Raw genomic sequence first — 72,089 nt, forward strand, 5'->3', positions numbered from 1 at the left:
GCTGCTCCAGTTCCCAGTCCCTGAAAAAGTCGAATTCAAAGAGGTCCATGTCCGGTTCGGCCGCTGCTGCCGCTGGTTAGAATCCAAAGCCTGCCGCTGCTACGTGGTTCTACATGAGCCGCTGGTTCAGAGTGGCTGGGAGAGAGGAGACAGGCTGCTGCCGGGAAGCTGCTACGTGGTAGGAGAGAGCTGACAGCCCAGCAGAGGAGGAGGGAGGGAGGGAGGAACACACAGCTCCATACTGAGATATTCACTGGAAACTAAATGAGATATTCACTGGAAACTAAATGAGATATTCACGGAAAACACTGGAAACTAAATAAGATATTCACTGGAAACATAAAGAGATATTCACTGGAAACAAAAAGAGATATTTACTGGAAACAAAATGAGATATTCACTGGAAACTTAATGAGATATTCACTGGAAACATAAAGAGATATTCACTGGAAACAAAAAGAGATATTCACTGGAAACTAAATGAGATATTCATGGAAAACACTGGAAACTAAATAAGATATTCACTGGAAACATAAAGAGATATTCACTGGAAAAAAAATCAGATATTCACTGGAAACAAAAAGAGATATTCACTGGAAACAAAAAGAGATATTTACTGGAAACAAAAAGAGATATTCAGTGGAAACAAAAAGAGATATTTACTGGAAACAAAAAGAGATATTCTCTGGAAACAAATAGAGATATTCACTGAAAACCAAAAGAGATATTCACTGGAAACAAAATCAGATATTCACTGGAAACAAAAAGAGATATTCACGGAAAACACTGGAAAATAAATAAGATATTCACTGGAAACATAAGGTGATATTCACTGGAAACAAAATGAGATATTCACTGGAAACAAAAAGAGATATTCACTGGAAACAAAATCAGATATTCACTGGAAACAAAGAGATATTCACTGGAAATAAAAAGAGATATTTACTGGAAACAAAATGAGATATTCACTTGAAACAAAAAGAGATATTAACTGAAAACAAAAAGAGATATTCACTGGAAACAAAATGAAATATTCACTGGAAACAAAAAGAGATATTTACTGGAAACTAAATGAGATATTCACGGAAAACACTGGAAACTAAATAAGATATTCACTGGAAACATAAAGAGATATTCACTGGAAACAAAATCAGATATTCACTGGAAACAAAGAGATATTCACTGGAAACAAAAAGAGATATTTACTGGAAACAAAAAGAGATATTCACTGGAAACAAAAAGAGATATTTACTGGAAACAAAAAGAGATATTCTCTGGAAACAAATAGAGATATTCACTGGAAACAAAAAGAGATATTTACTGGAAACAAAAAGAGATATTCACTGAAAACAAAAAGAGATATTCACTGGAAACAAAATGAGATATTCACTGGAAACAAAAAGAGATATTCACGGAAAACACTGGAAGCTAAATAAGATATTCACTGGAAACATAAAGAGATATTCACTGGAAAACACTGGAAAATAAATAAGATATTCACTGGAAACATAAAGTGATATTCACTGGAAACAAAATGAGATATTCACTGGAAACAAAAAGAGATATTCACTGGAAACAAAATCAGATATTCACTGGAAACAAAGAGATATTCACTGGAAATAAAAAGAGATATTTACTGGAAACAAAATGAGATATTCACTTGAAACAAAAAGAGATATTAACTAAAAACAAAAAGAGATATTCACTGGAAACAAAATGAAATATTCACTGGAAACAAAAAGAGATATTCACTGGAAACTAAATGAGATATTCACGGAAAACACTGGAAACTAAATAAGATATTCACTGGAAACATAAAGAGATATTCACTGGAAACAAAATCAGATATTCACTGGAAACAAAGAGATATTCACTGGAAACAAAAAGAGATATTTACTGGAAACAAAAAGAGATATTCACTGGAAACAAAAAGAGATATTTACTGGAAACAAAAAGAGATATTCTCTGGAAACAAATAGAGATATTCACTGGAAACAAAAAGAGATATTTACTGGAAACAAAAAGAGATATTCACTGAAAACAAAAAGAGATATTCACTGGAAACAAAATGAGATATTCACTGGAAACAAAAAGAGATATTCACGGAAAACACTGGAAGCTAAATAAGATATTCACTGGAAACATAAAGAGATATTCACTGGAAACAAAATGAGATATTCACTGGAAACAAAAAGAGATATTCACTGGAAACAAAATCAGATATTCACTGGAAACAAAAAGAGATATTCACTGGAAACAAAAAGAGATATTTACTGGAAACAAAAAGAGATATTCACTTGAAACAAAAAGAGATATTCACTGAAAACAAAAAGAGATATTCACTGGAAACAAAATGAAATATTCACTGGAAACAAAATCAGATATTCACTGGAAACAAAAAGAGCTATTCACTGGAAACAAAAAGAGCTATTCACGGAAAACACTGGAAACTAAATAAGATATTCACTGGAAACTAAATGAGATATTAACAGAAAACACTGGAAACTAAATAAGATATTCACTGGAAACAAAATCAGATATTCACTGGAAACAAAAAGAGATATTCACTGGAAACAAAAAGAGATATTTACTGGAAACAAAAAGAGATATTCACTGGAAACAAAAAGAGATATTTACTGGAAACAAAAAGAGATATTCACTGGAAACAAAAAGAGATATTTACTGGAAACAAAAAGAGATATTCTCTGGATACAAATAGAGATATTCACTGGAAACAAAGAGAGATATTTACTGGAAACAAAAAGAGATATTCACTTGAAACAAAAAGAGATATTCACTGAAAACAAAGAGATATTCACTGGAAACAAAATCAGATATTCACTGGAAACAAAAAGCTATTCACTAGAAACAAAATGAGATATTCACTGGAAACAAAAAGAGATATTCACGGAAAACACTGAAAACTAAATAAGATATTCACTGGAAACATAAAGAGATATTCACTGGAAACATAAAAAAGAGATATTCACTGGAAACTAAATGAGATATTCACAGAAAACACTGGAAACTAAATAAGATATTCACTGGAAACAAAAAGAGATATTCACTGGAAACAAAAAGAGATATTTACTGGAAACAAAAAGAGATATTCACTGGAAAAAAAGAGATATTTACTTGAAACAAAAAGAGATATTCTCTGGAAACAAATAGAGATATTCACTGGAAACAAAAAGAGATATTTACTGGAAACAAAAAGAGATATTCACTTGAAACAAAAAGAGATATTCACTGAAAACAAAAAGAGATATTCCCTGGAAACTAAATGAGATATTCACGGAAAACACTGGAAACTAAATAAGATATTCACTGGAAACAAAAAGAGATATTCACTGGAAACAAAAAGAGATATTTACTGGAAACAAAAAGAGATATTCACTGGAAAAAAAGAGATATTTACTTGAAACAAAAAGATATTCTCTGGAAACAAATAGAGATATTCACTGGAAACAAAAAGAGATATTTACTGGAAACAAAAAGAGATATTCACTTGAAACAAAAAGAGATATTTACTGGAAACAAAAAGAGATATTCACTGGAAACAAAAAGAGATATTTACTGGAAACAAAAAGAGATATTCACTGGAAAAAAAGAGATATTTACTTGAAACAAAAAGAGATATTCTCTGGAAACAAATAGAGATATTCACTGGAAACAAAAAGAGATATTTACTGGAAACAAAAAGAGATATTCACTTGAAACAAAAAGAGATATTCACTGAAAACAAAAAGAGCTATTCACTGGAAACTAAATGAGATATTCACGGAAAACACTGGAAACTAAATAAGATATTCACTGGAAACAAAATCAGATATTCACTGGAAACAAAAACAGATATTCACTGGAAACAAAAAGAGATATTTACTGGAAACAAAAAGAGATATTCACTGGAAACAAAAAGAGATATTTACTGGAAACAAAAAGAGATATTCTCTGGAAACAAATAGAGATATTCACTGGAAACAAAAAGGGATATTTATTGGAAACAAAAAGAGATATTCACTTGAAACAAAAAGAGATATTCACTGAAAACAAAAAGAGATATTCACTGGAAACAAAATGAAATATTCACTGGAAACAAAATCAGATATTCACTGGAAACAAAAAGAGCTATTCACTGGAAACAAAAGGAGATATTCACTGGAAACAAAAAGAGATATTCACTGGAAACAAAAAGAGATATTCACTGGAAACAAAAAGAGATATTCACTGGAAACCAAATGAGATATTCACTGGAAACCAAATGAGATATTCACTGGAAACAAAATTAGATATTCACTGGAAACAAAAAGAGATATTCACTGAAAACACAAAAGAGATATTCACTGAAAACAAAAAGAGATATTCACTGGAAACAAAAGAGATATTCACTGAAAACAAAAAAGAGATATTCACTGAAAACAAAAAGAGACATTCACTGGAAACTAAATGAGATATTCACTGGAAACAAAATGAGATATTCACTGGAAACAAAATGAGATATTTACTAGAAACAAAAAGAGATATTCACTGGAAACAAAATGAGATATTTACTGGAAACAAAAAGAGATATTCACTGGAAACCAAATGAGATATTCACTAGAAACAAAATGAGATATTCACTGAAAACTAAATGAGATATTCACTGGGAACAAAATGAGATATTCACTGGAAACTTAATGAGATATTCACTGGAAACTTAATGAGATATTCACAAAAAAATAAATTAGATATTCACTGGAAACCAAATGAGATATTCACTGGAAAATAAATGAGATATTCACTGGAAACAAAACTAATAAAAAGATTATTTTATACGACAGAGTATGAGGGCCAGGCTAGAAATTTTTTCCTTCTATTTCGAGAATAAAGTCGTAACATTACTCGAATAACGTCGTAAAATTACGAAAATAAAATTGCAACGAGAATAGTCATAAAATAATGAGAATAAAGTCATAACATTACGATAATAAGGTCTTAACATTACGAGAATTAAGCCATAAATTTCCGAAAATAAAGTCGTAACATTACGAGAATAAAGTCGTAATATTACGAGAATGAAGTCGTAAAATTACGAATATAAAACTGTAACATTACGAGAATAAAGCCGTAATATTACGAGAATGAAGTTGTAAAATTACGAGAATAAAATCACAACGAGAATAGTCATAACATTATGAGAATGAAGTCTTAAAATTACGAAAATAAAGTCCTAATATTAAGGATTTATTTTCGTAATGTTATGACTTTATTTTGTAAAGTTACAAGAATAAAGTCATAACATTACGAGAATTAAGTCATAAAATTACAAAAAGGAAGTAATAACTTTACAAGAATAAAGTTGTAATATTACAAGAATAAAGTTGTAAAATTACGAGAATAAAATTGCAATGAGAATAGTCATAACATTACGAGAATAAAGTCATAACATTATGAGAATAGTCGTAACATTACGAGAATGAAGTCGTAACATTACAAGAATAAAGTCGTAAAATTACGAGAATAAAGTCATAAAATTATGAGGATAAAGTCGTGAAATTATGAGGATAATGTCTTACAATTACGAGAAAAAAGTCTTAAAATTACGGGAATAAAGTTGTTAAATAACAAGAATAAAGTCATAACATTACGAGAATAAAGTCCTAACATTACAAGAATAAAGTCGTAACATTACAAGAATAAAGTCTTCACACTACAAGAATTAAGTCGTAAAATTACGAGAATAAAGTCGTAACATTACGAGAATAAAGCCGTAAAAATAAGAGAATAAAGTCGTAATATATTGAGAAAAAGTCTTAATAGTACGAGAATAAAGTCTTAATATTACGAGAATAAAGTCATAACATTACGAGAATAAAGTCGTAACATTACGAGAATAAAGTCGTAAAATTACGAGATCAAAGTCGTAACATTACAAGAATGAAGTTGTAATATTATGAGAATAACGTCATACAATTACGAGACCAAAATCATAACAAGAATAGTCATAAAATTACAAGAATAAAGTCGTAAAAGTACGAGAATTAAGTCATAACATTACAAGAATAAAGTTGTAAAATTACAAGAATAAAGTCATAAAATTACGTGAATAATGTCGTTATATTAGGAGAAAAAATTTGTAACTTTACGAGAATAAAGTTGTAAAATTATGAGGATAAAGTCATAAAAATTAGGAGAATAAAGTTGTAACATTACAAGAACAAAGTTGTAATATTGCGAGAATTTTTTCTCCCAAAAGGGGAGAACCATAAAACTCCTATCGAACAGATCATTTATTTTTTGCTTTTAAAATATAACATATATCTACGGTTTCAGCCAGTCATTGAAGCTCACCTTTCTCCCTGCGGATCTTGGAAAATGGCAAAGGGTTGTAAGAGAAAAAGTGTCTACGAAGTGTATGAGAAGAGTAGAAAGGCCTCAGAAGAGGTAGATATACCCGGGAATTATGGGAATTTCTGTCACAGCGGCCCATTGTCACCATAGGCTGACAGTAGGCTACCCGGCAGCTGCGACTTATAACAAAGATGGCGCAGGCACTGAGCAGTTGAGGACAATTTACATGACCAACAGAGCAAAAAGCAATAATCAATAAGTTTGTATGAGCTATAAGAACAGCAACTTTTAAACAGAGCGCGAACAAGGAGAAATGGGCATGTGCACGCTCTCACACGTGTTTTAAAGATGTTCCGTCTCAGGAGTGGGTTCAGGGTTGTGCATGTGCATTTTTTTAAGTGGAGAGGGCGGGTCTTTTAAAAAAATTGTGAAAATCCTCCACAATACCTTTAACCTAGCTAGCATTATTCAACCAGCATTTCATGGAGCTTTAGCCTTCTAATCATAGAGTCTATATATATAAACTCTTTTTTGAAAATACTCATTATTAATAGGTTAATATTGAGAAATATAATTCGAACAAAGCAGTTTAGTGAAAAGTCTGATGCAACTGATACTAATCCATGTGAAGGAAAGGAGCTATGTAACATACTTCAGTAGAGCGACAGTTCAAAGATATCACATTCAAAGGCCTTTAAACAGGTAGCTTCTTATTCTGGATTTAAATCGACTGAGGGTTTCAGCCTTTTTAAAGTTTTCTGGGATTTTATTCCAGATTATTGGAGCAGAAGAACCAAAAGCTGCTTCTCCATGTTTGTTTCTGGTTCTGGTTCTGCATTGTAGTTTTGATCCAGTAGACCTGAGAGGTCTGGATGTTGATCCACTGACAAGAAGCCTTTAATATATTTTGGTTGTAAGCGATTCAGTGATTTATTTTCAAAGACGGAGGTCTTCAATAGGGGGTCCGCGACCCCTAGGGGGTCCACGGATGTACCACATGGGGGTCACGAAAATTTTGGTTGATTAGACTTTTTTTTTAATATTCCTCCTTAAGTTTTTTCCACTAATTGAAATGTCTTTAAATAATCACTAACATGAATTAAACATACTGTAGTAAACAGATAAATGGAGGCAAAAGATGTCTTTCAGTCATCAATGCACACATTCAGCGACACACAGGAGCTCTTTCAAGCTGGGCACCGTTACATTCACAACACCTGTCCCATCAATGAGGAATCAGAATCAGAAATACTTTAATAATCCCAGGGCGTTACATGACTCCATCTGTAATAAATTGACTATAGGACCAGTTTAATATAACACAATTTTATACAACATATATAATTAGGGGGTCCCCGCTCCATCTCGCCATCAGTTTGGGGGTCCTTGGCCTGGAAAACGTTGAAGACCCCTGATCTAACAGAAGTATTTTAAAGTCTATTCCCCAAGATATGGGAGCCAGTGGGAGGACTTTAGCACTAAGCTGATGTTCTCCACTTTCTTAGTTCTAGTGAGGACGAAGGCTGCGGCATTCTGGATCAACTGCAGCTGTTTGATCCACTCGAGATAGCATGCCAGCATGAGTGTGCACTCGTGTTCATTTTCAACTAAAGATGATTGCATGAATTAGTCCTCTCTAAGTTTTGCTGCTTGGTCTAAACTATAGACTAGATCATTAAGCTTTAGACTAGCTCAAACAGAGGACATAAAAGTAATTCGGTAAAAGGTCAATCAAGCCCTGCCTGGGTGTTTAGGAATGTCATCCTGCTGCAAGGTGAGCCTAAATGGAAGTTGCTCCACAGTATAATGCTGCCCTCACCGTGTTTTATAGTGGTATAGATAAAGTCAGAATTTTATTAAGTGTCTTAAAAGTATAGGAGGTATTCCCAGGTGGATTTAAAATAAGAGTGAGAAAGATTTAAATGAAATACTTTGGGATGCTTCAGGGATTTTATTAAGAGCCAATTCAAAAGGACGTTTCTTGAGTCCTGTCTCTATATGTTGGAGTATGTGGTATTTCAGGTTGTGTTAAGGCGGATGGTCTTCCACATCCCTCCTGTCACCTCCTACTCCATCCTTTCTCTAAGCACATCACTTTTCATTCAGATCAGCCGCAGCATTAACACGATCTAAAATGTTCTGCAGCTCTGGTCGCCCCTATCTTGCACCACATTCCCCAGCGGCAGGTTTTCTGGTGTCTGCGGCTGGCTACAAATAACGACAGATGGCTGAAGTTTCCACTGCTGCTGTCTCCCTCTCCTCTCTCGCAGGGTTGGACCCCTTTGATGAGGGAAGTCCAAATGCACCGGAAAGAGAAACATCCTGATATGTGCTGAGGTATTTTTTTTTTGTGTGTGTCTTTTTTGTTTTTTTCTCAGCATGTTGCTGCATCTGAGTTTTTTTTTCTTTCCTGGTTTGGTTTGGGGCAACATGCCAGCATGAGTCTGCATCACAACCAGCAAACAACAGCCTTGGTTTGAGGAGAGGAGAGATTTAAACAGAGGGAAAGGCAGGAATTAAACACTGTCCGCTGTTATTGCCTGATTGTCTCAAAGTGCTGTTTCATAACCTCCGCCCATTCCAACCTCACAAACATCCCCAGTCTGGAAAAACACAACATTAAAACCAAACAAGCACCTGCATGGAGCACGGATCCTGTGAGGAAGTCCAAAAAACAAAACTAGGTCAGACACTGAGAGGCAGAATGACTAGAGAAGAGGAAAGGATAGAGAAGAAGATACATGATTTATGAACACAACAGTTGTTGGATAAGTTATCAGTGACAAAATGAGACAGATCTGAAGAGAGGGGCTAACAGAAAGCTTAACACGTCGTGTCTTTCGCTGCTCACAGCACAGCCCTCATCATCAGGGGTTCTTTGATTAGAGATCGTTGTTTAGTTGTCATTGTTTGCAGTATCCTGGGAGCCACTGCCACTAATTTCAGTCATGACACTGAAAGGCATCTGGATGCATTCTCTCTCTCCCTTTCAAAAACATGTAAAAAAAAAAAAGATAAAACAGTTATGAAAGGAAATCTTTGAGCTCATTATTCTCAGTGTGTATCTTGCAGAAGTAGAGAAGTGCATGTCATGAATTTTCTAAATGTGCCCAGGCATTATTCCAGCTCCCTGTCAGTGTGTCTGTGGTGCCCTGTAGGAGCAAACACGGTGCCACATTTCCCCCGTGTGGTGGAAAGTTGGTATTACATGTTGGTAAAAAAGAAAAAAAATCCTAATTCTTCCGACTAAACAACCAGAGGAGGGTAGAGTACCCAAAGTTTGTACTCAGGTCAAAGCCAGCCAAAGGCCAAAGTCAGAAATTTTTTAAAATTTATTTTAATATGCATGTTGTGACAAAAACAAAACATGTTAGAATATAAATTTCCATTTCAGCCCGCAATATATCTTTAATCATGTATAAATCTTTATTTATACATAAAACAATAAATTGGTTTTGGGGCCAGATTGACACACTGACATGGACGATAAAACAAAGAAAATCTTGAAATTTTACTCTTTTTTTTTATTCAATTTTGTCTTTTTTATACAATTTAATTCATTTTTTAATTTATCAAAGCTTTTTTATTTTTTGTTATTGTTGTTTTTGCTCCACAGACTAGTATAAAGCAAAAATTTAAACCACTGCATGCTATGGATCGTCTGATAACGGTTTATAAGAATTATTGATTATTTTGACATTATTCTTAGAGCTGATAGTTTTAAAAAAAAGAGATATTTATTAATGACCAAATAAAAACATTTGATAGCAAATGGAGGGAGCAGGAAGGTGTACGTGATCTGAATTAACCCAAACTCTTCCTGCTGGGCCGTCCCTTTTGTTTTAAAGAAAGTTTTGGCGCCCCTTCAATCTATAAGCCAGCTAAGACCTTTTTAGCAGTGAAACAAAGAAATGTCAACAGCAATGAAATAAATATTGGAAAAAAATAAATGATAATCTACTTTAAATTGCCTAAACTTCCTCCTTTAAAGTGAAGTTATTTAATTTTTGGGTAATTTATTTTACTGTGTAAAAAATGTAAACATTGCTATCATTTAATAAATTAATTAATTCTCAAACTGGGTCATTTATTTAATTCATTTCTACCATGAAAAAATTGTTAGAAAAATCGCAGTGTTTCCATTTAGGGAATTTATTTACACAATTACAATTTGTGCAATCTGATGGTTAATGGAAACGTAGATGGTGACTACCGTTAGCCCGAAATATAGGCCCACTGACTGATTGCTATGTTGTAGACACCTTTGATGCTAATTAGTACTTGATTGAAAATTTCTCTTTGGTCACATTATTTTCAGTCCTTTGTAGGGGTACAATTTTTTTCTTCCACGTTTTATGAGTTTTTTTGTTTTTGTTTTTCTGTCAAGCATTTTTGAATAACGGTGTCTGTTTCATTTGTTCATTTTCATAGATTATTTTTTATTACTTTTGTCAGATTAAAATGATTTCTTTGACCGTTTTGTTGTTACTTCATCAAACTAGGAGTGTCATCAATTTTGTATGATGAATAGGGCTGGATATCAAGTCAAAATTCGATAATCGATATTAATTTTCTGTTAAAACTACCTCAACCCTAAAACACAAATGCCCCGACATTCTGAAGATTTTTTGTCTGTTCTGATCTCAAATTGTATTGATGGTAATAAAGATGTTCCCTGTTACGGCTGCAGTGGGTCTCTGCCATTTTTCCTTGTATGGTTCAGGAGACAGGTTGTTTTGCCCTGATTGGTGCTCTGTTGCTTTAAAGCTGCTATCCATGCAGCAGAAGGAAGGCCTTTTCCTCTCCCTCTTCAGAACCCCATTTGGTTTGGTTTGTATTGCTTTGATTGGGTTTTGTTTAGTCTGTTTTTTTTTTATTCTGGTTGGCTATGGTCTTTAGATTGATCTATTTTGGTTTGTTATTTCAGGTATTCTCTTTTCTTTTTTTAAGATAATTTAATAAATTCAATTTTCAATTAATCAGAAAACCCTTGTGTGGTCTCCTTTAATGTTACTCCACCAAAAAAGGCTGGTGGATTTAACATTTCCTTTAGCCTTTAGCTGTCAACCTGTATTATATAACTTTTTGGCTATACCGCATGTTGAGACTATTATTAATATTCAGTGGTGATTAAAAAAAAAGTTATTGTTAAAAGCAGCTGCAATAACAAGGAAATATGTTTTTATTTTCAAATTGAGAATCAATTCAGACTGGAAAAAATCTTTTATAATTAGGTATTTGTTTGGTAAAAATCCATTAAAGTAGTTGTTACAAAATAAAATATAAATTTCCTTCAGATCAAACTTGTTAAATTTTCTTTGTTTGATTTTTGGTGCTAGTTATGAACATTATGCCTATTGTTGCATATTTGCAACATACCTAAATTTAAACTTTTCTTATGTATTTTTTTATGCTGTAGTCAGTAACAGTAAAAAAGTAACAATTTTAACTTAATTTGGCATTTACTTGGCAAAAACACGAAAATATTTATTTTAAAAAAATATATTACTATTTTTTCATATAAAAAAAAAAATCTAAATTTAGTGGCAAACAGTGGTGCTAAGATGCTGCAGATTAGTCGCTTTAAGTGCTAACCAGATAGCATCCCTGTGATGGACCGCTGCCTGTCCAGATGTCCTGGATTTACTTCAGGAGGCCCCTAAAAGGACATCAGGTTTACATAAGTTATGATTAAGAACAACAACAACCAAAAAAACATTTAAATGGATTAAAACATGATATTAAGAGCTACCTTATATAAGTTTTCAGTAATGAAGATGTAATGTGTGTCTGTTCCAGAAAAAAACATCCAGGGCTACAGGAAGAAGATCAAACTTTATTTATTGAAACTGCTTGCATACAAAATATATTGCACTATAACCAGACATGTCCACCCAAACATCTTAAATGCAGGTAGTATATACAAAAGAGAAAACAAAGATTAAAATGCCCAAAAAGTGCACACAAGGTTTTACAGCTTTTTGAATTACCCTGGTTTTAAGTATCTACAGATGCTCTGCAAGTCTTCACTTTTCTGGCGATCTATAGGTGAATAGCCCATAATGTGAACATCAAGTATTCATCGAAGCTATCTTCTATAAAATAACCACTGTTGGACGTCTGAGCCGACAATGAAAAAAAAACACTTTTGTTTCATCATCCTTTTTCAGCCCAAAACAAACGGACTCAAGTCGGTTCTTAAGCACGTCTGACATAGATCATTTGTGATGTTTCAAGTCGAGAAAAGCCAGAACGACGCAGGATTATTTGGACCATGTTCGGGTCGGACACCGCCGCACTGAGAACCCAGATGAAACAATCCAAACCATGTAAGAGCGTTAGCAGGTCTGCTCTCTAGTCGGCAGACCACACAGGCTCCTAGACCCATGTTGATAGAGTCTCAGCTCATCTAAGTACATCCATCCTAACGGATATGTCTCTACGTTCACCTCCAGTTTGCAATCAGAAAGGTCCAAATGCTGTAATTCTGTAAGCAGGGTTCTAGACCCAACTTTCACTTCTGCTTACGTACAAAGACACATTTCAAGGTGAGACACAAGTGGGTTTACAGTTAGTTGCAATTTTCAGAAGCATAGCTCCTTCAGAAATCCATCATGGTGGTGAAAAAATCTTTGGCAGCCAGCCTCCATTTTTACTGGTTCTGTCTTTTCAAATAGTTCAAGCCCACATCAGCAACCAGTGCTGCTTCATACATCTTGGCATTAAGTCAAAGAAAGGTCCTGATAGTTACCAAACTGAGATGAGCTTCATGCCATGAAATGATCTCCTCTGATCTCAGATGTTCCCGTTAACAATAGGGCTGCAAAGTAACGTCACCACCAGCCAATAAAACGCTTCCTTAGTGACCTCATCAGGTCTGCATGCAACAGTCTTTATCAGCGTTAGTGTTTATAGTTATTTACATACATCGGTCTTGTTCAGCAGTACTATTCGTGATCTTTTTTAATTCGACAAAAACACTGAAAATAACCTGCAGCTATTTTTCCCCTTCCCTAGCTGGTAAAAAACGACCTCCACCGTAAAACACCAACGCACCACCACAGGTGGAGACTTTCCTCCAAACTGCGTGAAACCAGCGCTAAAGTCAAAACATTTATAATGTTTTCCAAAAATCCAAGATCGGGGTGAACTATCTACCTGTGGATCTACCTAGTATGCTTAGCAGCGCTACAAAGGTCAAAAACAGGCGTTTTTTTTTTTTTTTTAAGAAGAGATATCTACAGGACTAAATGCCAAAAAAAAGTGTGGTTACGTTTTTTTCATTATTATTTCAACACAACGAGAGCAAGAAAGTCTAAATATAAGAGTTTAATTTTAAAGGGATAAATCGATCACAAAACAGGATCGTCATTGTTTTTCCCAGGAGGCAATTCCCGCCACAAACTCCATCTTCGAGGACCTTTGATAGAAGAGTCAGGAGCCTTTTGCTAACAATCACAGTGCTCATATCAGATATATCTCTCCTCCCACTCCTAATGTTTAAAGTTTAGGATAAACAACAAAGCTAAAATATGTTCTTTTCCTGCATTTTGACCAGTTAACCGTCGGAGGCACCGCATGCGCTCCTGTTTGCGCGGCATGCAAAATCGGCAGCCTTGTCCTGCAACCATAAGGCGGCTGTCCACCAAGCTGGACGCTCGCAGGAATTAAAGAACAGATGTTTCATTTATGCTTTTTAGGCATTTTGTGTGATTGTGTCAGTGTAGGTACTAGATCTGCTCGGGGTCATGCCAGTGACGTTACGCTACATGATTGGCTGAACGTTGCCCAGACAACGATAACATCACGCAGCTGTAGCTAGCTGTGCTCAGTGGCTAACAGGTTAGTCTATTTTAGCGCGGTCAGTTAGCCATATTAGCTAACCTACTTTTAAATTTGTGTCAACAACCATTAGATTTCTACAAGCAGAATAACGTTGTCTAAAATCTCTATGGAAGTCATTTTTAAAATGCCCCATGTGTCCTACCCTGCCCTCAGATTTTAATAAAAAGAGTAAAAATAAGCTGAGACTTTTTGTGTCACCTTGTTAAATGGCAGAGCTCAGTCTTAGGAGGCAGTACTTTCCTTCAAGTTTGACAATGATTGTTTTCTACTTTCGGCTACTTTAGATCGCCAATGAAATGTAAAATAATTGCAAATATAGGTAATAATATGTTGAGAATCCAAAAGAGGTTTGATCCTTGAGTTAGTCCGAGTGGAGCTGCCATATATTGATGTCATAAGAAGGGGCGGGCCCCCGAGCAGATCTGGTACCTACACCAGTTAAAAGTACTTCAACCTCAATTTAAGCTAGGCTAACACCCCTCTGTAATCTCATGTGTGTTTAGCCTTGTTTCCATAGTAACCAAAGGCAGAGGTTCCCAAAACTTTTCTGCTCCTGACCAACAAAATGGTACCAGAGTCGAAAATGTTGACCCAAATTATTAGTTAAGTTTGGAAACATTTTTACAAAAATCAGTTACTCACACATTAAAAATATTACAAACCACATCAACAACCAAAGTAGTAATTTTTTTTTTCACTTTCAAGGTTTTTTTAAAATATATTTTAAGCACTTTAAGACAAATCTTCATTGTTCAATTTCTGTAGTGGAACACAAAACCTCATAGTGGTTGATCACCCTCACTTTGGAAATCAATGGTCTAATGGAGATGCTGAAAACAGCTGGAAACACAAAGAATGCTAACCTCTACAGCCAGATGGACTTTTCATTTATCAGGTGAGGGAAAAATCATCTGTAGTTAATATTCACTGTATCATATCATATCCCATTTTTCATAGCCAGCTGTTGCCATTTTGCACCATTATCCACTTGGTAACCGTGTGCTAGAATGGCCAAACATCTGAGTTTTACTAAGAAATCTTCACAATAAAAAACAAAATGCTGATATATTACTTAATTCACTTTTATATATCAGTTTTAGAAGTGTAAAAACACATCGATCTACATCGACATCTTTAAAGCAACACTTTAATGTTCATCCACTAGGGGTGCTAGACCTTTTACTTCCAGATTTAGCGTCTCTGAAACCCGTTAGCATCACTGAACTGTTGCTAACTTTTCTAAACCACTAGCAGATTGAGAAATCATGGAGTTATGCTCATTTCTACGCCACATTAACCTCTCTGGATTCAATGTCTGATCAGGTAAGAGTTAGGTCTCATTTGTTGGCTAAAAACTGTTAGCTAAGTTAGCTAACAGACTGCTGTAAAGCGGTGCTTTAAGTTATCCTGCTATATGTAATTTGCTGCAGTTGATTCATCATTTAATGTTTATAATCGTGGGGGCCCAGCAAGAAAAGTTTGGGAACCTTGGCTTTAGTAGAAGCAAACATATTGAGAACCATATTTTAGCCTAAATAACTCCCAGCCTTGTTGGGCTGATAGATGATGTTAATGTCGTAGGAAAACAGCCGTTCCAACCGTCTCATTTCCGAATTCTCCCGAGTGGTGCATGACTTTCCACGAGTGAATAAAGTGAATGTGATTGGTCGATTATCAAGAGGGCGAGGTTGCTTTGGTGGAAGGTTTGCATGTTTGATTGTGGCCGGTGTCTCTGAAGCATCTTGCTAACCAGTTAGCAACTTAGTGCTAGAAGTTTACCAATGGGAAATTCTATTGGGACCAAGTAGCACTAAATTGGTGACTTAGAAACGACACAGTCAAGGAACGCTATGGACAGCGGAAACATGCAAGAGGAGGAGAGTTTAGTGTCAGAGGTCGTGGATGAGTCTCCTCCGTCATACATTTTTCATTAAGAGGAGGAAAGCGGGACGAAGATGTTGTGGAAGAGGACGCCAGGGCAGCAGAAGCTTGGTTTGGTGTAGAAGGCTTCCAGCCGTACATGTTTGAGCCCTTGCCCCGCAACGCTGCCAGTTCTGTTAGCTCTACGCCTGCAGAAGACACAGACGTCCATCCCCGTGAACACTGGGACGGAACTCAGTGGGAAAGGAAATTATTCTTATTTCAACCTTTGCGTATATTAGCTGCGACATATGAATCAAGATGCTATGAACGAAAAAATGTGATTGACAGATGACCGTTGATCTACGATTGGCCGAATTTAGGTGTTCAGGCTGACGTATAACTAACTGGCCTGAATAAGATAACGAAGAAAGAAAAAAAAAAAAGATTTTAAAACAGGATTTTTTTCAAAAATATAAATTTTCTAAATTTTGGGACAATATTGTCTGTTAAAGAGTACATTTCTATACATGTTCAAGCCAGAATGATTTGAAATTTAAATACGATTACCCTACGACTTTAAATTTCCTTACATTGGACCAGGAGAAGCTCACAGAAAATGTAAAGACCTGACTGGTAGAAAACATCTGACTCTATCTGAACCCCATCTAAAACTTCAGGTCTTAAGACACCCAAACTGTAAAAGTTATGAAACTGTGACGGGAGCCCCGGCGATCAGAACCCACCAAACTCGCCGACTTGTTTATAAAACCGTCCTGGATGTTTAATTCGAAAATGATACCACAGCAGCTGCAGATCTGAGGGACAGATTTAGAAAAAAAGGCTAAATAAATCAGGAAACTGCGACTTATTTTAATACTGTCATCATTTATCCGAGTCTTTGTAAAGGACAGCTGCTCTCAGTCACTGGGTCGAATTCCCTGAGTGGGTTCAGTTTTTTTTATTTACTTCTGAACAGATTTCCCACCAACTCCCTCTATAGAAGCAGTTTATATCAACCTACCAGGGAGGAGGGTCCTACTTTTCTGCACAGCCTTCAGTTTATTCTCTAGAGCTCAAGCATTTAGCTCAATAACAAACAAAAAGGAAAACAGCATAAGAGTGCATCTAAAACAATTGTACAAATCTTTTCCCAAGCAAATAATGACATTATATACATTATGCCGTCATATCTTCTATGCTTTTAAAGATAATCCGGTAACAATGCAGAGGTTACTTTTGCTGGACAAATTGGTTTAAATCCACACCAGAGGACCTAAATGTAAAATGGCTGCAGTGTAAACAAGATAAAGCAGTCTTAAAACATTAACGAAGGAGAAACAGATCAATCTAATTTTAAAGCAGAAAAAAACCCCAAAACATGTCATGATTTATTACAGTAACTGACTCTAAGTTGAACTTTTTCAGCTAATGACTGCTAATAATTAGTCAAAATCTAGTGAATGTATTTTAAAGTCTAAATGAAAGAGGTATATGCAACATAAGAGTTAAAAAGGACACTATCCAGGTGTGAAGACGGGGATTAACCTCAGCCCTTCTCTTGGTTTTATCGGCTGTGAAATAGTCTCACTTATTTTACACCCGGAAATGAAACTTTAAACGGGTGCTTGTGATCGGCTCCATGAAGATTCGACACCTTCAGCTCAGGAGATGGAGACCACGGTCCTTAAGCGGTGGCACCACCAGGACTCTGGAACCTTTCACGCCTCCATGTCAGATTTAAGACACAATGAGTGGAAGTCAGTGTGAACTTCATAAAAGAAAGAAGTTGTTTTGTAAGATCTACAGACCTCCGTATCACTGAGTTCTGTCTTAAGAAGGATGCTAAAAGGGCTGAGCGATTTGGCATAAAAATCCAATCCAAGTTTTAACCAAATCTGATGGAAATTTGTACAAAAAATTACAAAAAAAAAGCTTTTGTTTAAATCTTCGCCTCTGGGAGGTGCTCTTATCGTAAAGGCTGACGGAATTCAAAGTGTAAAACAATCAGGTTTCAACAATGTGTCGAAGTGAGACTGATGCAGATATTTTGGATTTATGCCCAGTTTTGAAATTTGACATCACTATCCTTCCTTCATCTGCTTGTGCACCCTACAGCACTGCAAGAGTTAATCATGCTGATGAGATCATTTAAATAACGTGTAAATTTAACATTTAGTGCGTTAGCTCGGTAACTTCACTAAAAACGATACACGGCGCTGGTAATTTTGCCCTCCAGAAACCAAACTGATGGGCGGGCTCTGTGTGACATCATGTTTCAATGTATGTATCTGTCCGTATGGGTGTAAAGGGCTGGTTATAGTCCTGCAGCAGTGTGTCGCAGTAAGCTTGATGCAGGTATGAGGCAGATATTTTTCAATTATGCCCAATTTTGAAGCGTGGTCTGTGCTATGCAATTCCACTTTGCAGCGCAAGAGGGACAATCAGGAACTAGCTTGGTCTAGATCCGGCCGAGGCGGTGAGGAAGTGAGGGCAAGTTTGTGTGACAACGAAGAGACATGAGGGTGAAAAAGAGCGGGGATCCAGGTGGAAAAAGGGTCCCAGCGTTCTCGTGCACTTCGCTCTTCTAGCTAGTCCATTGTCACGAGTCATTTTCCACAATGGCGGTGAGACAAACAAAACAAGCCGGTAAGGTACCAAACAGGAAATACGCATAGAGTAGTGCAGATGTAGATTCAACCAATCAGAGACCTCCTGTCTGCAGTCACCTACAATTTTGGAGAGGTGCATGTCACTGCCCAATCTGCCCTGGAAGCACAATCAGTCCATCACATCCTGTTTACCATAAATAATGTAATTATGGTACTAAAATTGCTTCTTTTTATTCTCTCTAAAGAATGCTAATACACATCTTTAAAAAATGTTTTATGACTTTTGTGAGACAATTTAGATGCTTTTTACTTTTTCGTTAAACTGCTTCTCTGACGTCATCATGAGACATGCTCAGAATAGTCTGGCAAAATCTGATTAAATCATGTTTATCTGCATTTTAGTTATTTTTTTCTTCAGACTACGCACTAGATAGCATTAGATTAAAATGAAACTAAAACATAAAACTCAAAAAGACTAGATTTATGTTTAAATCCAAAGCCGAACATGTTAGCTCCCGGAAGTAGAGTAGGATCCCATTTCCGGTGCAGATCGGGGAGAAAGGAGTGATAAATCAGAAAGGATTTTAAGGCATTTATTTTCTCAGGAATACATTATTAACCTTTAACACTATTTTAGCAAGTTTACTATTTTCGGGGAGGGAAAAACGTAATTTAGGTCTTTTTTTTTAACAAAATAAAATCGAGGGAGATTAACTTGAGCTGATGGCGCATGCGCAGGACGGATCGTGCTTCTGGGACGGATCAGGAAGTGACAGCGCACCAAAGTGTCTGCGAAATGGGCGGGGGCATACCTGCGTTAACTGCGACACACACGCAAACGACCTGGTTTCTGAGTATAAATCAGCCTTAAATATTTACAGCTGGTGGTGTCATACAGTTAGCTAGTTTTTCAGTTATGTGATTAAATGATGAACTGATGTTACTCTGAGCTAGGAGAGGATTAGTTTAGATTTAATTAAATTATTTGGTTAATTAATTAATAATAATAATTAATTAATAAAAAAATTTTGAAGAAAAAATGTATAGTCACCGTTGAGAATTATTAAAACTTTTTCTTTAGCATTTTCTTAAATTAAACAGCCTACAGATTCATCTTTGGAAAAACTTCCTGTGGCCTTTTTTACGGAAGAGGATTAGGGCCACTGGAAAAAAAAAATATATATATTGATTTTAAAATATTATTTCAGTTTAATTGGGGAAAAAAAGAGTCAGAATTCTGAACTTTTTTCTCACAGTTGTGAGGAAAAAAGTCAGAATTCAGAGAAAAAAGCAGTATTATTTTTTAAATCCTTCAGAATTCAAATAATTTTCATATTATACGTAAATAAAATATAAAAATCAGTTCACCTTTTTTATTTTTTCAGTGGCCCTTATCCTCTTCCATACTGTTTAGATGCAGAGGTTTATTTTTTATTGTATTTTTTTTCTAATCAGATCCCAGATTTTCTCCATATTTGCTCATTTCCATTATTACAGTCAGTTTTAACAGAGGACGTAATAGAAGAGATCGCAGCAAGTACGAACTTTTAAAAGTTCTCGCCAACTAAACTGTACTGATCCCTTCCATGTAAACCATTCACCAAAAAAAAAACAAAGAAAAAAACATAAATGCATCAGATTACTGTTCAAATCTATCAGTATTGTTTTGATTATTGAAAAACAAAAAACAAAAAAAAAAAACCAAGAGGGGACTTCTTTAATTTATAAACAGCCATAGAGAATCAGAGAATCGTCATTACATGTCAATATGCTGATGACTGTTGCCTTAACATTAACTAATTTTACAGACAAAAAAAGGAAGAAAAGGCCAAGGCACCATCATAAAGGAGCCTCATCATGAAAGAAAAAACAAAACTAAAGAAGCTCACAGTTTCTGAAACTTACAGGCACATAATGACTGCTTCACTGACCGTCTCAAAGCTCAGAGAAAATGTCTCGTTTGAGTCCTCATTTACAAAACGCAGCCAAGATGTGATGATCTAAGAAAAGATAAATAGGAAGGAAAGAGTCTAAACAAGCAGAGGGGAGGGGGAGGTAAGACCTAAACCAAAACGACTGAGTTCATCTAGAAGATTTGGAAATGAATAGTTGATGGAGTTATCAGTAAAACAAGAGGACTGGTTTCTTTGTAGATATTTTACCTACTAGTTCGCTGGGACTAGAGCGTAAATGCAGGTTAGAAGACCAACTTGTGAATCAGTGCAGTTGGACCAACAGCAGGACAGGGCTGCTGCTGCTGTCTGAGTATCGTCCTTTACAGGCTGGAGCCGTTCAGTCAGTGGTTTAACCTTTTTATCTCATGTCAGCTTTTTTTTTTTCTTTTTTTATTGACGTAGTACAACCAGACGTTTTGGAGCTAACCGTCCAGCTGGGTCTTAGTTTCCTTTTTGAAACCAAATGATTTACACCAAAGTGCCCCCGATTTAAGTCTGTTTGCTTCAGAACGGGGTTGACTTTTTTTTCTTTTACAATTCATGCCGTTTAAACCACAGCCTGATGTAGAGCTTTAATTCAGGAGTGCATACCTCTTTTCTTTTTGTATTTCAGTGTGAAAAGGTAGAAAATAAAATTAAAGTGCCATCTGTGAACATTTTCCCACAACCACGCGCCTCCCACGGTGTACGCGTTATTTGGGGCGACGCCTGAAAAATCTCTGCTTGTGATACGCCCGGGCTCGTGTTGCAGCTGACTGAAAAATATTGGTTTTCGGAGTTTTGAATGACCAAACTGATTTCTGCACCGGGAGAACAATGTAGACCACAAAGACCTGGATCATCTCTACGGTTAGCCTCCCATCTTACGCAGTAGGAGCCTAGCCTGACGGCTACTGCTATTTCCATAGATTTCTGCTGTCATCGTTTCCGTTTGTGTGTGAGTGAGCCTGGGGATGGAGAGAAACAAAAACGTTTTTGTGTGATCTCCTTTGGAGTGAAAAGGAGCTACTCTTTGAAAGAAAACGGACTTCTTCTGTTCCTCGAGTCCAAAACCGTCAGGCTTCCTTTACTCCACAGTAAACAGGAGACGACGCCAAACGGGAACGAAGCAAACCAGCAGAAACCAGAACAGCTCTGCTGTAGGGATTCACTAAATGTCTCCATGCTGATGGAAATATCAGTCCTCCTCAGTGTGATGAAGGCAGGAAAAAGAGAAACGCCAGAGATGGTGTAGAAGTTGCCTCTGTGTGTGTGTGTGTGTGTGTGTGTGAGGGTGTGTGTGTGACAGGGGTCCTCCATCGCTGTGTCTACGACACTCCGTTCACCAGCGCAGGAGCGTCCTGTTTGTCCTTTTTCATCCCTCTATCCCTCATGGGTCTCTGGTGATGATGGCGGGGCTGGCCTTCCCCTCCGAGGCCGATGGCGCCCTGAGACGAAGGATGCGCTGCTCCTCCTCCTCGGCCAGCTGACGAATGCTGCACGCTGCGCTCGTTGTTTCCGTCGACACGAATCTGTCAGAGAAAGAACATTGAAGCTAACACATATCTCACAATTTTGAGAAAAAAGATGAAAGTAGGCAGAGTAAAGCTATTCATGCCCATGGAACCTTTTTTTTAAATCCTGCAGTAGCTAATTTTATTCTAATGGTGAGGAAAACATTTTGTGGACTAAAAAAATTTATCTAAGGAACCTTTTGCTGTTTCATTATTAATCAATAAATCCAAAAATAAAACAAACCAAAAAAAAATTAAAAATCAACAAATAAATCAATTAGCTAAATAATCGTTGGCTACAAACCTAGATTCCATCAAAACTTTTATTCTTATTTTGAAGATTAGAAAAGCTTAAAGGAGTATGCCTTTGAGGAGATCTAAACACATTTTTCAAAAAAGTTCTGATGCAGCGAACATTTCCCTCTCATCACTAACAACAGCTGAAATAAGGATGGCATCAGCTTATTTGAGTTTCCTAAGGATCCTAAGCTAATTTCAAAGTGGTTGAAGCAGGTCAGATGGGATCGGGAGAAGTTAGAGCACTCTATGACGTCTATTCTGTTCTTGGAACATTTTGAGAAGGAGGTTTTACCTTATCCCCTTATTTAGTTGGGTTATTTGGTTGCTCAGTGAAAAACTACCTGAGAAACCGCTAACAGCCGTATCTACAGCTACCTCCCAATCAGTAAATAAATAAGCTAACTCCAAATTCCTGTCAAAAACTTGACTATCAGAGTAAATTAGGCTACGTTCACACTGCAGCCTGAAGTGACCCAATTCCGATTTTTTTGCCCATATGTGACCTGTATCTGATATTTTTATGACAGTCTGAACGACACAGATCGGATTTTTTCAAATGCGACCCGGGCCACTTGGATATGTGGTCCTGAATCCGATACGTATCTGATCTTTTCAAATGCGACCTGTGTCTGTACGGCCAGGTCGCATTCATCCGACCTACACGTCATTGATACTTGACAAATGTTACTAAACGTTACTAATCTGCGTCCTACTAAGCGGAGGCGGGAAAAACTAACAACCATGGCGGAAGATAACACAGAGAGCAGTCAATGGAGAGAAAGTGAGGTTGCTGACTTAATTCATATTTGGAAAGATAGCTCGATTCAGATCAAACTCAAAGGGTCTTACCGGAACCGGGGGAGGGTCTTTCTTTTTGATCTTCTTAAAAAGATTTCGTTCGTAATGTGCCTGCTCCTGTTGGAGAAGAACTTAAAGAACGCAATATACGCTGCGGTATTATGAGTCATGTTTACTTCCGCAAACACTGAGGACGCTTGCTACATGTGACGTCATCGCGTCCTCGAGTGCGCATGCGGGACACTTCGGTTGAACGCATTCAGTTCACACAGTAGATCACATACAAGTCGCATATACTTGGAAGTGTGAACAGACACGCAAAAAAATCCGATTTCACAAAAAAATCGGAATTGAGCATTAAGGCCTGCAGTGTGAACGTAGCCTTAGAGGCAAAAGTTTTACAACAGATTTCTGGAACTGATAGTTTCCAGTGTTCACCTGTAGAGTTTCTTCTTGGCCTCTCGGCTTAGAGTCTCGGACGTGTCGAGGTCTCGGGTCTCCCCACTGCATGTCATCACCTAAGAAACGCAGAAATAAAAACTTTTTAAAGAGGAGAGATCCTATAATAGCGAGTAAATGTAAAAATGAAGCTGTCATCATTAGGCTAATTTCATAGGAAACTTTAAAAAACTAAATATATGGAGTTAAACTCCTGATTTCATTCACTTCTAGTTTAATCCTTCCTCACCTTTATATCCTCCCCCTCCTCTCCCCCTGCCTCCACGCCCCCTCAGACCTCCGCCCCCGCCTCGCCGTCTCCCATCTGTCCGTCTGGGCAGGGACCCGCCTCCTGCCACCAGCTCCTCGGTGGGAGCCAGGGACCAGTCGCTCAGCTCCTCTCTGTGATCGGACTCCGTCTCTGAAGCGTTGGACGCCTCTGAGTTGGTTCCTGTTCAGTTGGAATTCAGACATTAAACCAGGAAGTTTGGTAAAGTGGAGTGTTAAAAACGGGTCGGACGTACCTGACGTGAACGGTGCCCCTCCACCTCTCCGCCCTCGCCCACCTCTTCCTCCTGCGTAGGGCTTTCCGCCTCCTCCTGCTCCTCTGCCCATCCCATTATCAAACACATAGGATTTGTCTTTGGGGTTTCTGGGACCCGTTCCCCCTCCTATCTGTCTCAGCTGCTCGTCAATCTGAAGGCGCTCCATGCGCAGCTGATCCACCTCCTACAGACACCGACACAAGAAAAGTCCACATCAGGACACAATTCAGCGCTCCTTCTGCACAAACTGGCATTGATTTCGGAAGGCAGAGAGGCTCAATCACAAACCTTAAGGTAGTTGAGGTGATAGTCCAGGAGCACGGTGGCGTTGGAAATACTTTCCTTGGTCCCAACAAACACAAATGGCACCATTCCCTGAAAAAGGTCAAACAGTTTTCATTAGATCCTGAGGTCTGGGACTAAAATGGGCATGAGTCAAAAAGGTGGAGCCGTTTTTACACCGGCGCTGTAGAAACATACACTGTCCCCATGTTCCTGCAAAAGACGGGGATCAAAACATGAGCTGCTGCTCTCCAATGAGGGGGGAAGTGGGCGGAGCTTTGGGAGCAAACTTTGACCTTCAGCTGTGATCCATAGAGGAAATTGCTTGGTTTAATAAATCAGACTTCTTTATGACAAACTCCATTTTTTAGATGTCTGACTTATGTACACTTTTAGAAAAATAAATGAGATCCAATTGCTCCAATAACTTCCTGTTTAGTTAGACAGCAAGTAGAGGCTTAAAACAAGTAATGGGAGGACTAATTACAGCAGTAAAGAGTCTGACTTTGCAGCAATCTACCCTGCTTTCCTACTTTGATTGCCAAAGAAAATCTGATTGGATCATTTCAACGCAGCAGATCCAGTTTTACAAAACTACAAATCCATTAGGATAGGTCAGAATAATCCTTTATTAGTCCTTGATGGAAAACAAATAATATAGAAAAACAGCAAAGTGGCACAGATGGATAAAAACAACAACAAAACTACTGAATTTAAGGCAGATACGTCCATAAAGGGGAACCGGGAGATCGAATAGCTTTCATATTTTCCATAGTTTTATCAAAGCTTTCAACTTTTACTAAGGTAATCACATACAGTCCTGTTCTACTGTACAACATAAGGCCAATCTATGCTTCTGACGCATAGCCTCTGCAACCATCAAATCTGTCTCTGTGCGCGACCACACCCCCCCTGCAGAGGTTCTGCACCTAAAAAAAATCCTGACTACACGTCGTACGGTTGCAAACCCGCACAGAGCTCAAGAAGAAGTGCGCAGACAAAAATCAGCTCTGATTGGTCCTTGGTATGCCTTACCGGCTGTCTGTGTGGTCGTCTTTCTTGATTCGGTGCCAGGGCGCACCATTTTTAAAAACCGAGAAACAATGGACAACTACAACAGAAGGTTAATTGGTCTTTTTGCCAACTCCATTAACAGAACCTGTTACTCTTCAATGTCTAGCAACTCTAGATCCATCTACGTGGCCATGATATCTAGCAGACGCGCCATTATTGTCTTGGAAGGTAAGCACTCCCGCTGGCACCGCCGAAGTTCTCGTGACCATCCACCAAAGTTCTGGCGAGTTCTCGAATAGACTCCCCCTTGCGCTTTGGCGGGAAACTGCTGTGCGTCCCTAGAAACTCCAGACCGACGGTGCAGAAGGATACCAGCAAAACTGGTTCGCCACCAGACCCAAGCGACATTTGATGTGTGCGGTTGCAAAAGTCTAATCTGCCCTATATGTAGGTCCAACATTTCTCTTTGTGAGAACCTTAACCTGCATTCTGTTTGCTAGCCTCAGCTGCTCCGTAATCCAATTCTTTGCCTCTAGAAGGCCTTCACCACTAGGCGTGGAACGGTTCACAAAATCCAAGGTTCGGTTCGGTTCACGGTTTCGTGGTCACGGTTTTCGGTTCGGTATATGTTGATTGTTAGCCTGACATGATGGTCGTGTTGCTGTTAGCATAAACAACATGTGTTGCACAATGCTTGCACACTGTTGCATTTTTATCCACAACTTTCTTTCCGCCGTCATCGTAGGTCACTCTAAATGCAAAGTGGTCCCATACAGCAGACCTATAAAGTGCTGCTGGCGCGTCTTCCAACTTCCAACAATTCTCCACAACTGATTTTTTTCTGCTACACCCGGCTAAGCTGCTTCGCTTCTTCTTCTTGTTTACTACTGGTGGTTGGCTTTGGTCGCAGTAGCGCCACCTTCTGCTCTGGAGTGTACACGCTTCACCTATGAGAAAAAGGAGCTGCGCATGAACCAAACGAAACACACGCGAATTGAACCGAGACAGTCAAACCGAACGGTTTAGATGGTTTTCATAAACCGTTCCATCCCTATTCACCACTGACCTCATCTGCTGCTGCCGCCGCTGAGGGCTTTTTGTCGTTCTCCGGCTCGATTCGAACTCTGACCACACCAGATTTATCAACCACCTCCTGGATCAGCTTGCCGTTCTTCCCGATCACCTTTCCTACGGAGCGGGGAGAAGCCAGTCAGTGGAGAATCAAAGTGAGTCTAACTATCTATCTATGGCTCTATGCTCACCGACTAAGTTCCGGGGAACCTTGATGACATCTTCGGAAAACTCCAGGTAAGTCCTGGCTATTCGGACAGCATCCTGGTCCTGGGATGACAGAAAAAAAAACACGTCAATAGTTTTAGCATCATCTTTTATCACAGTGAGGTCACTGCTTGGTCTTCCCTCCTACCTCCCCATATATGTGGAAGGTACAGGTCTCCTCATCCAGGTCGATGTTAGTGACTCCAGGAACTTTACGCGCTTGCTGAATGTTGGCTCCATGAGTCCCGATGGCCAGACCCATTAGATCATCCCGAACCGCAAACTGTTCATGAAACCGAGACGCCAGCTGCCTGGAGCTCTAATGTGACAGAAACAAAAGATAGGGAGAACTTTATCCGTTTCTAGTTTAGGTCGGAGCAACAACCTTTGGTGTATTTTATTAGAATTTCATGATAAACCACCAAGAGCATGAATATCAGGTAGAAAATGAAGGTTATCAGAAACATGGATAAATTTAACACTGAAGTATTGCCCCCTATATTAGAACCGCCTTTCAATACAACTAAAATTCTTTATGGGACGTCATCATCTACAGCAGGGGTAACCAATTTAAAGTCAGCAGGATATGAATAAAAGAAACCATCAATATGTAAAGGTACAGAGACATTTTTTATTATAATCTGTTACTTTAAAAAGAATTTTCCATTGAAATAAATGAAGTTAAAAAAAAAAAGAAATAAAGAAAATGTTTCCATTTTAATATCTAGAGTGTTTTTTTAGGCAGAGAACAACAATTGTTCAGTTTGGTATAAAGACAATTTCCTGATTCATATATTTTATAAAACACCTGAACTGATCGTTTGTTTTGCTTATCTTTTTTTCTGTCTTAATGAGATAAGTGGGCTTTATGCTGCCCTGCAAGGCTTTAAACCTGGGTTTGAATGGAGACAAAGCCATTCTAAAGCACAGATCAAGGAGCTCATTTTGAGTCTGGATCCATATTTATTTTTGATTCTGTTCATGGTGGAGAATCCTGCTTCACAGCAGCAGGTTGAGCCAAATATACTCCGGGTTATCTTTGAGCACCATTTCACTTTTCTTTCACCAGTTCACCACAGTTCTTCCAGCAGTCCACACTTTCTCTGCTCTCTTTTTCTCATCATCTTCTCCTTCTTTACCATCGCCCGGCTTGCCACAGGTTTGCCTGCTGTGTCTAAAAGTAGCAGCTGCAGCAACCCAGACTGACAGCAGCTCATTGGATCATTTGAATCACATGCAGCCTGGTGCCGAACGCTCCGGAGGGCTTTACCGTATTAACAGGAGAAGCAGCGCAAGTGAAGTTAGACACTGTCGTCGGACAACATGCGATAAGTTATAAATGTTTTAAATTACGTTGGGTCCAGATTAGCCAGCAGGTGGGTCCAGATCTGGACCTCTGTCTGCTAATCCCTGACCTCTGATCTAGAGGATGAATTGAACACAGCTCAAGACCGGTCTGGAGTCGTTTTACCCTGAATGCTTCCAGCTTCGCTACAGTGCCAAGCTCTGAGGAGCTCCACGGAGCACACAGATCGCAAGATAAAAGAGAGAGATCATCATGGAGGTCAAACAAAAACAACCCCTCTTGTGAATGTTAATACACTTAAAACTGCTTCCCTCTTTGTTGTTTTTTGCGTTTGAATACTTTCACTAGTTATATTCTATGATGGGTGACAGGCTTTTTAGCTCTCAACGTACGTTGTACAGCCTTTACTAAAGAAATTACTAATTGTACGCCCTGTTTTTTCCCTGGAAACTTTGACCAAAATGTTCAGTTTCACAAGCAGCAGCTGCTGGATTTGGAAAAACTGAACTTCTGCTGCTTGAATGCACCACACCAACCAATCAGAGAAGCTGATTTGGGAGCTGGCATGGAGACAGACACAGCACTGCTGATGCAGATCGCCATGATCACTTCTCTGAAACAGTTTATTAAAGTCTGGCAAAATGTTTGCTTTTATTACTCTGCTACCTGCAGTTTGTAAAAATATTAATTCTAAATCAAAAATTAAACAGCAGGTGCTTTTTGCTACTGAAATCAGTGTGAACGTAGTATTACACTTTTTAATTGCTTGAATTAACCTATGAAACATAATATTGTACCTAAAAATGACATCCTGTCTTCCTTGGTGAAATTTCCACCTCTAATCAAGCACACATAGGTCTCATAATCAGGAAAAGTAGACAAAAGTTACCTGCATTCCACCTCAAAATGCAGGAAATACCATTTCAGAGTCTAAATGTCTGAGAAATATCAGCTGTGCTGCTGCCATCAACGCCTTTGTTTATAGATGTTGGAGATCGGCCTGTTTTTCAGTGTAGTCCTGTTTCTCTGACTGTGACTGGCTGAATGTACTCTCTTCATCCTCTGACATGGGAGCTGGCTTGGAGCTCGTCTGCCTGGCTGTGTGTTTCCTGGACGGGGCCGCCTTTTAAGGCTGCTTTTTGTATCTCTGCTTCTGTCTCCTTAAACCACAGTCGGCCTCAGCAGATGGCTGCTCACACTGAGCCTGGTTCTGCTGGAGGTTTCTTCCTGTTAAAAGGGAGTTTTTCCTCTCCACTGTCGCTACAAGCATGCTTAGTGTGAGGGATTGCATTCGAGTCAATGAGTCGATGCAATCATCTGGTTTTCCTTAGATAGAGAACTTTGAATCAATCTGACTGCATGATCTGGTGAAATGTAAAGTGCCTTGAGATGACATGGGTTGTGAATTGGTACTATATAAATAAACTGAATTAAATTAAATCTCAACATTTTCTGGGGGAGGATACTCCCTGACCCCTCTACACCACACAAAACCCTAACCCTAACTCTAAGATTTGATAGACCAAGGTTTACACCCTATGAAATATTTCTAGCTAAAAGCCTGATGGGTGACGACACCAAATACTGACAAGCTGCTTTTAATCATTATCATTACTAAATACTCAAGAAATGAATATATAATATGCGCAATTACAAGTAAACACAATAAAATATATACACAAGTGGTGCGGGCGGGGCCTGCGGCTTTGCACAACCGCAGCAATGATGCTCTTTTAATGGGTAGAAAACACTCTGACCACCAGCAGTTTGGGAATCATTCCTTGGTCTGCCGATGGAGGTGGGGCTAATGTGTTCTCCTTCGTTGTACAGTAATGCTTTTTCATTTAATGGATGCCTTCTCCAATAGATTTAGATGACTGTGACGAGAATCGATAACAGAATCGATAAGGGAATCGGAATCTTGAATATCTTATCAATTCTCAACCCTAATCACTAGTACACCACCTTTTCTCCTGAATTAACTAGATTAAACTAAACATCACTTTTTTAAATCGGCCCAAAGTTAATGCTGATATAGAACGCATCCTGCAGCCAATTGCCCAGTATAATTCACCCATATATAAGGGACTGTTTGTTTGTTTTATTTTAATTATACCTGCAGGACCAGCAGGTCACGTAGACCTAAAGGATTCTTTCACAGAAGGGATGCTGAGGTAAAGTGAGACCAGATGTCTATTTCCCAGAGTCCTTCCACCTCATAGTCAGCTCAAATGTGCTGGTTAATCAAATAAAATCTAAATAAAACAAAACGATCTGTTTGTCACAGAGCTCTGTGCGTTGGGCGTCATACCTCCAGCTGCCTGCTGGCCTCCTCGTTGCGCATCATGAGCGACAGTTTGGTGCGGAGGCTGCGGAAGTGCATGTCGCTCATCATACCGGCCCTCTTCGTCGTGACTTCGTTTACCGACTGCAACGGCAATTAAATGGATTTAACTCCACAGGATGAGACTTAAAAGCATCAATGAACATTAAAATCAGCTGACGTACCAAGATGACCAGCTGCTTCTTCTCAGAGTCGAAGGTGACGCTGAACGCTCTGATGGCCTTCTTAAAGTCTTTGTGCGCCGACTCCTTGGAGCACCTGGGAAAAACAGAGGAACAAACTCAGTTTTCCTCACAGACCAGCAGGAGAACTTCTGCTGCCAACTACAGACTCTAAAAGGTTGATGATCCTTACATCTGTCGCAGGTCTTCAGGAACATCCAGCCTGATCTTAATGAAGGTGCTTTTGGTGGCCGGTTTATTGGGGTTTACTGGCCGTAGCCGCTCCAGCGTCACGATCTCGTTCAACGTCGCGTCGCATGCAGCATACTCGATCACATAAAACTGAAACGGAAGAAACAGAATTATAAAAAAAAAAAACACAGCAGGAAGTCTAAAAATAGGGCTGATGGGACGTAGCATCTTCAAGCCCTCTGCACATTTAGATTGAGAAAGGAAGGAGAAATGAACGACAGGTGATTGGTTTAAAATGTGTGTATTGTGGACTCCGCTGTTCATCTACATCTCAAAGCTGGCGGAGAAACTCCTTCACTTCGGCTGCATCACAGACAAGTTGTACAGAGAAAAACGAGGGTTAAACATAGACTATAACAAACTATATTGACCTCTGTTAATCTGTGTCCGTATTTGCCAGACAGCAGACGAGCTCATCAGATGAGCTCATCTTTAGGATACTCATGCAAACGAGAATAAACCATCCAGAGTAAAGGCCTGGTTATATCCTGCAGCAGTGTGTCACAGTGAGCTTGTCGCAGATATTTTTGATTTATGTCCAGTATTGAAGCGTCATCTGCGCTATGTTATTCCACGCCACAACACAAGAGGGACAATCAGGAACTAGCTGTGGGTTCAGATACCGCCGAGGTGGGTGTGTGCAAGGCGATGCAACAACGGATGGACATGAGGATGAAAGAGCAGGGATCCAGGTGGAAAAGGGTCCCAGTGATCTCCCGCACCTCACTCTTCTAGCTGGTCCATCTTCAAGAGTCGTTTTCCACAATGGCGGTCATACAAACAAAACAAGCCGGTTAGGTACCAAACAGGAAATACGCATAGTTTAGACCGGATGTAGATTTGACCAATCAGAGGCCTCCTTTCTGCGGCCACCAATAATTTTGGAGAGGTGCAGCAGAGTGTCTGCGGAAGGTGCAGGTCCGTATCTGGGTTCACTGCGACATCTATGCAGACAACCTGGTTTCTGAGTATAAATCTGCCTTAAGACTGTGCCCAATAAACAAACAGTGACACACAAGGACTTATAGACGTGTTTTACTGTATTTGTTTGTATTTTGTTTAGGACTAAAACATCAGCTAGTAAATTATTGTTATAAACAGAACATTTGTGAAACAGTATGACGGAGTGTTAGAGCCACAATATTATAAGAATAAAGTCTTAATCATCTCTCTCTATGACGGAGTTCTTCAACAGGGGATCCGCGACCCCTAGGGGTCCACGGAGGTTTTTTCTATATTCCCCCATGCAATTTTTTCCACTAATTGAAATGTATTTAAATCCACATTAACATGAATTTAACACACTGTAGTAAACAGATAAATGGAGGCAGAAGATGTCTTTCAATCCTCAATGCACACATTCAACGTACACTTAATTTTGATTTTAAAATATTACATTAAGGTTATCATTTTATTTTGGTAACAAAACAAACTTCATTCTGTTACAACTAATATTGCAATGTTTCCATTTTTTAAATATAGTTACGATTCCTCTGACTTTATTCTGGTAATAATCTTTAAAATGCATTTTTTTTTCTGTAATAACATAATGGCATGGACGGTGTCTGGGGAGCAGAGGTTATAAATATCATACCCTCAATAATCTGAGCTTTAACTGGGCTGCTCTGAAACTCAGACATGCTTTTATCCGTCTGCACTTTTAGGGCCTTGGTTCTGCAGCGAAGCGAATCCTCCTGTCAGCATCTCACATGTTCTTTGTTTTTTTTTACCAGGACGGACCTTCATTCAGCTCCAGCCTGGATTCTGACCAGCTTCCCTGTTCATTAGGGGTGTAAATCACACTCATCATGGCGATTCGATTCAGTATCAATTTCCTGACCCAACAATTAGATTATTTTCGATACTCAATAATACACCATAATACGATTTGATTAATCTGTTAATTGTCTTTACCTTACAATGTTTCAAATTTGAAATAAATCAATGAAAGCTGTAATATTGTTATACATTTTATTTGAGAAACAACAGCAAATAACAGGAGTAGCAAAGTTTTACTCCACCTAGGCCTATAAAAACCTAATTCTCTGAAAAATAATAATGCGTCTGTGTTATAGATTCTGATCCTGCCTTGCATCAAAGAATACTGCAAGCGGAAAGGGGGTAGTGGCTTAAGGAAGCGAAGTAGGAGGGCAAAATAGGTTAGATAACGTGCTCTTGTGGACGTGTCGACGCATCGGATCGTCGGCTGTTGGATCGATGCATCGATACAAAACTATTATTTTACAGTCCAACTGTTCATGCTGATAAAGACCATCCCTATAGAAAGAGGCCACCACCACAACGTTCCGTCATAATAATATTAATGAAACTAAAAATAAATTTGTAGTTTTTATTGAAACAAATTTTAAGCAGACAGGAAAAATCTGGGGAAAAAAAGTAGATCAAAAAACCAATTTTTTAATAAATCTTTCCTTGATTATATATTTTATTTGAGGGTGGAAGGTGTTAGAAACTGATTTTTATTTGAAAAGTGGATCCAAGCATACCTCTCCTTTGACCATGCGAACCTTGGCCAGCCACCATCCACAGGGCTCTTTGTCGTTCGCCCTGGAGTAAACCTAGAACACAAACACACAGTTGCTTTAACTTTACACTGATTTTACACAACTAATGTTATTATAAAGCATTAAGCACAGGCCTATATTCTAACTGAAAGGGTCAGAGTCTCATTATACGGCTTTTCAAACGTATGCCAGCAGCTCTCTCTGGCTGCGTACAATTTTTTCAGAAAAGATGGCCGCCTCCTACTGCGTTTTGGTTATTGTTGTGTTTCACACTTTGATTTTTTCCCCAACTTGTTAGTAAATAAAGCCTTTCTGTGTATATTTACCATAACAACACAGCACAACCGGTGGTATGATGCTATAGGTGTTCATAATAGGTGAACAAGCCCCGACAATGGAGGTGAGAGAATTTGGAAATCCCAGCAGAGCTGAAAACTATTGAACAATAGTCCAAGATGTGTGAAAAAGCTCAAACAATGTTGATTCCAGGAGGGATAAGTCTCCAATAGCGCTTAGAATACAGTATGAATGTTGAGTGGAAACTAAGCTGCACTTTAGACCCGACTGCAGAGATGATGGACGTAAACATCCTTAATTATACTGATAATACTGATAGCAAAGTTATTCTAAGCGTCTGCAGTCCAATTACAAACAATATTACACAAGGAGCAGTTTTCTGTCACCAGGGAGTCGCATTTACCTTGTGCTTAATTTGCATTAATTCCAATGAAAAGGTTTCACGCTTACGACTTTATCTTAATTTATTTCATAAATACATTTCCTACTTTGATACTCGCACTGTGTTTGTCAGGAACAGGAATATTTTTTGTTCCTAAAGTTCTAATAGGTGGTTCTATGGAGGATTCTATAGAGCAGAGGTCACAGATTAGCAGACAGAGGTCCAGATCCAGACCCTCCTGCTGGCTAATCAGGACCCAACCTAATTTAAAACATACATAAATTACTGCATGTTGTCCGATGACAGTGTTTAACTTCACTTGCGCCGCGCTTCTCCTGTTAATACGGTAAAGCCCTCCGAAGCGTCTGTCACCAGGCTACACGTGATACTAATTAGCCAATGAGCTGCTGTCAGTCTGGGTTGCTGCTGCTGCTACTTTTAGACACAGCAGGCAAACCTGTAGCAAGCCGGGCGATGGGAAAGAAGGAGAAGATGATGAGAAAAAGAGAGCAGAGAAAGTGTGGACTGCTGGAAGAACTGTGGTGAACTGATGAAAGATGAGTTAAACGCTGTATTAAAAGGTGACCCTGCACTTTTAGAGCATGTTTGGCTCAACCTGGTGCTGTGAAGCAGGATTCTCCACCATGAACAGAATCAAAAATAAATATGGATCCAGGCTCAAAATGAGCTCCTTGATTATGTGCTTTAGAATGGCTTAGTCTCCATTCAAACCCAGGTTTAAAGCCTTGCAGGGCAGCATAAAGCCCACTGCCAACATTAAGACAGAAAAAAGAGAAAAAATAACAAACGGTCAGTTTGTGTGTTTTATAAAAGACGTGAATCAGGAAATTGTCTATATACGAAACTGAACGGCTATTGTTCTCTACTTCAAAAAACACTTTCCATATTAAAATTATTCGATGTATAACATGGATGCATAAAAACTTGTTCTCTCCTTAAAAAAACATTTCATTTTAGATATTAAAATGGAAACATTTTCTATGTTTTAATTTATTTCAGTGTTAAATTCTGTTTACAGTAACGTATTATAATTAAAAATGTCTCCGGTCCTTTACTGATTGATGATTTTCTTTATTCGGACCCTGCTAATTTTTAATTGGTGACCCCTGCCTGAGATGATGACATCCCCATAAAGACCGGCAGCTTTAGTTGTATTAAAAGGCGGTTCTACTGTAGGGGGCGACACTTCAGTGTTAAATTTATCAATGCTTCTGATAACCTTCCTTTTCTACCTTATTAAAAAAAAACGGTCAGTTCAGGTGTTATATAATTAAAGTGAGTCAGGAAATTGTCTATATACAAAACTGAACGATAGTTGTTCTCTACTTCAAAAACAATTTAGATTTTAAAATAGAAAAGCGTCCTTTTTTTATATTTTTAATTAAAAATTTCAACGTATAACATGGATGCATAAAAACTTCATTTTATTTCAGTGTTAAATTCTGTTTAAAGTAACAGATTATAATTAAATGTCTCCGGACCTTTACTGGTTGATTGTTTTCTTTAATTGGATCCCGCTGATTTTTAATTGGTTACCTTTGACATAGAGCTGCCCTCACTGTTACCATCTGGCTCTCTGTTAGTTCTGTGTTACTGCCAACAGATGGCGCCACACCTTTTGTATGCTCATCGCACCCGAAGCTAGGATTCTATTTAGGCTGAAAATCTAAACCCCATAAGGCGAACCTCATTTCATTAAATGATTTTAGATCTTTTTTTTTGTATAGTCGTATAACGTGACTGTGCCCCTTTTAAACATAAGAAATGTTTCCTGTGAGTTTTAACATTGTTGAAAATACTGAATCCTTCTCACCTCAACTTCATCGCTCTCGTTGATCTCTTTGCTGAAGCCTGTTGGAGGAGGGAATCGCACATCCTGGAACGGGATCTGCCGCTCCGGCTGCCAACTGAGACGCATAAAAAAAAACACAGCATTTATAATGTTGGACAAACAGGGAAGAAGGCCACGACGTTTGCTCATGGTTCTACTCACTTGTTTTCAAAAGCCACCGTGACCGATCCCTCGTGGACATCCTTCACAAAAGCCTGAGGGAAGCACAGAAAAAACAAAGATTTACATAACCAAAGGCTCTGGTAGAAGAAGCTACTGTTACTCCATCTATTAGGTTAATATTAGGCCGATCTAAATGCATGTGCAGAAGGGATTGCAAATAAGACACGTCCTGCCCAGAAGGAAAACGATAGATTCAAACATTCAGCGTCTTGCCCTGTTGGAACAGCACAGACCTCAAAGGCTTGCAGTCAGGGGTGGACAAAAAGTTAAAAACAAAAAGCTTCCTACAAATATTCAATGAAACCATTCTGAAAGCTCCCTGCACTATAAAAGTAAATGGATTCAGAGAATCACACTCATCCAGATAAAAAAAGAGAAGCGTTTAAAAGTTAAAGAGAACAGTAACAGTGTGTAGATCATGTGCTTTAAACTGATCAAACATTTTAATTTTAGTAGATTTATCCGAACAAATGGCTTTTTTATGACTGATTAAAACTGTTCTGGACACCTGGTTACAAAAAGCAGGTCTAAATGGCTTTTAATGTCTGTATGCTTCTACAAATCAGAGAAGACCCAAAAGACAAATTGGATGTGACAAAAAAAACAAAGCAAGGAGAAGAGTATGAAGACAGAGGGAGGACATTGGTGGATTTAAATCAATACATTTTAACCAAATAATTATGGCGCTAAATCAATCTCAATTCTCTTGAAATACGTATCTTTACGGATCTTTACCTGGCCGATGTTCTGTCAGCTCAGCATACCCCTTCAGGCCAGCATACCCGTAGTAATACGCATTACTATGGGTATTAAAAAAAGTCTAATCAACGAAAACTTTCGGGACCCCCATGCAGTACTTCTGTGGACCCCTTAGGAGACCCCTGTTGAGGACCTCCGTCCTTAATTAGATCCTCATGTAACGGACATGCAAAGTTTGTTTTTAAAGCTAATGTGTGTAACGAACCTAGTGGATTATTTTTTGTTGTTTTATGCACAAACTATGACAAAAACCTAACTAAATCGCGAAATAAAACAGCGCCCTTGGATGTAAGGAGAGCGGAGACAGAGGGTATACTGGCCTGACGCGGTATGCTGAGCTGAAGGAACACTGGACCGGGGCAGAGCAAATAGTCATCCCATGTGGAGTACTTTCTTGTGATTGGCTTATACAAGGGAGCTCTGATTGGTTGCAAACCATCCCCTGTATAAAAAAATGCATTTGTGTATCGAGGGACGTCAAGATCCACAACAAATGCAGTGAAGTTTAAAGACCACTGGCACTCGGTCATTTAATTTATAATTTTTAAAGGACCAAAAATACGTTGGTGAATCATGTGCTGTGTGTGTGAATCTTTTATGCTTGCGTGAATCGTGCTGTGTGTTTGGAGCTTGTACTGTGCATGTATGAATCACATATGTGTATTTGTCAAAATTGAGACTGATTTAGCTCCATACATATTCACCCTTTACTCAGTAAATACGCGGGAGCTACAGTATATCTGTATGTTCTGGGTCAAACTATTTTTTTTTTTAAATGTAATATATTAACAGAAGCATTTCCTGCATGCCATGTTCCAGTGTCCCACTGCTAGAGATGCAATTAGCTGGATCAGATATCAGTGATTTGATATTGATTGATTGACTTTATTAATCGATTGACTTATTGATCTCACAGCGGAGAAATTTACTCGTTACATCAATTCAAATAGTGAAAGAAGAAGACTGCGCCAAAGGAGGAAAAAGGTGCATCGGATATATACAGTATATACAGAGCGTCCACATATGACAGCTTTTTTTTTTTTTTTTTTTTTTGCCCAGGGTGTTTACATGGGTATTTATATAGATGAATACTTATATATATTAGGGGTGGAATGGTTTACAAAATCCAAGGTTCGGTTCGGTTCACGGTTTCGTGGTCACGGTTTTCGGTTCCGTATATGTTGATTGTTACACCGAAATCCCATAAAAATTTATGAAATTAATGAAAAAATCCAAAATAAATTAATGAATTGTAATTATTTTTAATGATCCGCGGAAACCCTGGATCATTTCCGCATGTTTTGCTGCTTTGAATTTAATCATCTCGCGCATGCCCTCTACGATCTCCAATTAACTCAGAGCGGAGCGGACGGGAGCCACAGTGGGGGTTGTAGGCTTTGCTTTGTGCATGCGGTCTGGAGCGCAGCGGGGCGGAGCAGAGCGCTGACGGAGTATGTGGGATTTCGGGGTTAGCATGACATGTTGGTCGTGTTGCTGTTATCATAAACAAAATGTGTTGCACAATGCTTGCACACTGTTGCACTTTTATCCACAACTTTCTTTCCGCCGTCATCGTAGGTCACTCTAAATGCAAAGTGGTCCCATACAGCAGACCTATAAAGTGCTGCTGGCGCGTCTTCCAACTCCTGTTCTTTCCCACTCGCCATACCCACACAATTCTCCACAACAACTGATTTTTTTCTGCTACACCCGGCTACGCTGCTTCGCTTCTTCATCTTCTTTTTTTACTACTAGTGGTTGGCTTTGGTCGCAGTACCGCCACCTTCTGCTCTGGAGTGTAAACGCTTCGCCTATGAGAAAATTGAGCAGCGCATGAACCGAACGAAACACACACGAATCGAACCGAGACAGTCGCACCGAACGGTTCGGACGGTTTTCATAAACCGTTCCATCCCTAATATATATATATATATATTGTCATTGCACTGGGTGATGATGGGTCTATCCTGAAGCCAAACAAATAGAAGGGGGATATTAAGCTCACTATAGTGAACCACACTGCCTTGGCAACTTGTGCAATTTTGTCCTGAAAGTCCTAAAAAGAAAAGGCGACGACGTATTTGGAAAAAAGACATGGCTGAGCAAACGTGGCTACTACGGTCTGTCAATTTTACAGATAGAACTGCATTTCACTTATTGCATCCCTGCCATGCAGCTGTGTTTACATCTGAGAGGGAGAATAAAAAGAAGAATCCTTGTTTGCCCGCTGAGCGATTTGCCCAAGACGGTCGGGATAAAATCAAACATGTTGTCCCGACCTCACGATTCCTGATCGGGAGGAGGTCGTGGGAGGCTGATCGCCGCTCGTAACCCCCTGTACACTACACTACTCACGATGCACGATCAGGCTGAAAGTCGGCCCGATCGAAAGATTCTCACACGACTGGAAAATCGCACAGTGTACGCCGGGCTTAACTCAGTCATTTTACCTGGAATACTATTTCCATTCATTTCTTTTTTTTTTACATTTTGGTTTGTTACTGATCTTTGTTTAAGATCAACTTTAAAATAATGATCATATTTTATATAAAATGTCTAATTATTGTAGCCTTCTTTAAAACCAAAAAGTTATTTTCCATTTAAGTAAAATATGCAGCCCTAAAATTAAAGCTAAACAATGTGACCAAAACTTTTGTCACAACAAATTTTGAAATCTCTTTCAATTTGATATAATTTCATTATAGATGATTACAAGCCTCAGAAGGACTTCAAAAAATGCCCACAACAGATGCTTGTACAAACGTATGTCAATTATTTTGCAATGTTTAAAAAACATCCTCCAATATGACATTTTTAAAAATATTAACGTTAGAAAACAAACATAAAAACACTTAAAACCCAGTAGTTCAGTCTCTGATAAAACATGTTATCATAGACTGTAATATATCCTAAAATACTGGTAATGCATTTAAAATCTGAGAGGGACAGATGCTGATAGAAACCACCTCTCCTCTATCTGATTCTGGTTTTAAGTTCAACACCTTATCATTCGAAATACAGCCATTTGAAGTATTGCCATCTGTTAAACCCGATAAAAACTCAATATTTTTCATACATGGACAACTAATGAACTCAGAAGACCACTCATCATCTCAGCTTAGAACATCATCGGAGAAACCGTGTCATGTCAGCAATGGAAGAAGAAGGAGGCGGCACTGTTAACTGTTTGATCCAGAACACCTTCAGTTCAGTTACAACTCATTCACTTTGAAAACAGTAAACAGAGTTCACTATTCTGGATCGCACGTCACAAACACACATCCACAAAGCGTAAACCAACGTGAAAGATGTCGCACAAACCCTCTTGATCGGAGTTAGGTTATCTTTTAATAGCAATGCCCTGATATATTGGCCTGATACAATATCTGCACGAATCAGACGCGCTTTAATACTTATGTTGTAGGCTAGATTGTAAGAAAAGGTGAAAGTGAAACTACTCAAACACAGAAGATTGTTTTTTAGAACAGGTACGAGGGAGTGGCGGCCTATTGGTTAGGGTGTAGAGCTGGGAATTCTGAGGTTCTGAGTCCGAGTCCCACTCCAACAGACTGCCACCCTGAGCAACACCCATAACCCTGAGTTTTTATCTTTAAATACTTTTAAGTTGAAAGTGAAAGAATTTGAAGCAGCCTTGATGATCTGTAATTGTTTTATTTGATATGTTTTGTTTTTTTATGTACCTGTCATTTAATTTAATTATCTCTGTACCTTATGTAACTTTGCTGCCTCTTGGCCAAGACTCCCTTGAAAAAGAGCTTTTTAATCTCAATGGGATTTTTTTTCCTGGTTAAATAAAGCTTAAATAAAATAAAATGTCAATATTGGAGATTTTAAGGTGCAGGCTGGTGTATTCTGATATTAGATCTATGCTTGATAGACCCAATACCATTAATGGATTGAGATATTTTTGTTTCCAATACTTGACTTTTTTTTTTTTTTTCAATATACAGTTGTTTCTAAATCCTACAAGTCAAACAAAGATTAATCCCTTCTTAGCTATTTTCAGGATAACTGTAACTTTGTTTAAGCTGATCCATTAGCTCACTTATTGTTAGATGCAGGGGAGAAATAATTAACAAGATTAAAAGCGATTAATCGATTATTGATATAATCATCAACTAATTTAGTGATTGATTAATCATTAACTGGAGTACAGAGAATCTAAAACAGGCCTTTAGGCGACAGAGTGACCCATTTAGAGCAGGAATTATACCAAAATTGTATGGAATATAAATATTTTGCCTTTAAGATAAGAAAGAACTGTTTCATCTGCTCAATCTGCTCTATCCAGAACTCGTGAGGTGGGAAAGATTTAGTTGGACCTGGTTCATTTTTAAAAAAAAAAAAAAAAAGTTTTTAAGGAACCTGGTGCTACCGATTATAAACCGATTCATCTTAAAAATAATCATCACATCAATCAATTAGCAAAATTATTGGTGGTTGCAGCCTTAGTTAGATGCAAATCTTCGCTTCTTTGAAAACCTTCCAGCTCACCTTTCTTAACTTCATAGTTCTTTGATGTTTTATCATTATTAAAAGCTAAGAAAATAAATGTCAGTTTTAAAGAAAGTAAGGGTGACAAGAACAAACTTGTGGTCTAGAAAATAGTATAAATCACTGCAAACTTTACTCACAGACTGATAACCTCTCACCATTTTTGTCTGTGTTGTTAAAGGAGGGAAAATGTAAAATGAAAAACTTATTCTGTAATTAATGTCCTTTGATCTCACTGCTGCTGAGTACTGTTCTCTATGACAGAGTATTATGGCCATGTTAGAGATTTTTTTAAATCTTTTTTATTTTGAGAATAAAGTCATAACTAGAGGTGAGTATTGGCGATACATGGGTCACGATACGATATTATCACGATATTGCAGTATCACTAAATATTGCCATATTTTCCCCAGCTATCAAAATCAAATGATGAGATAAAACAGCAAGTGATGTATATTTTCATCAGAAAATATTGATTAGGTATTATTATCCATGTTGTTTGGGGTTTTCTTCCACTATGACTGCCTCAAATACAGTTAAAGGGCTCCACAGCGCTTTCTGCCAGAGTGGTGGTGCAGACGTAGCCCATTTTCCCATCAATGTTTTATGTAACCTTTTTTTTTTTTTATCGATACTAAGAAGTGAAAGATCGATATTATATTGGGCAGCCAAATATCACGATATATCGCCAAATTGATTATTTCCCACACCCCTAGTCATAACATTATGAGAATGAGGTCATCATACAACAACCCATTTTGGAAAGAAAGCTTGGAGCTCCGACCAGCAGATGACGGCCGACCAGCTCCACCAATCAGCAACCTGAGTCCACTTTGACATCCTGCCCAATTTGATGCTGCTGCTAAAACATTTCCTTATTTGTCAAACCAGAGCCAAAGTATAACTTCACATGATGCTCCACATTCCTCATTTTATGTAGGACAGTGCTTCTTGTAGGAGTTGTCATAAAATATAACTTGTTTCTCATAATTTTAGGACTTTATTCTATTAATATTACGACTTCATTTTTGTTGTGGCTTTATTCTCATAATATTACGACTTTATTCTCTTAGTACTGCGACTTTATTCTCGTAACATTCCGACTTTATTCTCGCAATTTTACGAATTTATTCTCGCAATTTTATGACTTTATTCCCGCAATTTTATTCTCATAATATTACGACTTTATTCTCGTAATATTACGACTTTATTCTGGTAATATTACGACCTTATTCACGTAATATTCCGACTTTATTATTGTAACATTCCGACTTTATTATCGTAACATTCCGACTTTATTGTCGTAATTTTATGAATTCATTCTCGCAATGTTACGACTTTATTCCAGCAGTTTTGACTATTCTCGTAACTTTTTTCTCGTAATATAATGACTTTATTCTCGTAATATTACGACTTTATTCTCGCAATATTACGACTTTATTCTCGCAATATTACGACTTTATTCTCGCAATATTACGACTTTATTCTCGTAACGTTCTGACTTTATTTTCGTAATGTTACGGCTTTATTCTCGCACTGTAACGACTTTACTCCCATAATTTTACAAGTTTATTCTCATAACTTTATGACTATTCTCGTAGTGACTTTTATGACTTTATTCTGGCTATGTTACGACTTTATTCTGGCAATATTACGACTTTATTCTGGCAATATTACGACTTTATTCTTGAAATAGAAGAGAAAAAAATCTCTGGCCCGTCGTAGTTCTCTGTTGGAGTAACTTCATAAAGTACCATCGTTACTAAAGGGCTAATTAAAGTCTGTAGGATCCATGCTGATCTGTATCGGTCAACATTCAAAGCTGCAACTTATTGAATCGGAAACCAAACAAAGTTGTACTGAAGCATCCCCAATAATTCCTGCATTAAATGAGATGGTTTCCATAGCAGATCCAATACCTTTCACAGCATCATCAGCAATCATCCAAAGTGTTCATTCCTCCACTTATTACCCATTTATTGTTAAATATCTGCTGAAACATCAATGAGCGTCCATAAAACCTGCCCATCAACTCAACGGAATCAATCCCGTAGACTTCAAGCAGTGCTCTGCTTTAGCACAGACCTCATCAGATTGTAGACATTAATTACTTAGTGCGGCGGGTTACCGATATAGAAATATTTTTGCATTTTCCGGTTAACTGTTCTTAATATTTCACCAAGCATCTGACCCAGGTAGAGGCTGGACACAGAGGCCCAGGCCCACATCCACAGAGCACCGCAGCGCTAGCTCTGCACGGACTATTTATCCTAGTTTAGTTAGAAAAATATAGCAGCTGTGATAAAAGCACGATGCATTTTCTGTTTCTTACCTTATAAAAGGCTCCACTTGCCCCCCTCACCTCCACAACCAGCTCCTCCATGACGCAGCTCCGTGCAGCTCGCTAACTAACTACAGTTAGCACTGTTAGCAGCTAGCAGGCTGGCTAGCCCGCTGCTAGCCTGCTAGAGTTTCGCTGCTTTGCCAAATGACGCTGGCAGCTGGAAGCAGCCAGGGGGGCTGGGGTAACCGTCTGCAGCGATGAGCTTCTCCGTATCACACCGTCTGTCAACTCCGCCTTTGATATCCTCGCCTTTTTTCATTCGAAGCCAATAAGACAATGAAAGACGGCTCGGTGCAGGTTAGCCTGTGTAGTAGCTGCTTTGAGTGTGATTAGTGGGGAAGAAGCATCTACTGCATCCTCTGTCATGTGACGTCTCCGCTTTCTTCCTCGGCTGTCATCCGACCTGCTGCCTCTGAGCCTCCGCTCTCCGCGGGTAACTACCAGGAATGCATCTGATGAATAAAACATCATCTTTGAGAAAATAAAAACTTTTTTTTTTTTGTCAGCTATTTTTTTTTTATTATATTATTTGCAGGAAAAATAAGAAAGTAAAATGTGATGTAGAACCTCAGACATGGGCGGTTCTAGACGCCCTTGACCCCACACTGCTCCCCAGGGGCCCCACAATGGCAGCCCCCTGCTCTCTAAGGCTGAGGTCTTCAACAGGGGGTCCGCGACCCCGAGGGGTTCCACAGAGGTACTGCATTGGGGTCATGAACGTTTTGGTTGATTAGACTTTTTTTATATATTCCCCCTGCATTTTTTTTTTCCATTTATTGAAATGTCTTTACACTGGAAAGACGATCTACAAATAAGTAAAGATTTCTTAAATTAAGCATATTTACCCTTAATTTGATTAGGTAAATGAGATAGTTTGCCAATGGAATGAGTCTTTTTACTCTCAAAATAAGATAATTAGATAACATGCACTTGAAATAAGACAATGCAATTGTGTTTTCTTATTTTAAGTATAAATTATCTTGTTCCATTGGCAAAATTTCTCTTTTACCTCCTTAATCCAAGAACAAATGCACTTATTTTAAGAAAAAATGACTTCTCTTGATAAAGTAAACAGATAAATGGAGGCAGACGATGTATTTCAGTCATCAATGCACACATTTAGCTACACACAGGAGCTCTTTCAAACCTGGGCACCGTTTCATTCACAACACCTGTCCCATCAACCAGGAATCAGAATCAGAAATACTTTAATAATGCCAGAGAAATTACTTTGGTTACATTGCTCCATCTATAATAGAGTGACCATAGGACCAGTTTGATATAACACAATTTCATACAATATATATAATTAGGGGGCCCCGCTCCAGCTCGCCATCAGTTTGGGGGTCCTTAGCCTGGAAAATGTTGATGACCCCGATCTAAGGGGATGGGTTAAATGCAGAGTTAAATTTCTCCAATGTGGGATCAATAAAGTAAAAAAATAAAAAATAAATTACAACAGCCATGCAACAGCCATGCTGATGGTTAACCATCAGCATGTCAATATTGGAGATTTTAGGTGCAGGCTGATATATTCTGATATTAGATCTATGCCGATAGACTCAATACCATTAATGCATTGAGATATCTCTATCTTTTAGTTTCCAAGACTTTACTTTTTTTTTTTTTTTCCAATTTTTTCAGTTTTATTTTGTAAATCCTAAAAGTCAAACAGACATTAATCCCTACTTAGCTATTTTCAGGATATCTGTAACTTTGTTTAAGCTGACCCATTAGCTCACTTATTGTTAGATGCAGGGGAGAAACAATTAACCAGATTAAAAGTGTTTAATCGATTATTGATATAATCATCAACTAATTTAGTGATTGATTAATCGTTAACTGGAGTACAGAGACTCTAAAACAGGCCTTAAGGCGAGAGAGTGACCCATTTAGAGCAGGAATTATACCAAAATTGTATGAAATATAAATATTGTGCCTTTAAGATAAGAAAAAAAATTTCAGCTGTCAATATTTTTTATCCAGAACTCCTCAGGTGGGAGAGATTTAGTTGGACCTTGTTCAGTTCTTTAAAGAAATAGTTTTTAAGGAGCCTTTTGCTATCCAATTATTAACTGATTCATCGTAAAAATTATCATCACAATCAATTAGCAAAAGTATCGGTAGTCGCAGCCCTTGTTGCAAACTTTATTTTCTTTGAATATCTTCCATCTCACCTTTCTTAACTTCATGGTTCTTTGATGTTTTATCATTACTTAAAACTAAGAAAATAGAAATATATTTTGTATTTTCCAGTTAACTGTTATTTCACCAAGCAATCAATCCAAGTGGAGGCTGGACACAGAGACAAAGGCCCACATCTACCGAGCACCGCAGCACTAGCCAGAGCCCCAGTAGAACCGGTTTGGGCCCCAGACCAAGGTTTAAATAGTTTTGAATTTTTTTTTTTTTCTGATTTTCAATTCAATTTATGTTTTAAGTAGTTTTAAATATCTAGTTTTTGTTTTTTGAAAATGCTTAGCTTCAGTTAAGTTTTTATTCATTAGAAGATTAGAAAATAAAAATAATAGGAAAAACCTTCCAGATCACTGATGACCTGACTGCTATACCTGCCTTCCGATGGCATGATGCGGTACAGCGAAAAAAATGGAGGAAGGAGGAAGCTGGAGTACTCGGAGAGAACCCACACATGCTCAGGGACAACATGCAAACTCCATGCAGAAAAATCCCGGGCCGGGAATTTAACCCGGGACCTTCTTGCTGCAATGTGCCACTGAGCAGCCTTCTTAAAATTAAGTTTATTTTAATTCGTTTTACTCTACTGTTTCAGTTGATTTTCAATCTTTTTGCAAGTTGTAGTATTTCATTTTAATTTCAGTTAAAGAAAATGTTTTTTAACGATAATAACCTTGCCTGTGCTGAAAACACACTACAAAAATGGAATATTAAGTAGATTTGTTTAGAAAAAGCAGTGGTGTCAAAAGTACACAAATTTTTTACTTAAGTAGAAGTATAGATACTGCAGTTTAAAAACACTCTGGTAAAAGTTGAAGCATCAACTTGACCTCTTTACTCAAGTAAAAGTGAAAAAGTATAAAGTAACCATTAAAAAACAGCCAGATGCCACTATATGGATTTTAAAGCTAAATTTTTCGACCGTTTCTAAAAATTCTCTGAGATAGGGCCAAGGATGAGGGAGGTCTTGTTGGTCTCCATCTCCCGATACGCTCTCGCCTGTGTTCGACCTTTCAGACATTTCAACATCTTTTTCTGAATCCAACATTGTAGCATGGCATAGACAATTCACGTTTGCAGTTTGAAGAACACCTGCTTGATTCTGATTATTTCCTTTAGCTAACCAATGAGTGTTTGCATTATATGACTCATCCAATTACACTAGTTTTCACTAGATGTGGATGGAGCCAATGATCTGCATTGGATGGAGCACATGACGTGAAATAAATATTTATAAACATTAAACCAGGGGTAACCAGGAAGGGTTTCTTCCTCTTTCTGTCTTAATGAGAGCAGTGGGCTTTATGCTGCCCTGCAAGGCTTTAGACCTGGGTTTAAATGGAGACAAAGCCATTCTAAAGCTCATTTTGAGCCTGGATCCATATTTATTTTTGATTCTGTCAATCCTGCTTCACAGCAGCAGGTTGAGCCAAACATCCTCTAAATGTTCTGGGTCATCTTTGAGCACTATTTCACTTTTCTTTCAACAGTTCACCACAGTTCTTCCAGCAGTCCACACTTTCTCTGCTCTCTTTTTCTCATCATCTTCTCCTTCTTTCCCATCGCCCGGCTTGCCACAGGTTTGCCTGCTGTGTCTAAAAGTAGCAGCAGCAGCAACCCAGACTGACAGCAGCTCATTGGATCATTTGTATCACGTGTGACCTGGTGCTGGACGCTCCAGAGGACTTTACCATATTAACTGTAGAAGCGGCGCAAGTGAAGTTAGACGCTTCCGTCGGACAACATGTGGTAATTTATAAATGTTTTAAATCAGGTTGGGTCCAGATTAGAAAGCAGGTGGGTCCGGATCCGGTCCACTAATCCCTGACCTCTGCATTAAATGCTCAGTAGAATGTAATCCTGCCTTTTTCCCCCTTTTCTGAGAATATCTAAATAATGCAGAGAGGGAGATTCTTTACATATATCCACAGGGCTTGTTCTCTGGAGATGTACACAATACAAAAAAATTGTAGGATCCATTTTTTTTCTAACAGTAATCTAATGTTGGAAATGCATGATCTCTGACCTCTGTGTGTTTCTGACAGCGTAGACTTTTTAACATTTGGTTATGTTTTTTGTTTTGTTTTGGAACTTTTTTTTCTTTCAGCAAGATATCAGATTTTTTTTAGATTGTTTTCAATTCAGCTCTGAATTCCAAATATAGGAAGTGCTACTGTACCAAAGCCGGTGCTGTGATGAAAACACACGGTGACCTTAAGACCCGGTCATACAAATGTTTTGCAGAGATTTTCCATCCACTGGTTAGTAGTATTGGGCGTTGGGAACTGCAGGTCAAATTCAGGTTAGTATTCAGGTTTCTTTAAAGAGTTTTCTGCCTAACAAAATCCAGCAGATTGCATCGAGTCCTTGGCTTTCAGTATTCACTCCTCCTGGGAGTGCGACAGCAGCCTGTCACTTACATTCTGATGCCAAAAAGAAGAATCCAGCAGAAACTCAAGGAACACAGGCCATTCAAACAAAGAAAAACACAGCTTATTTTAGAGAACAGTATAAAGGTAAAATAACCTTCTTCTGTAGCTTCTTCTAGAAGAGAAACAGTTAAGCAGGTGAGCTCTGAGTTTTCAAGTCTACATGATGAAAAAGCACATATACTGAGCTGCAGCAGAAGCTCAGCCAGCACCACAGTCTAGGAGAGGGAAACATTTTACCCTGAAAGATAGAACTAAGTGCATTATCTCTGGAAGAGGAACATGAAGTTGCTGCCAGTAACTCCTCCCCTCCATGATGACATCACCCCTGAACAGATTGCAGGGCCAGATGAAGCTACTATGAAAAAAGGAAAATAGAGAACATAGGTAAACACTGAAATAACAGCTAAAAATGCAATACTGGAAAACAGGTAAAAGCAGGAAGTTAGGTCCTCCAGCAGCCTAAACCTATAGCAGCATGACTACAGCGATAGCTCAGGATAACCTGAGTGATGAAGTGATGAAGAAACTGGTGAAGATTCTCAGTCATCCAGGTCCTGATCATTCCAAAGAAAATTAAAAAACAACCCACTGGACTTTGTTTCTAAGTTTGAAGACGTTTCGGTTCCCATCCAGGAAGCTTTTTAAATTCAAAATGTCCGAAAAAGCATTGAGTTTGAAGCTTTATAGAGTGGAAGAAGGCTTTCTAGATGGGGAAGCATTAATAACAGAAAATGTAGATTATAGCAGAGCTCCTAGCCAAAACCTTTACTAAAGTTTGTTAGTAAAACTAGTACAGCTAATTTATCTGTGAATTGTCGCTATATAAATAAACTGAATAAATTAAAATCCACTGAAATGATTGGTTACTTGTGAAAACAATACAGACAAAGACTTCAGATATTTTCAGACGTGTCAAAAAGTTAGATGAAGAGTGTAGGAGTGGCTTTTGTTAAAAACCTGTCTCAATTATTGTTTGTTCAGATTCTAGCAGTGCTCTGGTTAGTATTTAGGAAATTCAATTCAGTTTATTTCTATAGCACCAATTTACAACATATGTCATCTCAAGGCCCTTTACAGTTCAACCAGATCATACAGTCAAATTGATTCAAAGTTTTCTATCAAAGGAAAACCAGTTGATTGCATCGACTCAGTGACTCGAAGGTAATCCTTCACACTAAGCATGCTTGTAGCGACAGTGGAGAGGAAAAACTCCCTTTTAACAGGAAGAAACCTCTAGAACCAGGCTCAGTTTGAGCGGCCATCTGCTGAGGCCGACTGGGGTACAAATGTATTCACAATCTAGACAAGATTTTATTTTTGATATTGTTCACAGTGTAACCAGAATAAAAAGACATGGGATGGAGGACACTTTGTTATGGGTTACAGCGCACATAGGAGTGGAGCGGAATGAACTGGCAGACTTCTATGCTACAAAAGCAGCACAAAAGAACCAAGTGGACTTAAATACAGTAAAGCAGAAATTAAATCTATAGTAAAAATGTGGCTAGTAAAGATTTGGCAAAAAGAATGGCATAGAGAACATAAAGGAAGACATTTAAATAGATTTCAAAATAAGGTCAATCAAGTAAGAAAAACAAGTAGAAACAGGATATTATAACAAGGTTCAGGCTGGGACACACAGGACTTAAATGTCTTCCTTTACATTCTATGTATACAAAATGAAAATAAATGTTGTGCAAGTTCAAAATTCTGATCCTTATGTATAATTTAATTTCTACCTACATTTATTTGTTTTTGTATTTGGGGGGGGGGGGGGTTGATTGTATGCTTATCTATTTTTGGAGCATTTATTTATTTCTGTATTTATTTCTAATTTGGCAGGATTGGTCCTCCATACACACTCCTATTCAGAAGGTGGCGCTAATGCGCACCTAAACGTTGCTTGCCAACCGCCATTAAACAAAAGAAGAAATACTCTTTAAACGGCAATGCATTCTGGGTAAATGACATAAGCTACGTGTTGTAGCTTTATCTCTGTCCAGCCAAATCACACTGAGTGAGGTTAAATCGTGTCATTTTGAACTGGAATACATTAAAAACGATGAGAATGTAGAAATCAAAAGAGGCGATGAAGACTAGGTGGAGCAAAAAGAGGAAGGAGGGAAAGTTGGATGAAGAAGCTGCTGTTTGCATAGCTGCTGCAAGGAAACGCTAACCCAGCTAGGTAGCTATTGTTCAAAGAGCTCCAGCTGAGGCTGTTAGCGGTTAGCATCAGGATCAATAACATGTTTTATGATATATTAGAGCGACGAGTTACAATGAATGAAGTTGCTGCGCTGTCACTTTAACAGTCATCATCCTCTGATTTCATGTTCTTCTTTAGCTTCTGCTAAAGGTGTTAGCCCAGCAAACACAATAACCAGTAGATCTCAGCCGTTCGCATTTGTTTGTTTCAGTAGATATCTCATGTATAACGGCTCATTGCATTGTCTAAAATTACAGCAGTTAAACACAATATGATAATAAGCACTGCCAATGTTAGCCTTCCTTTGTTTACTCTGCAGGTTCCAGCCACTGACGTCACATGCCGCCATCTTGATACTCCCTGCTCTCACAGAGTGAACTTTAAACATGCCGACCTGTGTCGCATTTGGCTGCAACAACAAGCAGTTTTCTGGCTGTGGGAAGACGTTTCACAGGTAATTAATTATACAACCTCAGCCCTAAACCTAACCGTTAGCAAAATAGCATGCGAGGACCGGCAAAATGTCCTCACTTTGCAACAACTGGTCCTCTATTAGATGGTGAAATTGGAAAAAATGGTCCTCACTCTGAGGGCTAGACAGGTACACACATACAAGGGTGTGTTTTTTTGATGAAACTAATGAAACTGTAGATCCATCAGTGCTGATGGATCTACAGATACTTGAACGGAATGCTTTCAATAGGTTTTTTAATTTTCCATAAATGATTTCCAACATATATCTATTTAATGTTTTCCTATTGTTGAGAATAATTAACTTTAATGATCTCACATTGCAGAAATTTACCGCATTTAACCCATCCCTTAGGGGAGTGGTGGGCCGCTGTGTGTGTGCAGCCCCCGGGGAGCAGTGTGGGGTTAAATGCTGGTTTATGCTCAGAAACCAGGTCGTCTGCGACCCAGTTAACACAGGGACGTTCCCCGCCCCTCCACAGACACTCTGCTGCACCTCTCCAAACTTGAAGGTGACCTCAGACAGGAGGTCTCTGATTGGTCAAATCTACATCCGCTCTACGCTATGCGCATTTCCTGTTTGGTACCTTACCGGCTTGTTTAGTTTGTATGACCGCCACTGTGGAAAAAGACTGATGATGATGGACCAGCTAGAAGAGCGAGGTGCGGGAGAACTCTGGGACCCTTTTTCCACCTGGATCCCCGCTCTTTTTACCCCTCATGTCCCTCCGTTGTCGCTCAAACTTGCCCCCACCTCCTCTTCGCCTCGGCCATATCTAGACCCACAGCTAGTTCCTGATTGTCCCTCCTGCGTTGAATAACATAGCTAAGACCACGCTTCAATATTGGGCATAAATGAAAAATCTCTGCAACACACTGCTGTGGGAGGATAACCAGCCCTTAAGGGTCTTGCTCAGGGACCCAGAGTGCAGGCTGTGGGGATTGAATCTGGTGCTTGCAACCTTCTCAGAGCACAAGCACACTGCTCCAACCACTAGGCCAATAATCCCCTAAGGCAGGAGAACCACAATAAACTGGTATTTATATTTGTTGGTAGTTAGACAGATGCCTCTTAGTGCATTATTTATAAAGGGCTGAAAAACATGAATTCTTTCTTTCTTTCATGGATGCATGGATGGTTTCCCTTTAAGATGCATCAGTGATTATCTTCCTCTACCAGCCGCAAAATCAAATTTAAAATTTGACCCATATATTGTTAACATCCAAAGTGTATGTATTGAAGGATATATTTTTTTAAAATCATTTATACACTGATTTTACTCTATTATTGCTTTAATCCTTGTAGGTTTCCTGTATTTTAATCTGCGTACTGTAAGTCTGGCTGTCTCTGGGTTGGCTGGCACAGCTATTCAGAGTCTTGCCGAATTACAAAAGAAAAAATATATGTTTAATTTAATTTTAGAATAGCATAGCATCTTAACTTTGGGAGATATATTATTGCATGTTGCATATCCCAATTAAACGGTTTACCCTTTAAATCTGCAGCTCTCCCTGCTTGTGTCTGTTCTCTGCATAAAAACAGATTTATGAACATGGTTAGTATTATAATGATATCAGAGAAACTAATTTTTTAAGATATCTAGACGCTCTGCAGTCTGATTCTGTTCAATAAGAAAACAACAGATATGTGTCACTTTTAACCTGTGACTGGGAGTCATGGTCCTCTGAGAAGCCCAGCTTTTATTTGTATTGGTAAAGAACACAACATTTAAACTATGTTTCCTCAAGCTTCTTGCATTATATTCATAACCTGTTTAAACTAATAATCTGCTGCCGCCTTTTGCTCAAAAAGCTCAGTATCTAACAGATTTTTCGTTGTCATCTCTAGTTTTTTTTAACCATCCCGTCTCCTAACTTCTATTTAAACATATATTGAAGTAGCTGCTGGTTAAATTCCCTGAGTGCTGCTGTGTGTCTCTCCTCCAAGCATGTAGCTGCTATGTAGGCAATGAATAGCGACCCAAATAATGTCTTAGTGACAGTTCAGCTGACGTTACACTGATGTTGCCTGCGTTTCCTATTTAATCATTCATTTATTTTACTAGACTACATTAAAAAAGGTCCCTTTGCATCCCATTGCAAATGAGATAATAGCGTTTTATGTGATCCATTTTCAATAACAGGCTCTTACCACAACGATCACTTTATGTAAACCCACTCTGTATTGTTTAGTTAGTGTATGTTTTTATGATAGTTTATCCCACTTTTTATCACACAATATGCAATCCTCGTCTCTGCGATTCCGTGCTAAAGTTGAAACATAGACTATAACAGATTATAGGCACAGACTACAGCATAGTTATTGGTGTAGGTTTTAAATCAAGCATGAATTTAAATAAAGTCGGAGCGAAATCCTCACTCTGGCCTTTGAATTGAAAACTGCTCTGTGCTCCACCATATTTCCTCCGCTCCGCTCACATGCTCTGACAAATACACACACACAGTAGTAGCCAATCAAAGGCTACGTTCACACTGCAGCCTGAAGTGACCCAAATCCGATTTTTTTGCCCATATATGACCTGGATCTGATCTTTTCATTTCAGTCTGAACAACACAGATCCGATTTTTTTCCAATCCGAACCCAGGCCACTTGGCTATGTGGTTCTGAATCCGATACGAATCAGATCTTTCCAAATGCGACCTGTGTCTAAACCGCCAGGTCGCATTCATCCGACCTGAACGCCATTAATACCTGACAAAGGTCACTATTCTGCGTCTTGCTATGCAGAAGAGGCAAGAAAAACAACAATGGTGAATGATGATGCAGAGAGCAGTATTTATGTTTAACCATGTTGAAAAGATTGAGTTTTTATGGTTATGTTTACTTCTTGAAAAAAAGAGGATGCTGGCTTGTGACGTCATTGCATCCTCTACTGCGCATGCGGGAAACTTGCGTTGTATGACTGCAGTTCACACAGGAGATCACATACAAATCGCATATAATTGGAAATATGAACGACAATGCAAAAAATCGGAATTGAGCATCAAGGCCTGCAGTGTGAACATAGCCAATATGTCCCCACTTTTCTTGATCGGTCCCTGGCTGGTCCCCTACAATTCCTTTTCAAACATCAATCTTTCTACTAAAATATATTTTTTCTGTCATGATTTGTGGACATTGGGATCTAAAGAGAAGCGCCATCTCCTATTTAGAACCTGTAATTCACTGAAGGGTGGAGACAGAGTAAAAAACATGCACGTCCAGGAGAAGAAGGGGGTCACTCCAGTGGCTGAAAGTTGGCTGGTATCTGACACAAAGGCCATTTTGAATGTCTGCTACTGTATAGATATATATACTTATCTACATGTATATTGCTTTGCTTGATTGCAGATTTCCACACAGTGATGCTGCACGGATGGAACAGTGGGTGCAGAATGTGAGAAGGAAAAAGTGGCAGCCATCCAAGAAATCTGTGCTTTGCTCGGAGCATTTTAAGGAGGCATGCTTTGACCACACTGGCCAGACGGTCCGACTCAGGGAAAGTGCAGTTCCAACCTTATTCAACTTCCCAAAGTGTATTCAGAAGGTATATTCATTTCTCACACACACACATGCAGATACATTGAAGAAGTACATGCTAATAAACATATGATGCTGTCTGTGGTCATGCATTTCCCCCTGATATTAATGTTGCCCATAATGGTGAAAACATTAACTTCTTCTTTATTCCCATTCACCAGCTATTAATAAACTCTCTTGCATACGCAAATAGAACAATATGATACATCTTAACACATGGTGACATTTAACATTGGATACTTAACAAACATTTTCTGTTTCAGACTCCAAAGCCTCCCAGGAAAGATCCGGCGCCCAGACAGATAAAACCAGAACCAACACCGGCTCCGCATCCTGACCAGGAGGAAGGAAGTTCCTCGTGCACGACAGGGGATGCAGTAGTGCAGAAAGAACACGTTTACTCCATGAGTGATAGTCCCATCATCTTAAAAAGGAAGCTAGATGTGGCTTTGAACGCCCTGGAATCAACAAAGAAAAAACTGAAGTACACGCAGCAGAAATCGAGGCGACTGGAGGAGAAAATTGAATCACTGAAAAGGTTGTTGATAAACTGAAAAAGAGACGATTAAATTCAGACAACTGTGTTGAACTCCTGAAAGATGCAAACAGCGGTGTTCCATTGGAGGTTATGGGCAGAGTGGTGAAGAACAAATGTAAGCAAACACCATTTTGATATTTTTTTTATTATGTTACTGGAATGTAAGTTATTTTCTGGAATATACTTTATGTACATATGTATGTATATTTCATTCTGAATATGAACTAAATGTGCAACTTACATTATTAAAGGTGTTCCATCACTGGATAATGTGTATGTTTGTGTACATGTGTGCATACATACTTGTATCTATACTATATGCAAATTCTCAAATTGTTGTAATATGAGCAGAAAGCAAAATTTGAATTTGATGTTTTCTGCTATTTTGCCAATTTATGTGATATTGTTAGTGTAGAAACTAAACTATGTGCAGTTATTAAATTGGATCATTAACTCTTTTGTAAATCTGTCATATTTAAAGGCTAATGCGCAGAAACAGCATGAAAGTTTTCGGCATCATACTTGCTCAACTTGCAAATAGAAAAATACTGTAGCATTAACAGACATGTATTGTAATTCAGCATTGATGTAAAATCTTGAAATTATATGTAATTACAATGTAATCATTACATGAACATCAATTTAGCACTTTTGACAGTGTGTGTTTGTGTAATATTAATATCTAAGTACAGTATTATGCTCCATTAACACAAATTTTTCTGTGATGGATTTGTATACGTAATATTGCACGATTTCTAGACTTTATTGACTTCATACTGACTAAGCAATGTGATGTGCCTATTTATCATAAATTACGGTAATCTACTGATGCAATGAAACAGCAAGTGTGCATCAAAGTGATGACTTTATCATTATTTTAAAAGTCTAAAGCCCCCCTGAAAATGAGAAAATCTTTGTTGTTCGATGCTGTTGCGCACGTATTGTTCACATTCCAACAAGGGAGCACCAATATGGTGACTGGTGACTTCAGGGCAATGTGTACTACCAATGGCCAATCGGATAACCAGACAATAAATAGAGATTAGTGGTTCCAGTACAGCAGAACCTAAAAACGTCGTCAACCCAGCATGCATTGCACAGGTGATGAAATGGTGACCGCCAATGTTATTTAAACTCATTGCAATTGGTGGTTAAATCCTAAAGCTTGGCAGATATTAACAATTGTTTAGTTCCATTTTGTTCCTGTTTGCGTTTCTACGGAAGAGGATTAGGGCCACTGAAAAAATAAAAAACAGTTATCTGATTTTTAAATTTTATTTCAGTATAATATGAGAAAAAAGACAATTCTGACTTTAATCTCAGAATTCTGACTTTTTTCTCAGACAAAAAAAGTTTAAAAATCAGGTAACTTTTTTGTATTATATCAGTGGCCCTAATCGTCTTCCGTACGTTTCTCATAACGAAGCATTGTGAATAGTTGAGCAGATGAGAAGCAATGATTGCATTTTTGTAGAAATGGACTCTAAAAATTGAGGAAATACATGAGAGTAATAATAGTAAATATTTGTAATCGGTCATACAGTTTGCGCTGTAGATCTGATTGTAGTTCCTTTGGGTTATCTATAAAACCCATTTCTTTTAGCCATGAGGGGTTTCCCTGCTTTCAACTTTATTACAATCAGGTTTGTTATTAAGTCTGAATGTGAGCTCTGACCTCAGAAACAATTAGAGATCTGCACTTGTTGCCTTAAATGAACAAGTTAATCAAACCACCAGCCTTGAGGGAAGGAAAGATTCATCCCAAACCAATCTGGCTAATCTTCATCTTGATGTATTAATAGTGCCTGGTGAAAAGTAGGCCACAGTGATTAAAGAAAACGGGCAACAAATTTCACTGATTGATGCTCTTCTAGGTAAATTGTGTTCCTCTGCCTGCAGCCAAACGTGAAGCTCTCTAAGCATAAACCTGCTCTTCGGTGAGCAGCAAATAATCAATATGGCTCAGTGGGTAGTTCTTATGCAGCCTGACTCGTCTGGATAGATTTGTTTACATTGGGTGTGACCTATGCTACTAGGGACGACGTTCTCTTTGCTGCTCCGTATGAAACTGGAGGCTGACGAGTATATGGGAAGTTACCTCAGTAAGCCTCTACTTTGGAAAAACCACCTAATGAAAGCGTTTAAAGCCATTTATATTAGAAATGTGCTTTGATTTTCTAGTCAAACATACCAGCCTTAAATGAAACATTAGCCGATGCAGAGATTTTATTCAGTACATTTTATCCCATTTTATTTGACATAGTTTCCAAGAAAACTGATTTCACTGTTCTGTTTTTTTCACAGTAAAGTGGGTTTAGTACTAAATTACGGAGGGTTAGGAGGGACAAAATCAAATAAATACATAAATATCACATTGTATAAACGGGAGTTATGAAATAAAGAACTATAAAATAATTAAGTGTAACATAAAAATTATGAATAAATGTTCCACTTGATTCAATGTACTCGTTGTTCCTTTAGTACATCATTAAACACTGAAATGTACCATGGAATTATGAAATGTATCTTTCATTATGTATGGAAGAAAAACAGTCTCATTGGAATCTGCCTTTTTTTGTACACCAAATTTTAAACACTGAATTTTTTTTTTACATTAAATTCTGAACACTGAATTTTTATCGAGTAAAAATTATAGCTGCAAAAAATTCCCCTGCAAAACAATTGAGCTGCAAAACATTTGCCTGCAAATGTGTTGACCTTTTGGTGAAATTAAGCCAAAGCAATCTACACTCGATGCAGTCAAACAGCTTCTAGCCAATGAAATTAGCCTATTTGGTCAGGAAAAAAAAAGATTCCACTTCTCGGCCACTTCTCCCAGATCAAACCAAGAGCTTTAGCAGACAGGGGTGCCACACTAGCTGTGATCGGCTCCGTTATTTCACCCAGTCCAATTAGATGAAACACTCTAATGGCTGTCTATTAGTAGCTACCTGACGTTTTATAATCTTATCTATTTAACAAGAAAAACTCCTTATTCAGCTTCATTCATCTAGGAACAAAGCTATGCCCAATAAGCCAAAAGGTCAACACATTTGCAGTCGATTCTTTGCAGATTAATTTCTTGCAGCTGAATTTCTCGCAGGCAATTTTTTACCAGATAAAAAATCAGTGTAAGAAATTCAATGTTAATAAAACTTCAGTGGTGCACAAAAACAAGCAGATTCCAATGAGGCTGTTTTTCTTCCATAATTATGTAATCATTCAAAACCTCAACTTCAACTATGGAACTCAGTGGGCGGGACTAGCGCTGCTTTCTTAGAAACCCTGACATCTGATTGGCTGCTTCTCATTGAGCAAGAAAATTTCTTCTTAAGTTTCATTTACACTGAAGTCCATATTATCACTGACGCCAGGCTGTGTTGCAAATTAATTCCAACATATTAGGTGAGCAACTCCAGCATCTCAGCAGAATCCACATTAGCCCCGCCCACTGACCAACACCGGCTCACCTGCTCTCATAATTTAATCGTTAATGTAATAAATTTTATTAAATTTTTAATTTAAATACTAGGGCTGGGTATTTTTGCCAAAGTAATGAATCGATTCGATTTTGTTTCCTACAGTTCTAAATCGATTAATTTCGATTCAATCTGTTTTTAAAATAATAAAATTGGTTCACCTGTCTTTCAAAATACTCATGTATTTAATTTTTTTCCTGTCATATTAAACATTAAGTGCAAACTTATAATCAGACAGTTTAAACTTGAAATGTGAACAAAACTGTCTCAAAAGTGCAAACTTGTTTGTGAAAAGTGAAGCCTTGCACGAGCAAGCACAGTGGGGGACACAGTCGACATGCATGAGCTGCATTACCTCCACTGCACTAACCATATTTGCAGCATTGTCTGTAACAACTACAGGGTGTCTTCTGGTCAGCCCCCATTTGTTAATGCCTTCAGTCAAACTGTTGGCTATGTTTGCAGCTGTCTGGCTTGAAGTTATCTTGGTGGTCCGTAGCACGAGATGCGAGGTGCCACTCATTATCAATGTAGAGGGAAGTCACCTTAATGTTTCATATCCAGCACATTATCTTTAGCAGTTTTCAATCCAAAATGGTTCCAGACTTCAGTTGGGACAGCCTTCTGAGCGGTGTGTTACTTTGGTCGGCGTTTGCAAGCCCCTGCTCATTTGAATGTGAATGTCACTCTAAAACTAATCGATTTCATTCCCTATGCATTAATTTAGCAAAAATGTAAAGGAATCGATCCAAAATTGATTAAATCATTTTTTTTACCCAGCGCTATTAAATACACATTACATTTTAATGGTACATTTAACTGTTTAATGACATGTTAAATAAATAAACAGTACATTTAATTATTTATTGTCACTTTCAATGGTACATGTGTTAATTTCATAATAAGTATCATTTATGTATTTCAGGGATTTATGTCCTTCTTAACCCTCCATACTTAATATGTCAGCCATACTTTATGTATGAAAAAGGATAATCTATCCTCCCTCTTCACAACCACATGCCTCACAGTATTGGTTGTAACATGGCAAAAATAGTAAATGATGGAGAAATGTGAAGTAATTTTGCAAGGCACCTGATTAAACAGAATAAGGAGAATAAAGATACTCAAATACTCATAGGCAAAAAACATTATGAGGATATGTTTAAATCAGCAGTAGAGGGGAAAGGAAAAGCTCAGCGTTAGAGAGAACATATGGGGGTAAAAGGATCTCTGAAATCAATAGGCGATGTGCTACAAGGCAACCCATTAAGGGTCTGCTTTAGGAAACCTTGTCAAGGTGCTTCTGCACAGGCCCCCCCTCGGGTATCGTCCTTCTATTTATATTTGCTTCTTCTCAGATGTGAAAGGTGAGCAGAGATCGAATCCTCCAAACAATCCGCTCAAACGGGATGTCTGATGGCTTAGCCGTGGCCTTGGTGCTCTATACTCTAAATGTTTGTGAAGGTTACGAGTCAGGCAGCGTTTGTTATTAAAGCAGTAGAAAAAGGGCTGAGAAGTCCGGTTCTCAGGTGAAATTAGAGCAAATATAGGGTAAAAGATAGGATTGAGAGGATACAGCATTATTAGGAAAGTCAGTGGAAGAATTTTCACAATAACGAGTGTAAAAGGCAGCATCATCATGACAAGCCACTCCTAATCCCTCGTTTATGTTCAACAGCAAGAACTCTTTTGATATCTCAGTTAAAACTCATGTTTCCATTATCCTCCACCCCTCTAACATGACTAGCATTATCATTAACCTTCCCTGTCATTTCCAACCAGGAAAGTTTCCGTTAAGCCTCCTGTTTATGTAAGCTACTGCGCTCATTTCTCTCCCAGAGTGACTCCCCGTCCTCTTCTCCCTCAACACGGACAGTTAGTCTTTGTCTCCGTCTCCTGTGTGAGTCTCACTCTCCCATCCTCTCGCTCCACGTCTCTGTAGAGTAAGGATTTCTGGGCCTTCAGGCGGCAGGCCAGCGACATGAAGATGGAGTCGACGTTCTGACTCTCCTTTGGGTCTTTCGCTGACGTCTCGAACAGCAGCATGTTGTGTAAGTCAGCGAACTTCAATGCCATGTTGGAGGGGACCTGTGGGAAGCAACGGTGTATGGGTGACACTTGGTGCTGAAACCATGCCGAAAACCTTTAGCTTGCATTCACCAACCTGGATTTGATCAACAAGGTCACATTTGTTCCCCACCAGAACCCGAGGCACTGATGCCGACACCCGATGGCCGTTGCACTCCTGCAACAGATTGGAACACAATGATCCGAATTGGAAACTGGTTTATTGGCAATGATTGTGTAAACAAATAGGACATTTGACTTAGGTTTCACTCAATCACAGAATGTTGTACAAACATTGGAGGAGGAAAAAAGATACAATACACAATAAGTGCAAGTATGTGGCTGTACACCCAATATTTACGCAGTTTTAGTGGATAAAACTCATATCCACATTATTGCTGTCTTGCTCTAGAACAGTCATCCCCAAAGGCCACTGTCCTGGAGGTTTTAAGGCTGATTTATACTTCGAAACCAGGTCATCTGCGTAGGTGTCGCAGTGAACGCAGAGACGTCGCTGCCCCTTCCGCAGACAGTCTGCTGCACCTCTCCAAAATTGTAGATGACCGCAGACAGTACCGCAGAGAGGAGGCCTCTGATTGGTCAAATCTATTTCCGCTCTACTCTAGGCTTGTTTTGTTTTTATGACTGCGAAAGCAGAAAACAACTCGTGAAGTTGGACCAGCTATCAATCTGACAGACAGCAATCCTTGCCACTGCTCGCATTGACGCGCCATCTTGGATGAGCTGCACTACCTGAGCCAATAGTGTGTTTTGTAGAGTCTGTCTAATACTACCACGAATGTGAAAGCACCACGTAAATTCAAAAGTGACCAAAATTGTATTTAGTCATTGTGTTTGATGTCTGGATAACAGGTCAGATAAAAATCTTTGATATTCTAGATCATAAAAAGTAAAAGCATAGTTACTTAAAAAGGAAACTAGTTACTTTGATCGGACAGTAAATTAGTTAATAACCAGTAACCAGTTCAATTTTTAAAGCAACTTTGCCAAGTCTGGTTTGTCACGGTCCTAGTTCTGTTAAGTTTTGTTTTGAGTTTTTAGTTTCACTTTGATCCATGTTTTTCTTATATTGGTTCAATTCCTATTTTGTGTTTTTTCTGCAAGTATTTGAGTTCTTAGTTATTTCTTGATTGCCCTCTGTTGCCCTCTAGTGTTTGTCTCCTTTTCCCTAGCTCCTTTCTAGACTCCTCTGTTCACACCTGCTCCCAATCGGCTCATTAGTCCTGTCTTTGTTCCGTCTCCTATATAAACTCTCCCTGTGCAGTTCCTCAGGGCTGGTTCCTCATCTTTTCCCGGCTCGCCACGTGAGTGTTCCCTAGAAGCTGTCTGGTTTTTGGTTCCTAGTATTTTTGTACTTTGGTTTTTGGATTTTTTCCTCCGTTTATCTGTTAAATCTACAAAGACTCACCTCTGCCTCCTCACCTCTGCATTTGGGTCCTCAAAATCTCAACCCAACCCTGACATGGTTATGTTGTCTACAGTTTCTGTTACCATCACTCTTTGCCTAGCATGAGTCATAACAGCTAATTAATTATAATGTATAAATAATTTGGGGAATTAGTGTCAAAGTGAGGAATAAATAGCTTAAGGTTTTTTCATACAGTGTGTGAACATTAAGTGCTACTAATTAAAGTAACTTGGTATGACAAAGGCTACACAGTTTAGGCATTCTGCTTTTAAAACACAAACAAATTTGTTGTCTTTTCCAGTTAAATGCTAACCTCTATCCATGTCTGCAGGTTACGGAAGGAAGCCATCTTGGTTACATCGTAAACAAACACCACTGCGTGTACGTTGCGGTAATAGTGTTCCACCATGGACTTGCGAAAGCGCTCTTGGCCTGCCGTGTCCCACACCTGCACCTGTAGAGACAGACAGAATACATGTATGAACAACAACATGTATGGAGGGAATTTTGTATCAGTCTTGGAGGGGAGGACAGCTTAGAATTTATGCCTTAATCTTTGTAAAACATCTAATGACAATGAAGAATTCATTCAATATGTTTGTACAGATTAAATTAGGTTTAAGTTAAAGGAAAGCTTTTAAAAAATAAATCAGTTTAGTTTGCTTGTATCCTTAAAGAAAGTTATTTAACAAACTTTCTAAAAAAACAACTCAGACATTACAGCTCTGGGTAATGTTCCAAGATAACTGGAAGCATTGTGACGATATTCTCACACCGTCTCGGGACAGCACTGTTCTCTAGGTGTTACAAAAAAGTAAAAAAAAACAACCACTGGACTTTGTTTCCAAGTTTGAAGACATTTTGCTTCCCATCCAGCAAGCTTTTTCAATTGAAATTGTCAGGAACAGCGTCGAGTTCAAGGTTCCTATACAGTAGCCCAACAAAGCTTTAGAAAACATACAAATTGAAATGGACGAACGGGTTTGAGGTAGAATAAGATGACTGGCTAAGTAAAACATGTATACAAGACTGTATGTGTAGGCACTTTAGGGTGCAGGTTTTACTGGAAGAAGATCAGCTGGGAATCGGGCTGTACTGTCGTACTGTCTTCAGACTGAAAAATCTGAAATGATTAAGTGGTGTCAACTGGTCCACAATGTGTGATCAGAAGGGTTCTGGTATAAACAGAAGCAGCTCGTCCTTATAGTAGGGGTGTAAACAAATAATCCACTATGGAGTAATGTGTTGATTACCAAAAAATGGCACTGGTGGCTCGTTTTCTGGACAGTAGGCTGAAAGGCGGAAAGGGGGTATGAGAGAGGGGAGAGACATGCGGAACAGGACCATAGGTCGGATTCGAATCAGGGTCTGCCATGTCGAGGACTAAAGCCTCCGTACATGGGTAGTGTGCGCTAACCACTACTCCACCAAAGCACACCCCGATTAATGATTTATTAAGACTACTTCCATAGTAAGTTAGTAACAGATGTAAGTTAGAGCAGAACCATGAACGGATCCAGAGCATGGATGAAATTTTGATTTCTGAAGTGGCATTGGACCAAGTACATTTTAATATAACTAACTTCAGGGTGTGTGACCATCCATTCAAAGGCCCGCTTCAGTAGCGCATCAGATCTTTGTAAAGTGAGCTTCTCAGGAGTGACAGCGGTGACAGCCAATCACACAAGAAAAGACAGTTGGCCAATCAGGAGCTTGTGGGCGGTCTAAACTTAGGGAAGGGAGCTTCAGCTTGAGCTGCAGTTTCCAATAGGTCCTAGAGCTTGACCTATGTTGCTGTACTGTAGCGTAACATGGCTTTTGGACAGTAAAAGTGCAGGGGAACAAAACAGAGTTTTGAAAAATTGCAGGGAACATGTCCGATTGCTCCCTGCCCAAAATTACATCCATGATCCAAGAGCCTGGTCAAGATTGTTCACACTTTAATGTAGACAGGCAACCACAAACAGAAACACCATTTAGAAATGTTTCTAGTTGCACAAAATCTCTCCGAGTATTGATTGTTGGATTATACCAAAGACAGAAATGTACATCTCATCTTGCAACAGCCTGACAGTATGTTAGAGCAACATACCCAGTCCTTAAATGATAGCGTTACATCTCCATATATGTCAATGGTCTTTTTATTCCCTCCATTAAATTTATTTTTTGCCAATGCATTATGAACTGTTAGACTTGGTTTCCTAGTGATGTTTCTATTCATATTTTAAGCAGCATAGGCTGGATTCAGGATTTTATTTGTCAAATTATGGCTCAATATTTGTTAGAGATCTACCAGAGTTTTTAAGGTCCATGCCAATAACATTTTTTTTTAACACTATATTTGGGATTTTCCTTAAACATACAAAACTAGGGCTTCATCTAATGTTCATTTTGCATATCGAATAATCTGTCACTTATTTTTTCGATTGAGTGATTCATAATCAGAAAGCCAAAAAAACTTTACAAATAAGACTTTTAACAAAATAAAACCAGGGGAAACTCTAACTTTTTAACTTGATGAGTTCTGGATAGAGCATACTGACAGACAAATGTTTTTTTTTTTTTTTATATCTTAAATGCAAAAATTGTATATCGTCGCTGTCGGGAAAAAACCTTGTAACTCCCATTTTGGACTTTTTTTTTTTTTCATAAATTGATACCATTGGTCAGTCCCCACATGTGAACGTATGTTTTGGAAAATATTAACCAATTAAAAGAAAAAAAAAAAAGAAAAGAAAAAAAGAAAAAAGTCAGTTATCAACCTTGCCAGCGGCGGCATTGGTACTGATGGAACTCGCATCTCTACAAGTCGCAAGTCAAAAACCTCATAAATCCATTTAAATATAACTTGGGGGAAGCAGTATTCAAAAAGTGATACATTTAAATATAGAACAGTGAGTAAAGATATAGTACCAACTCTGATAACAAAATGTTTATTTTTCTAAAAAAACACAGCGTTTTTACAATTTCCTGTAAACTTTATGGTTTTGGACATACGAGGTTTCCGTCCGACAGCGACAATATATTATATAAAAATCTTGGTATAAATACTGCTCTAAGTGGGTTGCTCTGCTAGCTAAAGGCCTGTTATAGAGTCTCTATAATCCAGCTAAAGATTAATCGATTACTAAATTAGTTGACAATTATTTCAATAATCGATTAATCTGATTAATTGTTCCAGTCCTATACAAAACAATCATATTTACTGTATTACGGATAATTATACCAGACAGCACCATCAATAGACAAAGATCACACCCACAAAAAAAACAACAACAACACAAACAGTAAGAACCAGCCTACCAGCCCACCCTAAGATAGATAGATAGTTCACAAATGTTATTAGACTCCCAGGTTTTGTGGAATGTGTTGATGGACCCATTGAGAGTACAACTAATCTTTTCCAGTTTAATGTTTAACTTAATGCCTCTTATCCAGTGAGGATGAGATGAGGGAGTAGCTGCCTTCCATTTGAATAAAATCGAGGGCTGAGCTAATAAGGAAGAAAAGGCAATGACCCTAAGTGTGCCAAGGGGACAGATACCGTTGGATTAGAAAACAAAACAAAAACATTAACCAGTGCAGAAGGTGATGTGTGATAAGCATCGGCATGAGAAATTAGGTCTAAAACCAAACCTGCCAAGTGGATAAAAAAGCTATCTCCACTCTACGCTTTAAGCCGGGCATAGACTGGGCAATATTTTCAATCGTTGCACGCAGCTACAGCTCTGCTCGTAGAGCTAAGGTGTTTGCCCACAAACACCTTACGAAGGCCGACTGAATTTCATGCATGTTCGATTTTCCCCCCACCCTTACAATTCCTGATTGGGAGGTGGTCGTGAGAGGCTAATCGCCCCTCGTTACCCCCTGTACTACATACACCCATTTGAAAACATCTCGCACGACTGGAGAATTGGCCCGAAAAGGGCAAAAAATCGTATAGTGTATACCCGGCTTTATCAGCATTTTACTGCTTGGAGATGATGTGTTCGGTTCAGAGTGTAGATATCAAATTAAATAGGATTTGTCACCATGGACAAATCCAGCCTGGTCCTCCTAAACCAGCTCTCTTTTGTTTGTTAAGTTAATTGGTCTAAAACAACAGCAATCCTGAGGGTCCATATTTCTTTTTAGTAGTTAGAAAGTTATTTTCCAAAGCTTCAGTATGAAGAAGGGGCAAGTATATCTTTGAAATTTTTTTTTTTTGTAAAAATCTGTTGGAAACTAATCCATTCCAGGGGCTTTTCCACTTTAAAGGGACATTATAGCATTATTAATTTCCACTAGTATCAGATTTGATCTTTTTAGAGTCTGAGTTAATTTTTGGAATATTCAGATTTGAAAAAAAAAAAAGTTAATTAGTTTTTTTTCTGTATTGAGTCTGAAGAATATAATTTACATTATTACTCTTTAAAGCAGCTGTTAATAGATCGAGGAGCCATCAGGTGTTATAATTTGCTATATATTACGGGATGTAGCTTTCTGAATAAGTCATCTAGCTAATATTATGGATGGGTTGTTTGTTATGATCGGCCCTGATTGCTGAGCTTTACTGTCCATGTCATTCACCTGCCTAACTCTGTCCAGTTTCTAATTATCGCTCATCTTATCCACCTGCATCTGCTCCTTTATATTCGGCTCAGCCCAGCTATCGGGGCCAGATCATCTTAGTTATTCATGTTTGATGTTTGTATGTTTATTTAGTTAGTTTGAGTTTGTTAAAGGGTTCATGTCCCCTAGCCAGTGAGGAGATTATTCACGAGCCACTGTCATCAGGCGAGTTTATTCCCTAGCCAGTGGTGAGAGCGTTTCAGCGTTTCTTAATTGTTATTGATTACCAGATCCTGTTCTACCTCTCTACCACTGAGCATGCTTGTTCCCATCTGATCTGTTTGCCTGAATTGTCTTTGGTCAGCTCGACTCATGGAACTCTGAACTCTACTTCACATTCACACTTAACTGTGGATTCCTGGAACCCTGGAACTGTCTGTTCCTGTGTGGATCAGAACCCCTGACAGGGCTGCGGACTCCTGGATTCCTGAACTGTTCCTGTCTGATCTGTATACCCTGACCTGGATCGGATCCCTGCCTGCTAACTGGGGTTGCTGCATCGGGGACATTCTTGGCGGCTCTGCGCCGCAGCTCGTTTGGCAGTCCTGCCCCGGATGGATTGAACTGTTTAACCAAGTAAGTGACTCACAGGTAATCATCTCCCATTAGATGATCGTGGTCACTTACCTGTTTAAGTAAAAACGCTTTGAACTTTCCCACTGTCTGTTTCACCTTGAATACTGGGTCCATCTGCACTGTTTCATGACATTGTCCTCCTCTTCATAGAATCTGCTATGGGATTTAATGATTAGCCTTTCAGTGTTACTTAAAAGATACATTTCAGTTTGTATGCATACACTCCTTTTAATCAAAGAAGGGGTCGGGGATCCAGCTATGTCCGTCCAGAGCCTTCATTTCTCAATATAACTCCTAAATTTTCTGGTATTTAATTTTCCTCGTATGAGCAGAGAGAAGTAATCTGCCCTCTGAGATACGTTTTAAGTGTCTCCCAGATCGTTGAGGCTGAGATATTATTAGTTCTGTTTACCTGATGGAAAAAAATCTATTTGTTCTATAATGAACTTTGCCAAATCTGAATCTGCCTGCAGGAGTGCTTCAAACTGTCATTTCCCTTTCCATCTTGGAAGAGTTACTTTAATGCTCACTGGAGCACGGTCAGAAATTGGGTCATATTTATAGTCTGTCATATCATTCAGCAAATAGGGGTCAATGAAATAGAAATCTATTCTGGAAAAAGACTTACCGGTATATACTTACAGTAATAAGAATATTCCCTTTTAGTGGGATGTTTAAATCTCCATGCATCTATAAGTTTATGTGTATCTATGAACAAATTAATTGTTTGTACAGATTAAGATGGTCTTGGGATGGAATTTATTATGTTTTTTTTTTTTAAATGGCCATCATTTAAAAAATGGGGATCATTTTTTTCTAGATGGCTTATTCCTGGCGGCTGGTTCGCGGGGCCTGGCCCCCCGGGGCCCAGTGGGGGATCCTGGCAAGGGGCCCAAAAAAATCACGTATTTTGGTTTATGGATCTTTTTTCTTTAGATTATGTCTCTCACAGTGGACATGCACCTACAATGACAATTTCAGACCCCTCCATGATTTTTAAGTGGGAGAACTTGCTAAACAGCAGGGTGTGTTATTTTCCCAACCCCCAGCCCCCCAAAAAATCTATTGACAAATCAAACTTAACATTAACTATGGAAGGCAAAGAGGAAATAGAAAGGCTTGGCGCTTTACATGATCTGAATGCATGGCTGCTGGATGCACCGAAGCTTTTCTGGCAGGGCCTTCCTTTGGTTTCCAAGAAAGTTTTTGCGCCCTCTTAATGTCTAACGCCGCTCAGTCCTTTTAGAAAAGTCAAAAACAGTAAATTAAATATTGCAGTAAAATAAACTGGGATCTACTCTTAATAGCCAAAATAACAACCTTTAAAGTGTAACTATTTTAAGTTTTACTGTTGATCCAAGAGTGAAATAGAAATTAACATTACAATCAACAAACAAACAAAAAAAATGTTTTTATTCATTTCATTTGTACAACAACCCCCTTGAATTACACTAAGCCACCCCTAGGGGGCGTGTTCCAGCATTTGGGAACAACTGCACTAATTTACCAAAAAAAAAAAAAATCCAAGCAATTTTAATTTTAACTTCACCATCATTGGGTACTCTGTCTTATTTGTACTGTTTTTCATCACACTAAGGTTGCTTATAAAAAGGCAGTGCTATTAGGGAACCGCCTGGGACCTGGGAAGCCAGGTTACTGGTTGGAAGCCATAAGAATGTGCCGTTCTGCCGAATGGCAGCGTCCTGTGCTACGGCCTCAGTCAATCCATTCCCCCCTGATAAACGGTGGTACTGAGACTGAAATTTCAATTACAATGTTTGATTGATTGATGTAATAGTAATATTGATTCTTAATGCCTGTTCTAATATGGTTTGATTTGGCAGTAGCCCCTACTCAGGGGCGGATTTAGGAAATTTGGGGCCCTGGGCAAAGACAGGCAGGGGACCCTCTGAATTGAGAAGACGACACATAAAACAGACCCATTATACAGACAGCTATACGTTTTGTCCCTCCCTTTTTGTCCCTTTTCTTCTTGTTTTCCTCTCTATTTTTTTTTTGTACTCAGCTGACTTTTCAGGCTGTCTCAGAAGGAATGAAAGATTTTTTCCAAGCACTAAGCTCACTTAGCTGATTGCTCCTTCCCGTGTTTCCAAAGTCTCCATCTGTGCTAGATTTGGCTTTTTTTTTTTTCTTTTTTTTTTTTTAAGCGCTACAGGGGTCTGAAAATTCAACAAATATAGCAACGAAAGTGCTAAGTTTGAAACACTGCTCTTCTCATTGTTTTCAAATGGTTTGCTACAGTCTATTTTGACCTGTCTGAACATGTGCAGCAAATGGACTGATCCAATATGGTGGACACTGAAGTGGGGGCTAAGACACACTTAATATTATAAGCATTCTGATAGCATTTTAAAGAAAGGATTTTGATCAAAAACATAATAAACGTGCACAAATAAGGAATAGTGGTATTAATCATACATGTAAACAGAGTTTTATGGGGACTCCCAAGACCTTTGGGGCCCTAGGCAACTGCCTAGTATTAATGATAAATCCCCCCCTGCTCCTTCTTTATGTTTAGGATCATGATTGTAAACATAAAAAGGAAAAAAAGAGAAACTGCAGTTAAAATTGGATCATCAATCTGCTAAACAATGGACCTCAGGTTTTTACAGCCTCTAACAGGTTTTCTTCAAGCACTTTCCTGAGTCTAGCTTCATCCATCTGCCAAACATTCTGACCATCTTCCATGTGTTTGTTGTTCTAAATGCTGCAGCTCAACCTCCCAGAAGGGGACACATTATGCCTGTTTTGTTTTCACTACTCAGCCATCTTAGATTTGGTTATAAAATGTCTTATTTGATTTCAAATCTAGGCACTATTCTATTTCTTTTATATCTTGGTTCCTTTAAGCACTTCTGTTCCACGTTATTGTTGGTGTACGAAAGGGAACATGTGTAGTGCAAACTAAGAGCTGGACATCCTTGTTTTCTTTTAATAATATATTTCTTTCATTTCAAAGCTAATTGGAAAGGTGATGAAAACATAACAATGAGACTAACACCATATAAAAAATGTTTCAAACAGAGAGTACTGGAGGGCTGTGCCTGTACATCCTGTCATGCAAAGGACTCAGGGAATCTGTATAGCTCCTATGCGGCAAATAGTGTCACTACCCGATCCTCCTGCAAGCACGATCCGTCCTGCACATGCACGAACAGATATACATCCAGGTGTCCATAATTTATGTAATTATGGTACTAAAATTACTTATTTTTATCCTTAACTCTCTAAAGAATGCTATTACACATCTTAAAAAAATTTATTTATGACTTTTGTGAAACAATTTTTATGCTTTTCACATTTTATTCGTTAAACTGCTTCTCTGACATAATCATAGGACATGCTCCGAGCAGTCCAGCAAAATATGATTAGACAGTTTATCTGCTTTTTAGTTGTTTCTTTCTTTGGATAACACACTATATACCATAATGTTAACACGAAAGGAAAACATAAAACTCAAAAACACTAGATTTATGTTTAAATCCAAAGCCGAAAAAGTAACCTAGGATCCCATTTCCGGTGCAGATCGGGCAGAGAGGAGTGATAAAACAGAAAGGATTTTAAGGCATTTATTTTCTCAGGAAATAAAGTATTAACCTTTAACACATTATATTTTAGTATGTTTAATATTTTTGGGGAGGGTAAAACTAAATTTTTTACAAAATAAAATTGAGGGTGGCCCGGATGTATATCTGGAAGCGCAAATTAGCTGATGGCGCATGGCAGGACAGATCGGGTAGTGACAAATAGAACTATCAGGAGGTTGCTATGTTAAGGAAACTACCTCTTTTCCTACTGCCTTTACTATTTAAAGCACTTATAGTGACCTCTGATACACCTACAGTTTCGGTGTCATTACGGATTAATCTGTTTGGGCTGGAGCCATTATTACAGAACCTGTAACCCTGCTTTAAACGTTCTTCCTGACGTGTCTGCTGTGCTCTATGGTCTTCATGATGCTGATTGTTCATCAATGTTCCAGAAAACTAAAACTTTGAGGACTTCTGTCGTGGGAAAAAGTATTCAACTATTCACTCCAGTTAAATAAACGGAGATCGATGGATTTCAGTCAGTCAGCCCTGTTCTGATCTGGACAGCATTCGTCCCCCCTTACTTAGAATAATGGAAAGTAGTCCGAGTCAAAAGAAATTACAGACACTTTGGTTAAACAGTAAAATTGCTGGATCAACATGTTATGAATAAACCTTAAAGTCGTAGAGAAGCGGCTGTTCCAACCGCTGTATTACCGAATTCTCCCGAGTGGTGCACGACTTTACATGAAAGTGAATGTGATTGGCCATTTATCATGAGAGTGGGATTGTTGCGGCGAAAGGTTCAAAAGCAAGTTTGGTTGTGGCCGGTTTGTCAGAAGCATCTTGCTAACCAGTTCCCCATATGGTAAATTCCATTGGGACCAAGTAGCACTAAATTGGTGACTTAGAAACGACACTGTCAAGGAACGCTATGGACAGAGGAAACATGCAAGAGGAGGAGAGTTTAGTGTTGGAGGTCGTGGATGAGTCTCCTCCGTCATCCATTTTTTATTTAGAGGAGGAAAGCGGGGATGAAGATGTTGAGGAAGAGGACGCCAGGGCGGCAGAAGCTTGGTTTGGTGTAGAAGGCTTCCAGTCGTACATGTTTGAGCCCTTGCCTTGCAACGCTGCCAGTTCTGTTAGCTCTACGTCTGCAGCAGACACAGACGTCCATCCCCGTGAACACTGGGACGGAACTCAATGGGAAAGGAAAGGATTCTTATTTCTTATTTCAACGGTTGCGTACATTAGCTGCGACATATGAATCAAGATACTATGACCGAAAAAATTTGTTTGACAGATGACTGTTGATATATGAT

General features: G+C 38.5%; 4 protein-coding genes across 4 annotated transcripts in view; 1 reads left to right on the forward strand and 3 right to left on the reverse strand.

Annotated features, from left to right (window-relative positions):
• LOC119790390 (AF4/FMR2 family member 2-like) overlaps nt 1-191 on the reverse strand; it is a 248,207-nt gene extending 248,016 nt beyond the window's left edge. The window contains exon 1 of the mRNA XM_038295934.1: nt 1-191. This exon is cut by the window's left edge and continues 4 nt beyond it. Within this exon, the coding sequence (XP_038151862.1) occupies nt 1-49 (49 nt within the window). The 5' untranslated portion in view covers nt 50-191.
• A 20,165-nt stretch (nt 192-20,356) lies between these two features.
• Nucleotides 20,357-44,064, reverse strand: fmr1 (FMRP translational regulator 1). The gene is made up of 15 exons (XM_038295941.1): nt 43,659-44,064; nt 36,032-36,084; nt 35,852-35,945; nt 33,321-33,392; nt 30,755-30,903; nt 30,565-30,658; nt 30,368-30,484; nt 26,899-27,069; nt 26,735-26,813; nt 26,539-26,660; nt 24,465-24,551; nt 24,156-24,360; nt 23,882-24,082; nt 23,632-23,711; nt 20,357-22,113 (listed from the first exon to the last, which is right to left on the reverse strand). Exons 1-15 carry the CDS (start codon nt 43,707-43,709, stop codon nt 21,910-21,912), a joined length of 1,779 nt encoding a protein of 592 aa, XP_038151869.1. The 5' UTR covers nt 43,710-44,064; the 3' UTR covers nt 20,357-21,909.
• A 6,173-nt stretch (nt 44,065-50,237) lies between these two features.
• On the forward strand, nt 50,238-55,507 carry LOC119790392 (THAP domain-containing protein 1 A-like). The gene is made up of 4 exons (XM_038295935.1): nt 50,238-50,483; nt 50,824-50,958; nt 54,328-54,523; nt 54,780-55,507. The coding sequence occupies exons 2-4, from the start codon at nt 50,891-50,893 to the stop codon at nt 55,068-55,070; spliced, it is 555 nt and encodes a 184-aa protein (XP_038151863.1). The 5' UTR covers nt 50,238-50,483; nt 50,824-50,890; the 3' UTR covers nt 55,071-55,507.
• Nucleotides 55,508-59,677: 4,170 nt separating this feature from the next.
• rab33a (RAB33A, member RAS oncogene family) overlaps nt 59,678-72,089 on the reverse strand; it is a 22,951-nt gene continuing 10,539 nt past the window's right edge. Inside the window, exons 3-5 of the mRNA XM_038295952.1 lie at nt 62,343-62,483; nt 60,698-60,778; nt 59,678-60,621 (exon numbers count right to left, since the gene is read on the reverse strand). Of these exons, the coding sequence (XP_038151880.1) occupies nt 60,397-60,621; nt 60,698-60,778; nt 62,343-62,483 (447 nt within the window). The 3' untranslated portion in view covers nt 59,678-60,396. The remainder of the gene's footprint in view (nt 60,622-60,697; nt 60,779-62,342; nt 62,484-72,089) is intronic.

This window comes from Cyprinodon tularosa, unplaced genomic scaffold (genome assembly GCF_016077235.1).
Source record: "Cyprinodon tularosa strain WSP-4 unplaced genomic scaffold, ASM1607723v1 ctg363, whole genome shotgun sequence".
In the NCBI taxonomy this organism is placed as follows: Eukaryota; Metazoa; Chordata; class Actinopteri; order Cyprinodontiformes; family Cyprinodontidae; genus Cyprinodon; species Cyprinodon tularosa.

Bases quoted from the DNA above. Each gene is read 5' to 3' on its own strand.
- fmr1 (XM_038295941.1), bottom strand. From the start codon at position 43,709: ATGGAGGAGCTGGTTGTGGAGGTGAGGGGGGCAAGTGGAGCCTTTTAT. The intron at 36,085-43,658 runs GTAAGAAACAGA...TGCTTCCCTCAG, and splicing joins CAAGTGGAGCCTTTTATAAG to GCTTTTGTGAAGGATGTCCA. The intron at 30,904-33,320 runs GTATGCTTGGAT...CTTCCGTTTCAG, and splicing joins TTCGCATGGTCAAAGGAGAG to TTTTATGTGATCGAGTATGC.
- LOC119790392 (XM_038295935.1), top strand. From the start codon at position 50,891: ATGCCGACCTGTGTCGCATTTGGCTGCAACAACAAGCAGTTTTCTGGC. The intron at 50,959-54,327 runs GTAATTAATTAT...GCTTGATTGCAG, and splicing joins TGTGGGAAGACGTTTCACAG to ATTTCCACACAGTGATGCTG. The intron at 54,524-54,779 runs GTATATTCATTT...TTTCTGTTTCAG, and splicing joins TCCCAAAGTGTATTCAGAAG to ACTCCAAAGCCTCCCAGGAA.